This window comes from Falco peregrinus, chromosome 3 (assembly GCF_023634155.1).
Source record: "Falco peregrinus isolate bFalPer1 chromosome 3, bFalPer1.pri, whole genome shotgun sequence".
Lineage (NCBI taxonomy): Eukaryota > Metazoa > Chordata > Aves > Falconiformes > Falconidae > Falco > Falco peregrinus.
Window position 1 is genome coordinate 22,131,704 of NC_073723.1, and position 72,089 is coordinate 22,203,792.

Here is a 72,089-nt window from a genome sequence, read left to right on the forward strand (position 1 = left end):
GGGTAAACTGATTTCCAAGTGATCAGGAATGTCAAGAACTTTCAATAATTTCAGAAGAGGCAGTTAAGCTTGCTGTGAACCCCAAATGTGAGTGCCATGGGTGCTCAAAATGCACATGGGCATCTAATTTCGTAGTGGATTCACCCAAGAAGAACATAAAAGGAATAAGATAAAAAGGACCTTTAATCTCAGCAAAGGATAAAAGGAGCGAGTTAGTGAGAATGTCAGGTAGATTAATTAAAGGAGTCACAGTGAACAATATTAGGCAGTAAATAATATTAGGGCATAACATAATTACCATTTCTAAGAGTTAGTTATCACCAAGTAACCCTTTTTGGTCTAGGCCAGTCTTAATCCCCCTGGGCTCATATACTTTTCTGGAGCAGCCACACCTTTAATTATGTTAAACCTTAGCTTTCTTAATTTTTAGGGCTCATCTGTGCTTGGACAAGTTATTGTTCCACTTTGGTTGGATCCTTCCAGCCCTCTGGCCCCAGTCCCTAATTCCTTTGCTGGATTTTTGAACTAGAGTCTGAGGCAGCACTCATGCTGAAGCATCATCCCTTTGTAACTCACTGAGCCTTCCAGGGCTCCTGGATGCCACCAACTGTGAGTTTCTCAGGGGCTTCCTTGTAGCACTCATTTCCAGTTTGATTTGAAAAGGGTTTTTTTGCCTGCTTTCCTACATCCTTTCTTCTCAAAGTGGCAGCACGTGAGACTGTCTGGTAAGGACAGGGAGGAGTTTCCCTGAATACCTGCTCTTTTAAGAGGTGAACCATCTTTCATTTCTGATGTAATACTGTTCTTTGTAGAGCCAGCCAATCAAGTGCCACAAGGTAACCTGCACTTTTCCCCCTGGGCTCCCAGTGTCCAATTGACTTGTGTGTTTTTCAAGTTAGAATGAAAATGATTCCCCAATGGAAAATGACTATCCGGTTCAAGGCAAAACATTTACAAATGCAGATTCTTTACAAAATTCTGTTTCAAAAAAAAAAAAAAAAAAAGATAAAGAGAGGAAAAGCATTTTGAGGTGGTCATAAATGACCAGGTGTCTCAGTTTTGCATTTCAAAAGACATTTTTTTGTAATAGAATCCATTTTTTTTAAATATATATAAAAGCTTAAATATTTTAAAGGTCAAAATTAGACAAGAATGATCTGATATTACTGAGGGAATACTCTTGGATTAATCCTAAAATAAGTCTTTCAAAACTACTAAAAACCAATTCCTTAAGATAAGTAAAAAACATTATTCTTTTTTCCACTCTCAATGGGTGGAAAGGAACTTGTCTCCTCTTATTGGAAAGCCCTCCTTGCAGTTCCCAAAGAGCATCTCTATAAGATATTCTGTCAGTGGACCTTCTTCACCTCCATTCCACAGGTTCTGGGTCTGCAATTCATCTGACTTACTTTTAAGATCTTTTAAAGGTTTAGTCAAAGTTTGTTGCTTAGTCTTCCTCTATAGATCCTAAAGAAAGCTGAGGAACCCCAGAGAGCCCATGCAGTTGGGAAGAAGTACTTTACAGAGAAATTTCTGCCTTGGTTTAGAAGGAGCCTAGACAGCCAGATGAAGTCAATGGTTAAAAGACGCTAAGAGATGAACTTCAATACAAAACTGCTTTATTGTAATGTTAACCTTAAGTACAAAAGAAGTAATACTAACCTTGCCTTTTCTCTCTCTATAAAAAAAAAAAAAAAAACACAAAACAAAAAAACCCAAAACAAACAAAAAAAAAGAGCAGAGAGGAGCAGGTGGAACGCAAAGATTTCTGTGGTGCTTGCCCTGGAACAGAAAATTCCTGAACTGAAGAGGATGAGCTTTTTCTCTCTTCACCTTTTCCTTACAGTCACCTATGGCTATGTAGGTATATATTGGTATACATATATTCCATCTTCACATCACAGATGACATAACCTTTCCTTAGTGAAACTGAGTAGTTTTCTAAAACTGAAAGATTGGTTTTAATTAGTTCATTAATACAGGTAGCCTGACTTATCAAGGATTTCCAAAACATCTGAATTAGAATTTGGTTTAAGATACTAAACTAAAGATACATCTGAAAATTTTAGTCTTATGTACGCAGTACGATTGTGCTACTTAAACAATCTTGTTACAGTGTCCTGAGTCCTTGTGTCCACTAGGCACAAAAGATAGATTTTTACCTTATGTTGCTGAAGATTATAGTCATTATGTAGTGAAGACTGATGGTGTAAACGAACTAATTTCTGATAAATCAAGGTAACCCCTAAACTCCTACCCAATGTTCTTCTCAGTTTGTTCAAACATGCCAAAACTGTATCTTCACTGGGCTTCTGTGTTTCTTTTTACCTGGCGTGTGGTCAGAACACACTTGTTTTTTTCCTGGCTTGGGCATACTATTATATGTGGTAAGTCTAAGTACGTAGTGGAGTTCGCCTTTTATACTAGCTAAACTAATGAGTAAACACTGAGAGAAGCTCATCTTGGTAAATTTAAGACACATTAGGAATATTCTGATCTGCCTACACTGTGCTTCTCACATGTCTTAATTGGAGTCTACTAGCAAGATATTAAGGGCACATTTAAATATTCAATTCCATGCAAGGGATCCCAGTGCTTAAATGTTATGGCTGGAATACTAAATAATACTGTTTAGCCTTTTTTCCATACAAAAGAGCCCTGAAATGGTTTTAAATGACCAAACAATGTGAAGATAAAGGTGTGAGTGACATGGGAAAATTTACTGCCTGTATCAAACCAGCAGTGGAAATACTTCTTTAAAGATGGAGAAATTGAAATGAATACCCTAAAAGCACTCATTAATATATTGTTGTATTTATAATAATACTCCTAATTTTTATTACAACACAGAACTGCTGTTACATCAGCTGTGCTAGTTTCAGCTCTTCTGCAAAATGAGCCTTTGTATTGTTAGGTAAGAAATATATAATGCCTAGTCAGTAATTCTGTTTACTTTTGACAGAAACTGTGGAGAAAGCCTGTGCTGAGGGCTGTGCTGAGCATCAGGCAAGATGGCAAGTGTTTTCAGCTTTCAGTGTGAATCGGGGGCACTGAGCATCTGGCAGGCTTGACTCCCGCATAGAATAGCAGCATTCAAGGTCAACATGTGGGCTGTGTCACACTTCCTTTGATATTCAGAGTCCACAAATGTAGGAGTGGATATGTTGTTCTCTTCAAGGAGGGTGCTTTTCCATTTGTAAAAGAAGTGGTAATATATCTAACATTCTGCAAATATGTATTTAGCAATGGACTTCTTGCAACAAGAAATCCAAATATCTCTTCAGACAACTTACGAGTTAAAAATATTCACCTTTCTGACTTAACTGTTTCAGAGCCCCCTGCGCAAAGCTCAGAGTTTGGAGCATCAGACATCTCCTGCCATCCATCTCCATCCTGAACTCTCATCAGAACATGGCAGGGGGAGGCATATATTTTGGTTGACTTCAGTGGAAATGCTTCCTGTATCAACTTAACATTGAACCTTTCCTGGAGCAAGAGAATTTGAGGGCAAAATTTTGCCCCATAGGCCAAGATCCTCAAGACAGAAACACTGGAGAAAAGGCAAAATGCCACTCATATTTGCAGTGTGGTATAAATAAATAAATAATGTTGTCTAAAAGTGAACTGCACTGAAAGTCATCCTTGCTTTTAATACAAACAAGGAGCTCCCTGTGCAGGGAGTGGAGCAAATGAAGCCTGGTTTCCTACAGATTTGGGCCTCACAGTTGGATTCTCTGGTGTCTAGTAAAGTGTAAGCCCCATTTAATTTTTTTTCTTCCATTTCAGTCATTTAGGCCATCTCTCCTCCATGCTGTGAGCTCATCTGAAGCCTGTTCCTAAATGGAGCATGCCAAGGAGTGCTTTTTCTTCTGGACAGCAATGCCTTTTCACTAAAGTTGTAGAATCCTATCCCTGACACCCTTTTCTCACTAACTGAGGTTGGCCAACAGGTTCAAAAGATATGGATATAGTCAGATAGACAAAAAGTCTGACAAGCACGGGCACAAACAGATACACATATATGTGTAGGTAATGTAATGTTACCTGAGATCTGTCAGATCAAGCTGGGCTACCGGCTAGTTGAGTGCCAGCCCACAACTGGCCCATGTGCATCAAGTTCCCAGAAGACCAGATGGGTTTTGATGACCTCCCACAGCAGGTGTCTGTCTTGTGGCTAAATTCTTCACTTCTGGCACAAGCTCCCCTGATGAAACCCCTCAAAACAGGGGTGGGCCTCCCACTGCGGCCTTTTGCACAGCCTCTCAGTGGTGTCCCCCTTCTGTGACATTTCCCTGCAGAGGGGGACTCTGGATCTCTTCTCTGTATTGTACTAAGACTCTCACGGAAAGCCTGAAATATGTTAATGCCCACGAAAATCACAGAAGATGAGCTTTATAGGGAGTTATTTACCTCTGTTATGATTAAGACCACTTTTCCAGGCCATTACTACCTAGGAGTTTCTTCTGTGACATTACTTCCCACATTTTTCACTTCAGTTTTTCTTATGGCTTCTAATGACTTATTCTGGAAATTTCAGCCTCCTTCAAATTGCAGGGAAAAAATGGAGTCCGTGTGAAAAAGGAAGTTTTTTGCCTAACAGAGATGGGGGCTCTGCTCTGAAAATTCCTCTGAGGATCTGGATGTGTGCTGCCTTCTGCCTGTAAGATTATGCTGTGTAAGTGGATTGTGACCCAAAAAATGACTCAATTGTGTAAGACAAATGGATGCTACCAGTTTACAAGCACTTTAAAAACAAAACATCATCTGTCACTACCAGTTATTAGGCAATTTAACACAACATTAAAAGAGTCAAGGCAGTTACCTGATTTCTTCCGTATCTGCCGAGTTAATCCAATATAATTTCTGGCCAGTCTTAAACCAGAATGAGAATAAATATTGCAGGAATAAATTAAAAGAGAACAGTGAGAAAGGATGTTAAATGTTCTTCATTAATCTGCCAGGGAAGCAAGATTAAAATAATTACAGTTTAAAATTTTACACAGGTTTCATTAAACTCCAACCAGACTTTTCAATAAAGGATCACTGCTCAATAGCAATTGTTAGAAATGCCATCTAAGAGGACGGATGTATTATCTCTATTTTATAGTCATGTAAAAATGTAATAAGTTTTGGTCACAATTAACTAATATAATTTTGAGTTGAATTATTGATTGGAAATCACACATAGCAGACCTAGGTGATTAAAAGAAGATGCTGGGTTCTCCTAATAGTGGCTGGACATGAATACCCCAGGGACTTGGTTATCAGCCACCCTGCTGACTTTTGCCTGGGAAGGAGAGCAGGCTTTGCAGGATGTTTTCCTCTTCTGCCCAGACTGACAGAAAGAGAAATGGGGTGTTAACTACATACATGCTCAATACAGGTATACCTATGTAGAGGAGGAGGAATTTGTATGGTTCCAGACGTGACTGCCTTTCTTACAGAATCAGTAGGGGTGGAGTCTGCTCGTGACTGGTGTTTACAGAAGGCACAGTCGGCAGTGTGTCTAGTGCATCGATCATGCTACATTATCCATCTACTTAGCTTAGTCCTTTTCTGATGAGCAAAAGAAGCCTGAAATGAAAATTTCATTACTCTGAGAATGAAGTACCACAGATGTGAGGCTGATATTTGCATTCCTTGTATACTGTGTGTGCACTTACTTGGATGACATGTAGCTCATGATATGTAAAAGTTGTTTCTACGTCTAGAAGAGTACCCCAAGTTCTGGGATAAAAGGAGATGTGTTGTTCCTCCAGATCCATCACGCAAAACCCATTTCCTTAGTCATTGACTGTAAGGATTCTGGTTTTGAGTTTTTGTATGCAGCCAAGTTTAGGAAAATCCTAGCAAAGAAAAGAAAGGGAAAGCAAATTTAAAGAAAAGGAGTAATCACATGTCTAATTCTGTGAAAATTCGTGTAAATGCAACCTGCTCAAAGTTTCAAAGCTAGGAGAAAGCAAAGCTGCAAGTCTTTATTCTCTTTGTGAGTTGACATGAAGTTAAGATAAGAATTTGAACATAAACCAAATTTTTACATCTATATTCAATGGCCAACCATGATTTTCCCTCAGGCAGAAGAAAATTAATCAGGTTGGCAACATCAACAAATATTTTCTTAAATCTTTTTATTATTGTTTATGTCATTTGTTTTTCATTTGAGTTTCCTCTTGACTTGCTTTATTCATGTTGACATTGCTCTTTAGTGAAATATCTCCTTCCTATAAGATTTGGCATTTAGAAGTTATTTGAAATGCAGAGTTCCTGAAAACAAGCATTAAAATATTTTAGAAGATTGAAACTAATAATTACAGCATTAAAATAAATCAGGAAGTTCAGTCGTAAATTAATCTAGTTTTACCCTAATATTGTTTTAAGTTAAACCCAATAATTCTTACAAAGACAGACCTTGCTGTCCTGCTCACAAAGGAGATGAAATGATACATACACATTTCCTGGCATACTGTCATCCTTTTTTATTATACCCTATTGGAGATGCTCTTGTGTCTTTCTTCATTTTCATGGTGATATTTTATTTATTTCTGTATTGCTGCATTTCATTGTTACAATAAATCATAATTTAAAAATTAGGAAGAACAAAAATAAGACTTACAAAATCTGTGTTAAATGAACAGACTTATTCTGAATGCCAGTAAGAATATTTTCTTTTCCTCTTAGCTGCTGAACCAGCTTTTTTTCCAAGAAAGAGCCAAATTTTTGAAGTTTAGTCCTTCAACTCTTCAAAAAGACAAAAATTGTCCTTCACATATATATCACTTTTAATTTACTTTTTTCTTTGTTGTTGAGCACAAAATCAAATTTCATACTTTTTTCTCATTTGCTAAAACTTAAATGAAGTTATATAGTTTTTGTGTTATTTTAAAAGTACATGACAAGAATAGATATTATAGATACAACCTTTGCTCAAATTGTATAATAAGTGAGTATTCTAGAATTTATCTTTTAACTCCTTGCAAGACTGCAGACCTGACATTGAAGAACAGCTGAACCTGACATGTGTCTGATTCTTGGTAAACACCTGCCATGCAAGAGAATCCTGCTAAATTTATTGCTGTTTGTTTAAAGTCAAAATACAGAATGTATCTTTTTGTTCAAAAAAAAAATGTAAAAGTGAGAGCTGGCTTTTAAAGAATAATACCAAATGGCAATTTAAGATGAGACCTTTTTATACGTATGCCCAAGTTTAGTCACAGTAGCAAAATGCTGTATAGCAGTTGATTAATCAGGGGTTTCTTTTTGTGAGTGTAGAAAGTAAAATATTTGACAGCATGGAGTAATGAGGTGGTAAAGGGAAGATCCCCCACTTTCACAGAGGCTGCTGAGGCATGATTTGGCCTGTTGTGGTATGCTGAAATCGAGTGCAGGTTCTATCCCTTATAAGACCACACAGCTGAACCTAATTTTACCCTATTGCAAAGACCAAGATCTTCAGTTAACATCTACCACATCCTGGCCCCTTAATCTGTGTGTTATATGGTGGCACCTCCCACAGTAAAAGTTCTAGTATTCTCACAGAATTTCAAACTAATTGTTAGTGCATGACAAACATATGGAACCACAATTCATATTTACTAGTATTAGTTGATTGTATTGAATATATTTAATCTTGTTTTCACCACTTAATTGTGATTTTTAGTGGCACTTTCCCTGGAACAAACTCTCTTTAAAACATATTTAAAGGGGTACTATAGCTTGCATTAAAGTATGCTTTCAAAACTGTATTTAAAAAAAAACCCAAATCTCTTTCAAAGTATCGTACCTTGGAAGTAGGAATGATAGAGCAATAAAATAAGTTAATGAAGTTCTGAAGTTCTTTCACAGATAGTGTTCTTTACTTGGAAGGTGCTTATATTCATAGCATCAAAGACCTAATGTAGCTGGTTTCCTCAGACCTTCAGGCCAAAGTGTTCATACAATCAGTCCCAAACACATTTTACTCATCATGAGTCAGACCAGTTTCAAAGTTAAATAGGAGATATTTGCTAGCTTAATTCATTTAGATGGAAATAGATGAGGAAAAACTCACCCAAAGAACTGAGTAGGCACATTTTAGTAAGGTGGTTACTGCCACTAGGATGGTGCCAAGTAGGATGGAGTACATTGTAAGGTGAGGTTGAGGCCAGTGCAAGAGGATCAGCAGCCAAGCCTGTAGCTTCACTGCTTACTCTGTGCACTGGGACTTGCTTTTGTGTGTCAGCAAGGAGCAGACAACATTCTTCTGGGACCAACCCTCTTTTTGGGTGTTTGAGGTAAAGAATGAAGTTGAGTTCCTAATTTGGTGGTTCCAATGTAGGATGGAAACATGAAGCCAAAAAGTGGTGTGGGTTATTCCCCACCAGTAGGAAGCCATCAAGTTTTGGATTAGAATCCTAAATGATAGGATTATCATTGATTAGTCTTATTGATAACCAGGTGCTCTCGCTATACAATTGGAGTCTGGGAACATTCAGGCTTGGAGTCTGGATTTGTGGACATCTTTGATTTGATTCACACTTGCTACTTGTGTACTTGCTGCCAACATTGTTTAGATAATGCAGCACATCTGACAGGCTCTGTAGGAAAAGCATGTCAAACAATGATGCTCTTTGTTGTGGCCTGGTTGGAATCTTAAACCAGGCTTTAAACTATAGTGGAGTCAAGAAAAGATTAAAACATTTTTTAACAAAGGCTTCAAATGCAGAAATTAAGCAACTTAGTCCTTCCATATCACAACCCTTGGATCCCAGCCAGGGTAACATTTACAGCGTATTGAAGGAGCTCATTCATTCTACAGATAAAGGGATTTTTTGGGGTTTTTTTTTTTTGTTTTAAAACGGGGAACATATTTTCAGTGCAAGATCTTAATCTGCCCAAGTGTGTCAGGATCACACTGCATGTTGATTTTTAAAGTGATTTCATTGGTTGTGAGAGTATAACAAGAAAAATATTACATTTTTTTAAATATATACTTTTGCTCTGTATCATGATTCCTACATCTGAAGACTGATGACATCACTGATTGTTTTGACCTCCAGTGTAACCCAGACCAAAGAACATCAGAATATTTTGCATTGTGTTTCAGGTAAAGTGCTTCTTTACAGACATCTGAACTAATTTAAAATCTTCATATCAGATCCTACAAAGACATAGAAGCATTTTAAAAAAATAAAACAAAGCACACAAAAAAACCCAACCCAAACTGCCACAACTGACAGGACTTCTTTTTAGAAGACTCTTTTGAAAATTATTCAATAAAAAAGGCATCTTTCATGAAAGACTCCAGTGGCTACTGCACTCAGGAAGTGTGAATACTTGGATCACTTCACTCCAGAGTGAAGTGAAGTTTCAAACCTCTGCTTTATGCTTCTGAGACTGTCAAGCATCAACAAAAAGCTCACTGATGAAGAGAACTTCATTCTACTGAAGGCAATTCCTTCCACCAAAAGAGTGAGCACAATAGCACATAACTCTATCTAGCAGAAGTGAGGCTTGGAGAGGAATGAGGTTTGGGGAGGGTTTTTCTATAAGAAACACAAACTTTGAATTTGTGACTGAATTATACCTCAGTCTTGACTTAAATGCCAAAAAATAATTTCTCAGTGGAAGCACAACATGAGAGAGAATCCATCACACGTCTAGATGGGCTAAGTAGTACTAAAATGTAGGTACTTTGATGGACTTTAACTTAATAGATCATAAACTATGCTTATTTGACTAGGTGGATGAAATTTCAAGAAAAAAATGCTTTCTTCTATGAAGAAAAAAAGAAATTATATTCTCTTTCTTAAATTATGCAAGAACAGCTGAAAAGGACACCAGTAATATGATTATGAACATGTGTGTAGTGAAAGTGTCTTCTCCATTACAGGTTGCTGTGATATCAAAAGGATTCCTGAACACTAACTGATTTTAAGGTTGAATGAACAGATACAAATGCATCACCATTTTCCAGCTATATGCACATGTCAATGGTTGATCCAACTAGCAGGCAAAATTCCCCAGTCCAAGGTATGTACATACACACAGCCACTTGACAGTCTTAGAAATATCCCTCTGGATTTTCAGATGCATGCCTCTAACACAAAGCAGACCAGACCAGCAGTCCCTCCACCCTGTATTGCAGCTGCTCTCATTCTGCTCCAGTAATCACCTACCTGTTTCACCTTCAACTTATATTCAATGCTGATATAGGACATTTTTTTTTCCATTGTAAATGTGGGCCACAAAGACTTTTACCTATCTCTTTCATCCATTCTTTTATATGGACCATTGTTAGGATTAACTACTATACAATATGTTTGTAAACAAATAAGTGTCACAGACCAAAAACTTGTCTTTAATCATTTATAACTATGTAGTTGGATATTTCTGTCCAAAGCCGAGTCTTTACATTAAACAATAGACTTATTGGGCTATAAAGCTGTGTGGAGAGGCCTCTGACACAGTAGTCATATGATATTTGCAACCATATTCAAAGGTCTGTACTTTTTGCAGCATTCTCCTTCATAATTATTCATATTTTATATTAATAAGATGACTTTTGCAAAAGATTTGAACTTGCATTGAGCTCAATAGCAAGTATCTTAGTTTACTATTTGATTACTATTATTTAGTATAGTTTATGCCAGATACTTGAGTGTTGCATAAAGGTTATTAGGAGAGAAAATTGTTTCCATAGAGAATAATAGCTATGCCCATTTGATAATGTCATCTGTAATTGGAATAAACAAAGTGATTAAGAACATACAAATGAAATTTGGCAGTTATATTCTGGTTGTTTCAAAGTGCCTTATGAATATAGGTGAGCAAATAATGGGATCTTTCAGTGTGGCAGCTCACATATGTACCAAAATATACGGGAAGAAAACCAGATATGATAAAAGCAGTTCTTTTTGAGGAAAGAAGAGGAACAACTCCTTCTTTATTAGGATTTTACTAATTCAAAACATGTTTTTTCAGATCATCACCACCCCCCCTTTTTTGTTGTTGTTTTGTTACATATTTCAGAATTATTTAAATCCTGTATTTTTTTTTCATTTAAATTTTTATTGTTGTCTTTAATGAAAATTGTTGCCTGACACGAAAGTCCAGAAGTTTTACTTGAAAATGTCAGAGAAAAGCTCTTGGCATTTGAAAATATTCCCAGGTATATATTTTTTTAATTTCAGTCAACTTTTTCACGTAGTTTTGGTTTCCAAAGATTTTTTTGGCAGATTTGGTATTCATTAAAAATTTTGCTCCACCTCGTTTACAAACATAAGCATACCCACATAACACCCTTTGAGGCAGCAAAGTGTCATTGGCCTACTCCAACAAAGCAAGATGCCAAATTATTTCTGGGGAAGGAAGGGAGAAATGAGTTTCATCCACTGAAATAACTCAAGTCAACAAGCTCAGCTTCCCACCAAAGGTGCTTGGCATCGTGCAGATTTCAAGCTTTTACTTGTCTACAAGCTTCATGCTCAGAGGTTTGGTGTTCCCAGCAGTATACTGGTAGGTCTTGTCCCATGACAACATACCACAGCTCCCTTCCAGCCTCCATACCTGAGCTTCCTTCCCATGCAAGCAGGACAGGGAGGATGGTGTGTACCAAAATCTTATCATGGTATGAGGCTGGACAGCAGCCAGGCTCAGGATCTGAAGTAATTTGCAAGTTAAACACTAGGGACATATAGTTCTGTCTGTCCATCTGACATAAGCTTCTCCAACACCTTCCTTCAGCTCCTTCTCTGGCTCACCACCTGGATGGGGTCAGGCATCAGGGACCACAGCTTTTACAAGCCATTTGTTTCACATATCTTCACATAGACCTATTACAGATGGTTATGGGAGGAAAGAGGAAGGCAGAACTACATCTTTGCCCAGACAGGAGAATGGATTAAGTATGAGATATGTATACCTAGGGTGGAGGAATTTAATCCACCTGTGTACATACCAGGATGAGCTCTGTGCACATATAGGTCTTGGGTGGGGATGACAGTCTTGTCTTTATCTCCTCTCAGGTAAACAGAGTGCACTGTTCTTGAAGTCAAAGGTAGAGCAAGGAAATGAAAACAAATTGGTTCTCAAGTAGGAAACTCAGTTCTGCTAGTAAATGTAGGTTTCTGCAGCAACAACTGCCAAGTGTTATTTCATGGTCTCCTGGGGTATTGTGCCAAAAATAAGAGACAGAAAAGAACCATCTATCCAGGCAAATGGATATAAAATACATGGATCAAACTAACGTTCAGGAAAAAAAATGCTTTTTATGAAAAATAAGCTGACTCAAGCACTGTTTGACACAGTCAATGATAGGTAGGAACAGTAGTGTACTTTTATTAGTGTTTGGCCTGACCTACCTGGCTTTAGAAAAGTGCCTCAATTATTTTCTTTAATTGAATGAGCTAAACTTATCCATTAGTTTACCCACATGAGATATTCCTGTAAATGATTAAACAATGTGAAATGATTAGAAATTTATTAGCAATATCAAGACAATCCAAATTTTTTACCAGCTTTCAAACAAGTCAGCTTTCAGCTACAGTGCAGGAAACCCACCCAGAATTTGTGACATTTAGCAAATATTCTAAATCTGTCTCCTGCAAATGCAAGTACATAATTTACAAGGAAGCATGCTGTGGGATTAAACAGAACACAAAACTTGAGACATGCACTACCTCAGGACCATCTCAAGCACTTGATCACCTGTTTACAACAAACAGCTGCCAACGTGCTAAAGTAGGCTTTGAGCTCATGATGTATTTGCTATTAAATAGCTGGTTTTAGCTTGGTTGTCCTGTGTGCTTCTTCCCAGGGTTTTGATGGCTCCGGGGATTGCTGGTAGAATATGGAGTCTTTCACCTGTAAGGTCTTTGGTCTGTATCCACAGTAAGCTGAAAAGTACAAAATATTCTGTATCTCTTTTTATGTTCCCAGTACATATATTGTTAAGAGAAGACAGAAGGACCTATTTGCAGTATGCAACAAAATGTTTAATTACTCTGCAATCCTGAATGCCATTTAGGACCTTAGTTGTTTAGCTGAAGCTCACACAGGCAATGAAACCCATCAATGCTGGCACTAATTGGAACTCCTGTGAACAGTTTCAGCATTTGTCTTTCTACCTGCCACTTCAAAGTGGAGTGTTGTTCTGCCACAACGATACCTCCTCCCAAGTGACAATGAAACAGAACATTAGCACACCATGGAGAAATTCCCATTTACTCCATCATAACTAAACTGAATTTGGGTTCCAGTATTGTCTACCTGGATCACTTCAAAAACAATTCCTATACATTCTGCATGTTTTCTTAACACTAGAGAAGACTGCCTTCATATGTAAAACAGCTTCTTACACGAAGGCTTTTGCCCTGTTTTATTAAAAACCAACAACAAAACAGAAATAGAATGAGATACCAACTTATAATTCATAGGGTTATGACAGAAGCTTTTAAGTGCTCTGAACAAACTAAAAAACATAAATAGGGGGTTTGTTAACAGGCAAGCAAGGAAAAGATTAGATGAGAGGAACTAGTTTTCTCTGTATGTTAGTTTAACTGTTGCACCAGTGGAAAGAAAAGGACTAAACAGGTTGAATAGCCTCAAAATACTTCTTTGCTTTCCATAACAACTGCATGTATTCCAACTATAAAAAATAATTTATGCGGGTGGAGATCACAAGGTGATATGACAAAAAGAGTGGAAAGTTTAAGAGAAAATTAAAGTAACAATGACTAATGTAAACAATTAAATCAATTTCTATTGAGATATCAGTAAAAGAACATACATGATATCATAAAGACCGGCTTTATCCTACATATTTTTCTAGCTGTTCTTGTAGACTTTACCAGACATTTATATCTATGCTCTAGAATTCCTGATATGGACTTAAAAATATGGTATTGTACTAAACTCTGAAGTACTTCTTCTAGGACAAGAGGTGATTAGATAGTACCTCTGCTTGTTTAACATCTTCCTCTAATGCATTTTAGTCCTTTCCCTGTTGGGACTCAAGCATTATCATTCCCTCCATGAGCTCCCTGTCATGGTCTTTGCTTAATGGTGAAGACTTAGTTGTCTTTCTGCAGTCAGTGTTCTTTCTAAACCTCTGTTTTGAAAGCTGAAAAATTTTCCAGGTAGAAAATGTTTGATGCTGTCAACACACTTGCTTTTCAGAGAGATTGCAAAGTATTTGACTGTAATGGTAGACAGGGAGGCTCAGACCCCAAGAAAAAACATGTAAATAGTTAAAAATGGATACCAGCAGAAGTGACTGAGCTTTCCTACTAATATGAAATAGTGTGCTTTAAAAAACCTATTTGAACAGGTAACTATCAAGAAATAAAAACAGCACTGTAGATAGCATTTGTCTACAGGGGCTTCAAGGCACTTGTTGACTCAGATTGGCCTGTAAGAAATCATCACTTCACTTACAAGGGAGCATGCTGTGGGATTAAAAAGAATGCAATACCTAAACCATGCTCTACCTCAGAACTATCTCAGCTGCTTAATCACCCCTTTATAATAAGTGGCTGTGTATATCCTAAAGGAGGCTTTGCTCTTTATGATGAAAGAGTCAAGCACAGTGTTAGTGACTACAACAATGCAGCAGAACCTCATTTTTCTGTATATATTCAATTTCTCATTCTCAAAAAGCTAATCCGTGTAATCTTTTCCATAGCTGACTGGGAAAAAAAATATCCCTGCTGCTAATAATGTATCTGGTACCTTATAATACACGGTACCTGGAAACACGGGTAGCTGAAGCACTTGTTTGACTATGTAGTTGGCTCTGTATCGCAGGGGTTGTAGCTGGCCTCATCTGAATAGTTTTCATCTATTTCACTGAACTAAGAGCTCCAAACTAAGAGCATAGCTACAGTTATAAGAACCTAGACTATACAGAGCCAAAGCTTTCAGATTTTATTCATACAAACCTCCCTCACATTTCTAATATCTCATCAGCACCTTGCAGCACTGAATGCCTATTTTTTGTCCAATTGTTTCAGAAAGAAAAAGGCTGTCTGAACCCACTGAAATACAAAGTGCATCTGTAATGGCAACTGTTCACTTCGGTTCTTTTCGATAGGTTTAACTTTGGTTCTGGTGTACAGGATCAGCTTGCATACTAGCAAGTGTTGAGAAGGATCTGATCATTTGAACAGGGAAAGGATGGGCAGCATTCTTCTTGTCCTTTTAATTCCTGTAAAGAAGAAACTGATCTTTCCTATTTTTAATGGACAAGCTCTTTGTATGTGTGACAATACGTTTCCCTTTCAAGAAAGCTTGCCCAGTGAACCTGAAGCTTCTCAGAGTAATAACAGAGGCACTCACACAGTCCCACTGACTGGGGGAGGAAGAGGCGTCTGGGAGTGGAAATGGGTAGAGGTGGAGACTGTTGCACTGCAGAGAGTAGTGAAATGCCTGATTCTTGCCCCTACGAGATAAGCTAGGGATATGATTTCGGGTAAAGAAATATTCAGGTGGTCCTCAGTGAATTTGAATCTATCTGTTGGACTGGGTAGCTGCATTACAAATGGGTACAAGCTGGACAACCATTCCTTTTCAAAATGCATGTTGCAACACAAGCACATACACAGATACTGGCCTTGCTGCAGAATCCTCATGTGCTTTTATTCAGCCTGGGCCTGATCCTATGAAGAACCAAGTCATCATGAAACTTCCTGTAACTTTAGTGGAAACTGAAGGCCTGAAATAATTTTAGAAATTGTGTTTTATTGTAACCTTTGTTGGTTTGTTTTCTTTTGTTTTGTTTTTAAGCCTTTCATTTTCAAGTCATCTTTGAAGCCTTGGTGCTGCTATGACTTTAGCTTTGAGGAATGGTTGTGCTCCATTTTAACCTTTCACATTTTATTAACAAAATCAAAACCAGGACAATTAGATACCTCCTGATTTTCATTTGTTTTAATATTAAGAGAATGTTTGAAATAGCACAAGTCTTGAGGAAAGTATTTCAAGCCGTGGCTGCAGCAGCACTGGAGTTCTGGTCACAGACATCAAAGATAACTAGAAGAAAAAAATACTTGAAGCTGATAATTCTTTACATTTGAGGATACTTTTGAATAATTTTGTTACATATATATATATATATATATAAAGACAAAAAGAGAGTTAACAAAAGAGAGTTAACTACTGTTGAAAACCGAACTATTTTAAAATTACAACTAAATGATGATATTTTCTTACTTTGTCCTCTTTGGGGAAGACACAAGAAATAAAACTTTCTGGCAACAGTGTAAGATCGAGTAAGTGTATGTTAAGGAGAATACCTGGTGGAGAATCTCTGCAGCTGGCTTCCTGTATGGCCATTAGCAAATTACTTCGTACTTGGTTCTTGTCCGTAGACTCAGATTTTTCTTCCTCAAATGTCTCTGCGCTAACCGTTACAGGTTGGTTAGTAGGTTTGGTATATCCTACTTGTATTTAAGAGAGATTCAAATATTCCATGTCTTAGATGCTTATACCAAAGAGTATTTACTGTCTGTTGCCCGAATAATAGCACATTAAAGTAAAACATGGAGATAAATATATGTATATTGTACCTGAAATCTCTCCTTTGTTAATATTCTTTCCCCTTATGTTGGACCTGAATAATATAGTCCCATATTGATTCAAAAACCAGTAGAAGACATTCTATATTATTATCCATTGCCTCTTCACTCCTTTTGCTTGCTGTGCCTCTCCTAAACTTAATCTGCAAATTCCTTGGGATTGAGATTATATCTGAAATTATGACCCTGTTGGATTAAGGACATTTTGCATTTGAATTCATAAGTGCTCCATACCCTTTATGTTAAGGCTTAGAGAATATTAAGGAAAATTCCCTTTTTCAATGTTCCCTGAAGGTGCTGCGCTTTTGAGGGAGGAAGTTTTGAAGAGTTTGCAGGCATGAAAAATGAAAACATTATTCATTGGTAACTAAAAATAAGATTTGCCTCAAAAGGTGTTAGGGTTGCACTCAAACAAACCTGTGCAGAAGGCAAATATATGATCGATTAGCAACTAACAGGATGTTGAAGAAGGCAAAAAATAAGCAAGTAGATTGGTCATACACTAGTACAGATAGTCGGCAAGGACCAGACATTGTTATTTTATTAAAAAGCCTCTTTCAAAGATAAAAAACAATAATAATTTAGAACTGGGAGATGGTTTTTTCATTATTACTTTTGTATCTACTCATGTAAAAACTTTTAGATAGCAACAAGGTCTCTTGTATTACGTTAATGAGAAAAGTATTTTTTTCATTTATTATTATTATTGTATATAATATTATATATATTATATAATATATTATTATTTAGAATAAAGTATTTAAAACTAAGTGTATTAATGTCTATTTCTGTTTTGAGGGAATTTAATGTAATTTTCAGAGTATTTGAATTGAATTACTATGCTTATCAAAAACTTCAGATAGCTCCCAGTAAGTCACAAAGCATATTGATTTAACTATTTGAACAGCATGACCCCCCCCATTTCTTTTTGGATCATACTGAAGGAACAATTACCTGCATTGGATTTCATCTGCCATTTAATCATTTAATCTCCCACTCACTCTTTTTAGCCAACCCTCATCTTTATTGCCCCAAGTAATTAAGGTGTTTATTAAGGAAATTCTCATGGGACCCTTGGTTCATTCCCTTCCTCTGCCTGAGTACAGTCTGTAGAAAAACACAGGTGATTTTGCCTCAGATATAAAACAGTTCAAAAGAAATGCATGTGAAATAAAGCTCATCATCTTATTCACAGAGGTTTTACCTTCCCATGGCTTTCTGCTCCCATGAATGGACATTATCAAACAGTTCCTTTTCCCCATTCACCTGTTCCACTCAAGTTCATGATTTGGTCTGACGTTGCTTCCCAGAAAACTTGTTCCCTCGCATGTTCCTGCTCCAAATGCCTATATGTGTACCTCAGTCTCATGGATGTCAGCCTCCATTGGACTAGGAGGAGGCCTGCGTGCTGAGAGGGCTTGTCTGGCCATGAGGAGGAATGACAGTAGAGCAATGAGGGAGTTCACACCTTGCAAGTTTGTAACTGCAGGTCTGGTGACCCTTGTGTCACTAGCAAAGGGTCACCAGCAGTCCCTGACATCTCCACTCTTCTGACAAAGACACTACAGCTACCAGGCAGGTAGGTCCTGTCATTCGTTCTTTGGCCAGAAGACAATGTCTTGAAATTGTCCCTGAATTCTTCAGAAACCAGGATGGTGCTGGGTGCTTCAAAGACAGTGGTTTTTTACTGCCTGATGCTTGGCCAGAGGAGCAAAGTGAGATGGTGTGGACATCCCAGATCCCAGCTTTCCCTTTGCCTATGTTCTGCAAAGAAGCCAAGAAACAGCAGTCCCAGTATAAGTTTGTATCTCAGGCTATGTCATCCAAACCTCTCGTGTCTGCAAGGGATTAAGGTGCCAGGGCACAGCTTCAAGGTGAGCTTGATCCCAGAGAGGGGCTGTCTATGTTTGCCCTTTCGCAGTCAGTCTCGACATCCTGCACAGAACTTGTATGCCATCTACTCAGATGAAGTGGTTGAGAAATAAACTCAGCAGTACTTTCCTCTTGTCCCCTGGGGTCTCTTGCAAGATCTCCCACAGAAGGCTAGTTCAGGAAGAAATTTCCAGGGAAGGCATGTGGAGTAACAGAGATGATAGAATCTGACGAGGAACTTGCTGTCCATCACAGTTGCCAAGCTTGGCAGCTGGAATAGGCCAAACATTAGAATTGTTCACTCACACAGAGGAAATTCATTGCCACTTAGTCATGACCCTAATCACGTTTAGGGTAGATTTTAGGACAGCTAAGGTCATTCTTAAGCTGCTTTGCTGCTAATGGAAGAGGTTGGTACTTCACCCGAACATGAGAAATGTTTCATCATTGTCTTCTCCATGTATTCTCAAGGGTGAGTTCTCTGCCACCCCTTCCCTGTTAGAGGATGGGTTCTTCTACCATGGCAGTAGTTCTACTGATAGCAACAAGCTGCTTTTGGATATTTTTACTTTGGATGGAATTGCCATCTTTGGCAACACCCTCCTCCCTCTCTGCCCTTGGTTTCCCATCTTTGTACCCCTTACAATGCTCAGGGAAGTGGCCCAGGTTCTAAGCAGGTTGGATGATGAGGGAACTTGGCCTCAGGTATTAAAAATTAAATCCTTGCTGGCTTTAGGTACGTCTGAAAAGGAGGTTTCATAAGTTACATTGTGTACTCACGCAGCAGACCATGATGATATTAGACACCTGGTATGTTCTTTACATGACAGAGCTTCCCCAGCAAAATCCCTGGTATTGACACAACTCTAGAAAGAAAAGAGTTTTCAGGTTTTGTCACTGCTAGATGTCATATAGGTTTCTTATAAAGAGTCCTGTCAGTCAGTTTTCTAACTCTTCTGGGCCTGTCTGGTGACAAAGGTGCAGATATAACCATAGTGTAAGGAACTTACTGGAGTAGGAAAGATACCCATAATTTTGTGATTCTAACTCTTCCTCCAACCTGTGCCTCAATTCCTTACTGCTGTCATGAATATAATAGTGCTCTAATACTACCTGTGTTGAGAATAACACCTGGTAATGATAAACATCTGTGCTATGACAGTACAAATCATATAGTTCCATGTAGATAACCTGACATGCAACGGCTCTGCAGAAACAAGGGCATTTGACAGAGATGTCAAATAAGAATACATGCCTAGAAGAAAGCCATTTCTGTTTCATGTGTCTTTAATGGAAGATCATCTTAGAGGAGGATTTCTTAACCATGGGAAGTTCATTTGCTTATCAGACACAGTCTAGTAGCTGTGAAGTTATGTGTAACTAGTTTAGGCATCCATAGCTGCTTCTGAAATTATTTGCTGATTTTCCACAATTTTTCCATTTTTTCAACAAACACACAGATGGGGTGACTATTGCACAGTGGTTTAGGATTGACCTTTGCAGCTACATGTCTTCTATAATGTGTTTTACTGTCTCCTTCCCACATCAGGAATAAAGATATTTTTTTGTTGTTGTTGACAGTAACCTACAATGTATGTGATACTTTAAGAAATGTGTCTGAAAAAAATAATTCTGCAAACACTCACTAGTGAATTTTTGCAACAGTAACAATAACATCTGAGATGTATGATGTTAAGATCTGCGAGCATTCACTTTCCCAAATTCTGCAGATCCTCATAATTTACCACCATCTCTTCTTTGCTCATAAACATCTTCGAAACTTGGATATTGTATCATCTTATCAGCATTTATATCTCTTTCTTTGAACAAGAGGCAAGTACTTGAATTGTACTTATTCTACAGTATGGTAAGTTTTGAAAAGTAATGAGAAGTTATTTCATTATAAGTAAGTATGGTTTTGGAAAAGCTCATCAATATCTGTAGGTCTTGGTGTGATGCTCCACCTAATAAAGTATGATGCCTGATATTCTCTGGCAAAATACTAACTGCAGTTAATCTTTTATCTTTTGTGATGGCACTGTGTATGGTTGGGATAGAGTTAATTTTCTTCACAGCAGCATGTATGGTGCTGTGCTTTAGATTTATGAGCAAAACAGTGTTGAAAACACACTAAAACACAAATGTTTTAGCTGCTGCTGAACAGTGTTTGCACAGAGTCAAGGTTTTTACCAGCCAATAGGCTGCGGGTGGGCAAGAGATTGGGAAGAGACAGAGCCACAACACTGATCCAAATGGACCAAAAAGATATTCCACATCATATAGCATCATGTTCAGCAATAAAACTGAGGGAATATTTCCAAAGTAACTGTTTCTTGGAGACTGGCTGGGCATTGGTCTGCTGGTGAGAGGTGGTGAGTGATTGCCTATTCATCACTTGTTTTTTTTCTTTTGTCTTCACTTCTTAAACTGTCTTTATCTTGACCTGCAAGTTTTTCTCACTTTTGCCCTTACGATTCTCTCCCCCATCCTGCTGGGGGGAGCAAGCAACTGGCTGGGGGCTTAGCTGCTGGGGGCTTGGCTGGGATAAAACCACCACAATGATCCAAAGTAAATGTTAAAAATTTCCAATTACCACAGTTCCTGCATTTCAACTGTGAAGTGAATAATACTTTGATATTCCCAAACAATGCAACAATGCACCTATCTGACTTATCCAAGTCCCTGGTGTAATGTTTCCAGTCTGGCTGGCTGGTAGGTCTGTGTTCTTTCTCATGTGTTCTTGGTCCACAGGGCCAACACTAAATTGCCAGTGAAAGTGTTCTGTGCACCTGAAATTCTATGTGAAGAAGGAACTGAGCAGCCACAGAAGATAGCAAGGAGGAGTAAATGACAATAATTATTACAGTCCTAAGTAATTAATTCCATTCTATATAAAATACACAGAAACTAGTGATCATTATTGTGGACATAGTAATTACTATAGATAACTTCTATAGAGTAAAAAAGGTTTCTTTCTTGAATGTAAATAAACATGAAACACCATGGGTTTTACTTCACACAGTCAAGAAAACCAGCCAGTTAGATTAGTTTAGTAATTGGATGCATTTCTACGATCTTCCTTGTTCAAGAAGTTACAGCAGATATTCCAGTGGTCTCTTCCAGTCCTCATCTCCAGCAACACAGTTTTATGCAAGCCCTACTACTTCTATCCATGCCCAAGACATTTATTATTTATTTTTTTTTAATATTTTTTACTCTCCTTTTAACCAGAATTCTACTTGCTGATTGGTCAGGAATTATTTGGCTTTCTCAAGTAGTTTATCCCAAAGGACTCCACCTTTCCACCAATGGTTCCTTGTTCTGCCTCCTGAATGACAGAGGCTGCATGTGTATTAAAAGAACTAATATATCAAATTATGTGGTGGGGAAAGGGACATTTTGGCTTAAAAATGAATTTTGTCTCCCTTGCTTTGGTCTGTGTTCCACCTCCAACCATAACTCATTGCTTCGCTCCTCTGCAGCACACAGGGTGTTCCAGACGGTAACACGGTAATGAGATACACACAGGCCCTGCAGTTCTCAAAATGCAACTCTAGGAAGCAAAACAGTCCCACTGCTCTAATGAAAGTAGGGCATGAGGCCAGTCTGGTAGAGAATTCATTTTGTTTTCCAAATTATGCCTGGCCATTAGAACTTTTGAAAATATCAGAAAGTGGACTGGAATCTCTGAAAAGATTTATTATTTTACTAAAACTTCAAATGCAGCCAATAATCTATTGGCACTTAAAAAAAGAAACAATCAGGAAAGCACTGAATCCACTGGACATATAGTTTTCTTCTGAGGTGTGAATGAATGAATGACAGCGTCTCTTGGACTTTCTAGCTGAAAAGTAGGATGCTTTCTGTTTAATTCCCAAGTTATGTATGTGTGCTTAGACAAAGATGGTCGGTGCATCACAGACCAGATCTGCCAACATACTTTAGCCCTGACCTGTGAAGTAAATTGCACTTTTATTTATTTAGTAACAGGGCTTGGTCTCTGTTGAATTATAAAACTACGTCTTGGGCAAAAGCCTGTGAGATTGTGCTGTGATTTTAGTCCATAAATTCACACCGATATTTGTTTTTATCAGTATTAGATCAGTCCTGGCAGTTCTCCTTACAAATGTAATCCCTGTGACAGAGTAACTGTTTTTATTTCCACTGAAAATAACTCAGAACATTGTCCGTAAGAGATGGGGCTGAACCAAAATGCAGGTTCCAATCAGTTCTGTGCACCTTCTTGCCCTACAGCAACTGGAAAAGAATATTTTCTTTGTTTTAGTTTAACAGTCAAATTTAAAGTGACCTACAAAAGAGATAAATGGTTTCTGCAGAGTTCCTTTTGCGGTTTATTTAAGATTTAAAAATGATTGCTTTTAGAGTATTTTTAGCAGGTTTTGTGCAGTCTATTTTTTCTAATACTTTATGGATAAGTGAAAGCAGTATGCCATGCAGTGAATGTAATTATATGCAAGGGAAAAAGTATATATTTAATTGTGGCTTAAATAACAGGCTTTTCCATTTGTTACACATAGAAAGAAAAGATGACTTTGGGAAGGACTTAACATTCTGTTTTTCCAATTAAAATCAGAAGTAGTCTATACCTACACCTTAGATCCCGAATGGATCTTCTAAAAAAGCAAACAAACAAAGCCTTAGAGCTCTGAATGTTCGTATTTTCATTGTTTAAGAAGGCTTTTAAATCAGGCAAAAAACCATAGAAATGTTTCTGACAAGCTGGAAGGGTAATGTTTCACAGGTCTGGGCAGTGGGTTCAGGACTAGCCCTCAGGATTTGTGTGGTGACCAGCAGATTTGTTGTGGAAGTTTGGAAAAAGAAATGTTGATCCTTCAATACTGAGGGCCCAGGGAAGCCATGTTCGGTAAGTCTCATAGATCTAAGGATGACACTACTGGCATTTGGAAGTGCTGAATGGGCACAGTTTTCATTACTGTTTAAGGACCTCAAGGGTTTAAGTTGCATTTCTTTAGCAATCTGAGACTACTCCTTTGCTTGTACTTTATCATGTACTTGTCTTCAGAAAAGAACCCGCACTGTCTGCTTAGCCACAGAGCTGAAGTATCTTCCAAATGCTGAAGATTTTGCTCCCCACTCAAGTTTCCAACAGAATAATCTTACATTTTCAGTTAGCTTTTTCTTGTTGGCAACAGGAGGCTCTGAGGTGCGTAGCAAATTGCTTATGCAGCCTACTGACCTTCTTCCACTGTGCCATGGGATGGCTGCAGTGGCACATGCTTTGTTCTTCTATTACTGGCAGTAGCTCACATGTTGCCTGCGGCCGTAGCTGTGAGTAGGAGAGCAGGCCTTCTAGATGTGAACGTGGTGCATGGATAGTTACATTTCAACCGTAGATTCTCTTGAGAATTTAATTTTAGACCTAGTGAAAATTAAGATCCAAGCTGATACTCTTGTCATAAATTAGAGTAGGAAGATTATATGTATAAAAGGTTTTAAATTTATATATTTCCCTTCTTCCCAGAAGGTAGATGCCAAAATGTAATCCAAGATTTTCACCACTAATTGAGTTTCTGTTCTTTGTCTGTTGAGGTCGGAGTTGTAAAATGTGTTAAAGATGCTGTCTGGAGTTTTGGGGTTTGCTTTCTTGAAGAGAATGGTTTGTTTATAAAAATTTGTTAATTTGAAGTCAGATCTTATCAGGGCGAATCCTGTGACCTTCTGAAAGACTATTTTAGAAATGGAAAAAGACTTTATGTTCAGATTTGTTTTCTCATATAACACATATGTCTTTGCTTTTGTCTGACACTAAAAAGAAAAGTTGTTTGCTATTTCCATGGCTGAGTATGTTGTTATAGCTGATGTGAACAAAATGTCAGCAACATTCAACAGGTAGATTATGTATATAGCACTGAGCTGGAGCTCACAAGGCTTGGCCTTCTTCACACCCTCCTGAAGGCTGCTGTTAAACAGTTTTAATATTCTTGTGCTTCAGCTTTCCTGTTTGTAAACTAAGGATTGTTATATTCCATTCCTAGGTAAACAGATTTGACATCTATCAGTCAAAAAAGAATGTATTACCAAGCTAAGATGGAGAACAGTAATTTCTCAAGGCATTGTTTGGTATTTGTTTTGATAGTACTCTAGTTCTGTAAATCGTTCATGGGGGAAAAAAATAATTAAGCCAAACATTTAGAATTTTCTTGTTTCAGGCTCTCATTTTATCCCCAATAAGAATGTCATCAATTAAGTGAGTAGTAAGAGTCTTAAATTTATTCTGGTATGGTTTTCCTTATGAATATAGCAAAAACACACACAATAAAATATATATCCAGAGCCTCCCAGAATTTTATACTCTTTAGAGTAAATAACAGTATGTTACCTGTTTTGAATAATTAAATTATTATCATTATTTCCATAGCAGAGAAAATGTGGAAGAATCATTTTACAGAGCCTGCTGTAGATTGGCTAGCATTCAAATGAAGGCAATTTTCCTGTCTCTAAATGTTTCTGACACTAAAACTATATATTTGCTGCTTTTCTCTAAGAAATGAGAGATTGGGGGTCCACTTTGATTATAACATTTAGTGGAAAGAATTTTTACTGGTAAATTTGGGTACTCAGAGAAAATTCTCATAAAAGAGATTACTCTCCTGCTATTCAAGCGGTAAAGAAGAGGATTTCATTTTGCCTGTAGTATAAGCTGCCTATCCATTCTTTTCTCTGAGCTGGGCAAAAGCAGGTTCATTTATCACTCTGACTCTTTTGGCTTTTGAGTCAGCAAAGTAGAGTCTGAACACCTCTTACATCTTTTTCCTTTTCCTATTTTTGAAAGACAGCCACAAGTACTATGCTGAGCACAAATAAAGACAGACATTCTCCTGAAGAGCTTTACAGGTGAACAATTGGAAAAGGAGACGTTCTAGGAAATCCTAGATGTTTGGAAGGGCTTGAATGAAGAAAGGGTGATGTCTTGGCTGAAGCTAAGCATGACTGTTTTTATCAAAATATGCTACTAAATTTAGCCTGGGTGGCTCAACAGATTTCCCTTTGTTGCCCAGAGATTTCTCACTATTATGATTTAGGGACTCATTTGCCTCATAAAAGGGGCCACATGAATAGCTCTGGAGATCAACAACTCCACTTCTTCACCCAGTGAGTTTCAAAGAACTGGAATACCATTGTTTCTTACCTCTAACTAGGGTTCGAATGCTTCTTGTAGTGAGAGAATAATGTCTATGTCCATTTATTTTTTAGTCTCTTCTTAAACGCAATCAAGTTAGTGACAATTCTGTGGAGAATCTTTTGACAGCCAAGTCATCTTTGGAAAATCTTATTACATATAGTGGTTGTGTATAGGTACTGCAGTCAGGGAAACTCCTGTATTCCCAAATCCATCAGACTGTACCACTGTCTAGTTGCTCTTAAAATGAAACGGCACTTGATGACTTTTACATTTTTTCTGTCAAAATTCCCATTACTGGTCAAGAGCGTAGTAACAATGCCAGGATTTGGGTAGTGCTGTGGATGTGAACTGACCTCATGTCTTGATGCAAATCTCCTGAAGTTCATTCACAATACTGCTGTGTTTGTGCCATGTTATGGAGGTACTGGGAGTCACCCCTTCCTCACTTTAATTTTATACTGGTGTAATCTCAGTGTAACTCTGTGACTTCAGCATAGTCTGGGAAGTCAGGTGTCCCCCTGAAATGTATATACTTGGGAGCTATATAAGCACAGTTAGAGAAAAATATACATTAGCACTACAGCAAATGCGATAAAAAAGGAAATACACCCTTCTGACTTTTTGGAGTATCTCTGCATGAAAATCAGTGAGAGAATGAAATTTGGATCCTTTATTGTCTTAAATTTATTTTTATTTCATAAATTGTTTTAAACAATTAACACAGATTTAGAGAAGAAGTATCTTTTAATGATGAAAAATCTGCCCAAACAAAGGATCAACTAATTGTTTGAAACTTATAAAACACTTTTTAGGGTTGTGTTATAGAGTGAAAAAAACTTACATATGGAAGTCTCAGAGGAGCTGCCATTCATTAATGTTTTAAACAGATGCTTCACTGAGCAACATATTTAATTAAATCCACAACTGTTGTGCTTAAACAAGACAGATTTTTACTAGAGCAAGCATAAAGTTGAATTCACAGCAACAATTAACTGGACTTGTTTGTACAGTGTGTTTTATTGAACAGGTAGAGTGTCATTTCAAAGACATAAATTTAAGTGTTGATCATCATTAAAAGCCCCAAAACAGCTCAAGATCATAGTGTGCTTGCAGCCACTGCATAAAAAATGTAGGTGGCTATTCTTTCTACAAGGTCTGATGTTATCTCCATGGGACTTAATGGGTAGGTGTCGGTGATACATATATATGTATATATATACGTACAGATAAAAGATTGCATTTCTATAGGTGTATCTAATGTGTATATATGTATAAATGGATTGTGAAGGTCATAAACAAGTGTATGGCACAATTGCTTATGTTATAAACAGGCAAGTAGGAACCATTTGCTCTGGGTTTCAATATGCAACCCATAGGAATGCCAAAAGGATCATGGACTAACAAAAGACTCAAAGCCACAAGCCCTGATTACAGAAAATACAGAGGTATGACCACGACTAGAGTACACAGTGGCACCTTCACTTCCCTCAGCTCTCTGCCATAGGAACCTCGACAGGGTCAGAGAAATTCCTCCATATTAACGCAGGAATTGCACTGGTGTTGCATCTGGGCTAGTCTACTGATCTCAATGGAATTCCTTGTGTGTAAGCAGTATCTGAAAAATGTTAAGATTTCTGCGTGGAAAGATTCCTTTGAGAATATCGTGTAAGACTGCACACCATCTTATATTCCTTTGTCTTTTCAAGGGAGTGCCTTGGAAGGAACTATCTTCTTTCTCCTCAAAAAGCACAAGGTCCTTAACATGTTCTATAATGATGGAAATTTAAGGACTCTGAATGGAGATTTTGTGCAAAGTCAGGGAGAAGGCTGTGCTTCATCTGCTGTACTGTTGTGATGTGCAGCACTCTATGAACCACACGAACCATTAGAGGCATATCAGGATTTTTTTACTGCAAGAAAGGTTAGAAGGAATTGTGACCGTTATTCTTCTACGTACTCATAGTTTCTGAGTGTTTATGCATTTGTGGTGTAAAACACACTGCAACGCACTCTTGTATTTTTGAGGAAATCTTCATGTTAATTTATGTCAGCATTTATATAAATGAGATCTGCCTAGGCTTAAGGGCACTAAATAAAGACTCTGAAGATTCTGTCCCTGCTCTGTCATAAACTCCTTGGGTCAGCAGAGGGACAAATGTCTTAAGCCTTGTTGATTTTCCCAGTCCCTTTTAACTCCTCTTTGCCTCTGCATAATTTGCTCCGTACATGTTTGGTGAAAGATTTTTTGTGTGCTATGCAAATAGGACCTCATTTTTTGTTGCAACAACAGAGTAGCATTGTAATGCAAATTATAACATTACCATTCTCTCTTTCATTAATAGCACCATTTGCACTATTTAATTTATTCAATATTCAGAGAGCAGCCAAAGCACTGTTTTTTTCCTGCTATGGTAGAAATAGGTGATATACCACTGTATTTCTGATAAAAGGGATTTGTGTCAAAGCACTTGTTGCTACGCAGCCTTATAATGCTGCATATAGAACAAAAAATCTTATGGTTAACTTACGTATTTATTTTTTTAAGCACTAAAGAAAACCAGCTTTTCTCCATTCCAGGGCAACGGCCTATCAGATTTTGCCACAAAATAATTGCATTGTCTGGTAAAATGACTGGGTTGTTGCCCATGACAAAAATCTTTGTTCTTTTGGGAACTTGTGGAGAAATTTTGCCCTGGGTGAAATTCCCAGTTTTGCTTAATCATTTATTGTTGTTGATACTATCTGTTTTTATAAGAAAAATTCAGAATGAGAATGGTGGTAGTCTCACAGTTTCCACAGCTCAATAATTGTATGAAATATGGAATATTTGGATAGGTTGTGCACCAAGCAATAAATAAACTAAGATTTATCATTTGCTATTTTCTCAAACTGTTTCCAAAGGTCTAGAAAAAGATAAGGATGTTATTTTGCAGTTTTGACAGCTTTCCTTTTGATTGTTAGGCTAAAATTATGAAAGGGCACGCATTTCAAAGGAGAGCTAGCATGAGTGTATTGCATTTGCAATGGTTTTGGTAGCTGGGGGGCTACAAGGGCAGATTCTGTAAGAAGATTCCCATGTCCAATGGAGCCAATTCCAGTTGATTCCAAGATGGACTCGCTGCTGGCCAAGGCCAAGCCCATCAGCGGTGGCAGCAGTGCCTCTGGGATAATGTATTTATGAATGGAGAATGAAACCTGCTCAACTGCAGCGAAAAATAGGAGTGAGAAATATGTGAGAGCAACAACTTTGCCAAACCCCAAGTCAGCGCAGGAGGCAGGAGGTGCCCCAGGAGCCGGAGCAGAGGTTCCCCCCCAGCCCGTGGTGCAGCCCCCGGTGAGGCAGGCTGTGCCCCTCAGCCCATGGAGGGTGGCGGGGGAGCAGAACAACTTCCCTCCATTCCTCACTTCTTCCCAGGCATAGCTTTACTCCCGATTTTCTTTACCTCCTGCCCACCAGTGGGGCTTACCACGGGGTCACAGCCTCCTTCGGGCACCCACTTGCTCCAGCGTGGGGCCCTGCATGGGCTGCAGGTGGGAAGGTGTCTTTAAGTTTTGGGTTTATTTCTTATTACCCTACTCTGACTTGAATGGTAATAAATTAAACTAACTTCCCAAGCTGAGTCTGGCTTGCCCATGAGGCAGTTGCTGAGTGATTTCTCCCTGTCCTTATCTTGACCCAGGAGCTCTGTGTTACATTCTCTCCCCCTGCCCAGCTGAGGAAGGCAGTGGCAGAGCAGCCTCGGTGGGCGCCTGGCACTCAGCTGGGGTCAGCCCACCATACATGGGCTACCTTTGAACAGGCAGAAACAGGGGATCCAGTTCTCCTTTTGGCCTGCTCTACATCGTTTGCCTTCTCTGTGAAATAACACTAGAATTAAAAGGGAGACTAATGAAAGGTGTGAAGACTGCCAAGAGAGTTGCTATGGTTTTAGAAGCAGTTGTAGCCAACGAAGCCAGAAAAATCTCAACACAGGAGCCACATTAAGAAGTCTAAGAAATGGTCAATAATATTATATGGGATATATGTCAGTATTCTGACCCACTGAAAAACACAGGGTCCAGTCCCAGTCTCCTTCAGATTTGATGGCAACAATCCCATTTACTTCAATAACACAGGATTGGAATTTCTATTTGGAACAAGATTATCATAATTATTTTAGTTGGCTGAAGATCTTGTTTTCATATTTCCCATAACTTGGATGTAAAATGACTTTTTAACAATAGATACAGTATACTATAGCAGCAGTACACTTGTTAATAGTAGGAGGTGTCAAGGAATTCACAGTCTACAGATAATTACTCTTTTCTGTCTGCAATTATTACATTTACTTTTGTGAAACAACACTGTGTTTTCAAGCTATGCTGTGTTTCACAGTACCATACTGGACGCCTGTGCATATAACTGAAAGGTCACAGGTATTTAAGTGCAGTCTCTATGTTATTTGTAAATACAAGATGCATGTTATGCTTGTATCAAAGACAGTCCAAATGTTATCCAGTAAATTGTATTTAAGAGGTACCTTACTGAGCTACCTTAGAGGCCAGAGCACAGTACAGCAAGAAAAGCAAAACCCCAGGAACAGAAAGATATTACAGACAGAAAAGGTTAACATTGCAACCTGTCTTGTGATTGGGATGTACTAAAACTGCATGAATAATTAATAATAAAAAATATTAAAAACCTCCTTGACACTGGAAATATTATTCATAATAAAGTACTGAATGGACTGAGGCATCTAAAGAAGTGGTTGCTATTTGGAACCTGTTGCCTCTAGAACTAGTTGCCATAGAGAATATTATTATTACTCTTAAAGTTATTGTCAATGCAATTTATTATTTATATTGCTTTTCTACAGTGTCTGCAAGCAAAATTTGTATTTCCATTTTTTTTTTCCTGGTTATCATGCTGTGTACCTCTGTGAATCAGTTGATTTGCTATGGAAATGAACATTTCACAGAGCAATAGCAATAGTGCCTACAAGTATGGTCAATCACACACTGCTTCCTACATTAAATCCAAATGGGAAGCTTTGATAGACATAACTATTTGGAATAAAACTTATACTAATGCCAAGTATTTGATGACCTGGTAATGAAAGGGTCAATTGAATTTATTGTATTTAATTTTTTACCAGGAAAGCAATTCTGATAATTTTTAGTTTTAGTAAAATAAAACTGTGAATAACTGCTCCAGTTATATATATTGAAGGATCATATTTTTAGAAATATGGAGGTAATTCAAAACATACGGGCTCTGAAGACTGCCTTTGTACACAACCTTTCCAAAACAGGTTCCATCAGTTCCATGGCATTTATGCTGCGCTTTCCTGTAAACCACAACAGGCTGAGGTGAGTAATTGAGGTGACTGACGTGACAGGGTTGCTGCAGGCAACAGCGTCCCTTGGATGACTGAGGTGATCAAGGATCCTCGAAGAGAGAAAGGACTCTTGCTAACTCGGGCAAACTAGGCGGTTCAAGTGCCTGCAAGACCTGCAGGACCTGGATGCCTTGAGTCAGTGGGGTGACTGCAATGACCCAGACAGCCAACCTACCTCGGGCAATCCACACTCTTCTGATTGCTGTGACAGAAACAGCTGAACACAGAAACTCCTGTTTTCCATACCTGGGCATCAGCTGCAGCACAGAGGCTACTAAAAATTCTGATACTTGTTAAACTTACTTTGGAGGTCTAAAAAATCCTATCCTTGAGCTGCCTAAGGCCTTTTGGTGTGGTGCCCCAGCAAAAATCTCCCTAAAGATAATTGAAATAGTGACAGATAGACTTTGTTGATTTCTCTGCTAAAGGGCCACCACTTTGACTCGCACAGTAGGGTGATACCACCAGGAGCATGGAGACTTTCCGCAGGAGAAAGGTGGGGAGCAACCCGGGGCCAGCAAGTGCCGCTGACAGTAGGCACAGTCCAAATGAGACCTTAGAAAGAGCATAAATCCAAACTGCTGACTGGGATGGTGCAGATGTATTATTTTTTGGTGGTAACAGTGGAGAAAGAGAAAGATGTGATGAGTGGACGCAGCTAAAAATCCAATGCACCATTTTCCTGTTGATTTCTAGTTATTTTAATCCCAGCTTTTCTGTGACCAAAATGTAAAAGGGCCTAGAAGAGAGGTATAAATGGTGTTCTGAATGAAATATAATAATTTTTAGTTCCTCAAGCCAGAAGTATATTTAGCCTTGGTACAATTAATCTATCATTGTCCTGATGGGAGCAGTGAATAAATATTGTAATCAAAGCACATATCTATGAAGTGATAAAGTAACTATCTCCAGAGGCTTGTGCCTCCAGCTCAGTGCAATCCTTTTTTGAAGTTACAATGTCTCTGGAGACCGGACAGCTCCTGGGTTTGTTTCTCTGTGTTTTCGCGGCCAACACAACAGAATGGGCTGTGGGCACGAAAAGCAGTGGTGGTGGAAAAACAGCAGTTCGAGTAAAGTCTGCCCTCTAGTTTACCCTTTTATATTGCACCAAGCGCTGCCCTTCATAACTGGTGTTCTGGGAATTCAGCATTCCCTGGAAATATACTGTAATATTATTTGTTCCATGGCTTCCTCTGACCTTTGTCCATGTTGCCTTACGATGACAAAAATAGTAGACTGCTGTATATTTTGCCATCTACTTAATATAAAAAATAGAAATTATCCATTAAAATATTTAATTAAATATTAATATATATTTTTTCAATATAAAGCAGACATTTTAGACTAAGCACATTGAATCTTACAAGTATTAAATCATTAACCGTAAGTTTCCTCTGTTACACTGAGGGATCTGAGGTAACATAGCAGCCAGTCTTAAGTGGTGCTGATCATCTCTAGGGAGATGTTAAACAGCCTCCACTTTCACTGAAACCACTGATTTGTTTTGGGTTGGTTTGGATTTTTTTCCTTTACATCTGTTCTGGTTGTACATTATAGTTAAAGGAAGTGAGAATAATATTGGTGCAACACGTAAAGATTAGTTTGCACCTGGCACTGTCAAGAGTAGAAGGTTTTGTTCTTGTGTGCAACACCTTTCATATTATAAATAATTTCTTTATCTTATTATCCAGAAACAACTGAGACCTGGTTTGCCCTTCTCCTCCTTTGAGTTTGATAAGAGTGTCTCATATGAAAATTAAATGAATGTTCTCTCAGAATGGTCTGATGATATAATTGTAAGATGAATTTTTCGTGTCTCAGCTCCTGGAACCGTGAACGTACTGAACTTTTTATGAAATATCTCCTTTCTCAGCTCGGATGATCTCTGTACTAAAAAGTGTAATGAAATTCAAGATGTGCATGCAGGGCTGAACAGCCTGGAGTGAATTTAGTTGTGCAAGAAAGGTTTATGATGAGGGAGGATGAGAATGAATTAACACTGAAATTGTATTATATCATTCTCAGTAGGAGGAGTGTACTTTAATTGACCTGTGTTATGAAAAACAAAGAAATGTTAATAGCCTTATTTACGGAAAGGTATAAGCTGTATAATATCTTTGCCTCTAACATGGGCATGCCCATTATATTAAAACACTTATGGTTATAGTCTTCTTTAGTCCTTCCTTCTTAACATAACAGAATCAACCAGGTCTTAAACCACACTGGGTGATACTATGATAAGCATCAGGGTGTACCCACACGCTTCAGCAAACATTAAAGGGGTTGAAGGCAGAAGTCTGGGACAACTTTACACCCTGTGCAGTCTACTGATTCCTCCAGTGTGTGTCAGGAATATGGGAACTTGGAATCCAGTCTTATAAAAAGCAAATGCAGAAGGAGGTGTGTGAGCGTGTGTGTGTGTGTATGTAGATATATATGAACGAGTGTTATAATGACAACTGCACTTTCAGCAATTCACGGTCAAGGAAAGATACTGATAATATGCAATGTTTCTCAATGTATTCCTTTCCATTTCTGATTTATTTGCAGCGCTGGCATCATCAGAGTAACTTTTCCAGACATTTGTGTATAAATCACAACATATACAGCTATTTGAACATTAGCTTCTCTCACTTTCCCATTTCCTATTCATGCAGCCAGCCTTGTCACTTTGCTGGGATGTCCGCTCCTTCTTCTGTTCCTTCATGATGAGCTCTGAGCTCATCATGCTGTTCTCCTTGCTCTGACTCCTCTTGTGCCACTCCTGGGCACTGCAGATCTTCCTGTTCAATGGCTCCAGGGAGGCTCCAGTTCCCCCCCCATGTTATCTACAGGCATGTTACCCTACAGGGAGACAACGGGGACAGTTTTTACCATGGATTTACCCCAAATGATAAACAAATGTTGTGGAGTGTAACCTACAAGGGCTTTATTGATATCAGGAGCTTCTGTAGCCCAGACAAAGCTATAAGGAAGTACAATGGCTGCAAGCTGAAGGCAGATTAAAAAAAAAAAAAAAAAAAAAAAAAAAGAATACCTTTATTTTATTTCTTAATGGTATGGGTAATTAAGCATAGAGAGAACTTGCCTGAAATTGTGGTAGATTTTTTGGTCACATCTGAATTTCAATGAAAAATCAGCACAGTTCAAAAAGACGCTGTTGCTCTAAGAGAAAATTTGCTGCAGCAATTTCTTCAAGCAAGGGCTTGTGTTATTGCGGAGGAAGCCTGGATGTCCACAATGGTCCTTCTGGCTTCAGCTATCAATTCATCATCAGGAAGTACCCACTCACCGTTTAACAACACTCCATTTTTCTTTTAGCCCGTTCTCTTCTCCTATATTTATCTGCAGGCCACGATGGGTATTAGTAGAAATGAGTCGTGTAGAAAATACTTTTCAGTAGACCTAGCTATTCCAAAATATACAGCATGAGCAGAAAAGGAAAAGTTTTTAATATTGTTGTTTGTGCTGATTTTTCATAACCTTGTCTATAGTGTCACAATCATGAAATTACAGATAACACAGGGATAACTTATCTACACCTCAGGTTATGATATTTCATTACCTGCATCTGTGCACCAAAGAAAAAACCCTCAATACCCCAAAAAAATCTCCCCAATAGTTTTTCACAAGGATGAAAGTTATTTTCCTTATAAAAAACCAACCAAAACAGAACCAAACAAACAAGCAAAAATGCCCCTCCAAACAGGCCCACCCCCTAAAAAAAACCCCCTAAAACACCCAAACCTTTGGACTAATCAATCAATTAAAAGTTTATAATGCTAGATTTCCACCCTGTCACACCAGCATATAGCCATTATCTTCTGTTTAATTAAAGTATATGTTCTAGAAAGACAGCAACTGGAAGACACTAACATGGATCAAAGGCACTGTCTGTAAGAACTCAGACATGCAGATGTCTTTCCTCATTAACTTGTTTCAGTGACTAGTCAATTAGAAGCTTGTATTTTGCTCGTACTATGAATCTCTTCTAGCCACAATTTTTATAGTCCAGTCAATGATTCTTACTAATTTTATTCCTGTTCTAATACCTACAAACATATTAGTCTCTAACATCTTTGCTATAGCACGACTATGTAAACTATAATGTGGTTTGTGAGCAGGCTCAGAGTCTGAAATCGGCATTTTTGGTTTTGAATCTTGTGATAGCTGACTGCAGAAAATCTAAATTCTCCTACAATTGCCCCCAACATATCATAGAATTTGGGACTGCATTTAATTCCCTTTAAGATACATCTGGGCAGTAAGATTTCAAGAATGTCAACTTTTGATGTTTTCCTTTTGTTGTTTCACCTGCATCGAGATGTAATGACAGTCCTTCCTCTTAGGTAAGTGCAAGATTGGGTGGGAGTCACATTCCTAATGACCCCAGAGAAGAAAAGAAGAAAACTCAACATGGCCGCTCATGGCTCTGTAGCAGCTGAGGGCTCCCATTTCCAAATTCAGAAAGGGATTGACAATGACACATCCCTCATCTGTGACTGCCACTGCAATACTGCTGTACACTGGACTGATAGTGCTTTGGTTATATGATACAGCTTTTAATCTATTATCAGGACTAAATAGCTATCTAATGCAATTTTCTTGCAATCTTTTACCATGAAACAGATTGCTCCACTTAAGAGGAAAATGGTGTCATGTTCATGATATTCTCTGGCATATTGTATGTTTAATCAATCTTTCTTTAGTCAGCACATGAAGAGATATGTAGAAGCATTTTCTGATTTATTGTGATCATTTGTACAACTGTTTGTTATACAGTTTATCAATATCTTTATATATTTCCAGATATTTCCCTCTCTCCTCATCCCATGCTTTATTTCTGCTTTAATATTTTAATGAATAAATTCCATAATAGGGCAATTCCCTGAACAAGTAAGAAAAAACATTAGTAATGGAAAGCAAATGCATGGATATTGTGTAAATTCCATATATTTGCTTCATGCCCTGAGGGCACCTTTATTTGGACTAGATAGTGTCTTATGAACAGTTCTAGTTCCTGAAGTATTTTTGTTGTTTGGTTGAGCAGCTGTATCCCAGGGCAGTCACAGATGAAACCGAGGAAAATACATAAAAAAAACTCCTCAGGGCACCATAAACTTTTAAGGCCCCAGTCCTGGTGTCAGCTACTCATGTACAACTCCCAGTGATGTCAATGGAAGTTTCATGAACGTATCTCAAAACAGATGATGTGGTTTATCATAGCAAGGGAAAACATGAACCAACAAAGTTTTGACGAAACCACAAACTGGAGTTTATGCGAAGAGCAACCTGAGGACTGTTGGTCCCACATCAGACACGACTAAGTCACCAGCATTATTCTGTTGCTTGGTAGTCAGAGTAGCTTCTTCAAAAAAATCTGTTTTCTATAGTTTCAGTGTACAGCTTGAAGAATCATATCTGAAATACTCTATTTATTCTGGCTTCCCGATGGGCCAGCATCATTCATTGGTGCTATAGGGATACACAGTGAAGACCAGAGGGTTTGCAGACATGGGCTTTTGTTAGCATAAATTTCAGAAATTGATGGTCACCCAACTCTACCTGGAGATGCATGATCCATATCTCTGTTTCCCTCCCCATGTTTCAGTGAGCAACCCCTGCACACAGACAGCATCAGCTGCACAAACAGGTTTTCTGGATCCACCCTATGAGCTTCTGTCATCCAACCGGGACTTGGTGGTCAGTGTTCACAGGCCGTTGCCTCTGGAGGCAGCTCCTCTTATATTTGAGCTGATTTCCTCTCTTGAGGTACCTGGTCCTCTTCACCTGCTCTAGAGAAAGACGAAGGACCTAAGTTCCCAACAAAGGCACCACTGTGGACCCTAAAACTTGACAGAGTGAATCTAGAATTGAATGTTTACCACACTACATTTTTCTACCCTACTATCAGCTACGAAGCAGTGATATTATGCAGATGTACTACAGTGTATAAGTATCTGAATTGAAAATAAATTAGCTATAGATTAATTGCTGGAACTGGTGGTAAAGCTTATTTGAGCACCAGAGAAAGTGACAGTCTTTCTCTTAGTCTGGGCTTGAACTCTTCTTGATGACTCGACTAGTTCTCCTGAACTTCCCATTTGGTTCCCTCTTTGACAGAAGGGAAATTCTAGTCCTACATGTTAATAGAGCAATTGGAGAAATTACTCTAGGATCTGTGGGTGAGGAAACTGCTTTAGTGCTGGCAACAATTGCTTACTCAGCAGCGCACGCAGTCAATGCATTTTACTAATTGTCTATTTATTTCTGCACTCTCTGGCTGTTGAGACTTTGTCATGAGACAGGCCAGATGGCAGAGACATCGACACCTGTAATTAAGAGAGAAATAAGTGCTGCAGCATCATGGTTTACCCCCGCCCCCGGCTTTTTTTTTTTTTTTTTTAAATCCTGTTGACTGTGCTTATGGGCTCTGCAGTTAGTGACACAAAGAGCTGTACTTTGAATGCTGAATTTCTAAAAGAACTCATAACTTTTGTAACATGGCTCCTAGGAATCAATTTGCATTTCCTAATTTAGCTGATGACAGGGAAGGCCTCTTCTGAGATTCCCTTCTTATTGTACATAGAGAAGAGAATGTATTTAATGTAACGAGCCATACAGCAAGGTTGAAACAGCACAGTTTAAAGGCAGTCAGTGATGAAATCCTGTAGACACAGCCCCAGCTGATGTGTAACACCAAAGAATCAATTACCAGATTCAATTTTCTACCAAATTTCTTCTTTCTTTTTAGGTAAATTGCAAGTATCTCATGAGGCATTTTTCTTTATTTTGTTTAGTTTTCCTAGAAAGCAGGGAAAGACATTGCCTCTGTGATAGACCTTAAGTATTCTTGTTTTGTTTCATAGCATGGAGAAAAAAACCCATACTATCATTATCTCCAGTCACCTCCTGATGAAAAAATAATAAAGGCTTTTACCAATCAAGTATAACTTTGTGAAACTGATTGATAACAGTGAAAAAAGATTTGTAGATCAAGGGAGAAAATAGTCACAGTCCCTGGGTATATTTATTTTTGATCGAAAAGCCTGAATATACACATTCCTTTCTGAGTTCTAAAGCACACCAGCACATTAAAACACCTAAGCCATTTACCTTAGTATGCAAACTGTTTATTCAACTGAATGTACTACATATAGGATGTTTATATACCTCGCGCTGTTTATATAGGCCATTATTTTGTTTAAGCAGAGAAGAACCAGTTAAAACTTACATGACAGCCTGTTGACAGTCTGGGCTTTCTTTTCCCTTTAAATCTTCCTTAAATAGGTGTTCCTCTAGCCTCCATAGATGACTTATAGCAGCAAATGCACAAAAGAAGTAATTTGTTTTCCCGTCAGCCTATGCCTACAGGACCTATATGTCGTAGAAGTAGGATTTTACTTTCCTGAAGTATCTCTGGCTTAGTGTGGTAATGCTGCGTCAGTCCAGCATATGCCTTTGGCTGCTGATGACTTTTCATTTCTCTGTCACTTAGGCTGCTCATCCATGACATGAAAACTCCCATCATAGTGAACTCCATTATCCAAACGAGATGGGGCAGGGAGAGAAACCTTAGTTTCTCCTTTTGTGTGTGCATCTTGTAGGCAGTAATGTGGGCACAATGAACTTATTGGAGTTGGGAGTAATGGTGTGAGATTGCTCACACCATTACTTTAGATGGAAATTGAGTCTGTGCTGTCTGCACTGAAGTCTTCTTGAGGCTCTCTTTTCTGCTTTATTTTAATTCTCTTTGCCTCAAGGATAATGAGTATGAAACTTTGCAAAGAGCTTTCCAGCCAGGAGTCATTCCTAACCATCAGTTATGTAATACTGGGATTTTTGCCTTTGAGAAAGTTGTTTATTTATTTGCATTATTTTTCTAGTATACTAATTATGAGCTACCCTGTCTACCCTAACCCTCTGGAGCAATCATTTTAAAGCCGAAACCTAGTAGCAGGAGCTTTCATTTAATCAAATTTTCATTGTTCATGCATTACAAATTAAGAGCTTGATTCTCTCCTATTCACTTATTATACATTGTAACTCCAGGCTTTTCTTTGTCAATGAGCTTTGGAGTTAATTTCAGCTCTGATCACCTGGCAGTTGGAACTTTTCAGTCCTACCATTTTACTATCATCACTTTCTCATTTGTGTTACAATGCCAACTGGGAAAGCCAGACCCCATTACCCTAGGTGTTGTGCTAGCTCAGACCGCAGAGGTGGTCCCAGGACCCATCACCTTGAAATGGTGTAGCATGTTTTCTTAAAAGCTAATAGTAGAATAATGTGCCTACCAGATAATAATACTTCACTAATTAGTTTTACTGCCTATGACAACACAGTCATAGATGAGGATCCCATTGCTGGAAGAAAGAAGTCAAGCACACTATGGAACCACATTTAAAGTACAGTAAACATAAGGTTGTTACCAGGATGTGGCTTAGATTCAGAAAATATGCACAGATACAAGAGTTATGTATCTGATGAGGGAGAGATAAATATATATAAAAGTAATTATTTATCTAATACCCACAAATAGGTATTGTCTTTGGTGCGAAATGCAGATGACCAACCTGTTTATGAAAACAGGTCTTGCTCCTTGGCAAATATATTACCAGTTCAGCTTCCTGATACTCACAGCGTTGTGTGGCCTAAACCAGGAAATGAATTGCATCAGGAGACAAAAATGACCACACCACCATCACTTTCAAAATCAGATCTATGATTCACCTTGACTTAGCATTGGCTGAGCACCTCCTTTGTAAGTCACACCCCACCCACTTATGAATAAAGCAGTCCAATAAGCAACCCATAAATTATTCAGTTTATCCATGCTAGAAGGAGACTATGAGTTATTATTCCTACTTTTATATTCTTGAATGTTATCCAGGGTAGGAAATAGGTGTGTGTTTGTGTGTGCAGTGGGGGAGATGGTAGAGAGGGGAAGGCACGTTAGCATGCAAGGTTCACTTTAGATCCTAGAAAGCAAGGTAACTGACAATTTGCATTTTACCTTGGATGATATTTGAATGTTTTTTAAGAAACTGAATTTGTTATACATAATGGTGAGCTATATACTTGAACAGATGCCCATCGTGAAGTTTGTATAAGTGGTCATAAATGTGTAGCTAATCCTGATGCATGAAAGTAAAATCTTGAATTGTTAACATGTTTTGCCCTTGCATCATCTCCTTGAAATCCATTCTGAAGATGTATATGGTTTAACAGACTGGAAATTCAGTTCAGTTGAAGATGGTGTGTAAAACGAATCTTCATCTTACTTTTTGAAAGATACATAAGTTTAGGTATGCTGAACACTCAATGGTTTTGTATCAAGATGGCTAAGCTTCAGATTCCTTTACTGTTTTGCCTGAATTTGACATGACTCATGAAAGTAGCTTGATTTAGAAAGGGGGGTGTCTTCCCGCATTTAGAATTAGGGCTCCCTGGCTGCAGAACAATAAGGCTGGAGCTGAGCAGATGTTATTTAGTGTGAAATCCACAGCTTACACCAACAGTTAATGATTTATATACCCCAGGCCCTGAAACACTGGATTTCTCTTCTGCTGATTGCAGACAGTAACCCTTCTGAATCTGTACCATTTGCTGATCTGGACTACTTGTCTGGCCTTCAGGGCACTGATAGCAGAGGAGGGAGACAAAAGCACATAGGACATGTAACACAAGGTAAGCAAAAAAAAAGAGGAGAAAAGCTGGGTATACACCAGCTGACACAGTATCATGGAAAGAAGGGTTCTGTTCCTGTCAGTATCTGGGTTTTTGAGATTTGTAATAGAAAAGCATAATGGATTCAGTGTAGGATTGTAAGTTCAGGGCTATGTCCTCGCAAGAGTGGAAGCAAGCAGTCACAGAGGCACAGACAAATGGCATAGCAGAGCGGTAACATAAGTGCTGCAGTGTTTAATTCCCAAACAAAGTGATCTAGAAGAGAATTCATCTTGGCTGTGGTCCTTGTTACAGGCAGACTGAAAGCAAAGGAGTATGGCACCTCGACAACTCAAATCCCTTCATTGTCAACAGATGTGAGCACAGCTGCTCACACAACACCGGTGTTGAAATGAGCACTCAAGCATGGGCTGACATGTGTTTAGGGCAGAACAGGGCATAGTGAATGTAGAAATCAAACTGGGGGTTGGGAGAACAACACTTTCTGTTCGCAGACGGACTGATCATATGTTTAACAGGTTCAATCTGTTCTCATCCTGATATAGTAGCATAACCACATGGCTTTGTTATCCTGGTGCAGTCTAGTTGAATGAAAGGGTTTTTTCGAATTAGAACCATATTCCAACAGTTGCCTGCAATCCATAACTCCATGTCCCTCTGTACTGTGATGCTTCAGGGCTGTATCCTCTCTGTGACAGAGTGTAGCTTGGGTTAGAAGCAGGGGAACACCAGGTTGCCCTGGCTGTTGGGAGATTCTCCCTCAGATTCCCTTTTCCTCTCTCATGAGGGATTTAGATTTTTCCATTTAGTCCAGAAACTGCTCCTTTGTAAGGTCTGGCAAATAGAGTGGTTGTGTCCATTGCTTTGTTGCACCAGCAAAGGGAAAAAAAGAAATTCTGTTGTTTCTTTTTCCACTTAAGGGTTTTTTTTTTGTTTTTTTTTTTTTTTTGGGGGGGGGGGGGGGAAGATATATCTGAGTCTTCCTTCTGTCCTGATCCTACTTCAGACATTTGCTTTTCTCCAGCCCCTACCCACAATCATAGAATCATAGAATGGTTTGGACTGGAAAGGACCTTAAAGATCACCTAGTTCCAACCCCCCTGCCAGGGGCAGGAACACCTTCCACCAGACCAGGTTGCTCAAAGCCCCATCCAGCCTGGCCTTGAACACTTCCAGGGATGGGGCATCCACAGCTGCTCTGGGCAACCTGTGCCACTGCTTCAACACCCTCAGAGTAAAGAATTTCTTCCTAATACCTAATCTAAATCTCCCCCCTTTTAGTTTAAAGCCATTCCCCCTTGTCCTATCACTACACACGTTTGTAAGAAGTCCGTCTCCAGCTTTCTTGTAGGACCCCTTTAGGCACTGCAACTTCAAGTACTGGAACAACTGCTCAAATTTCCTGTCCTCCTTCCATATCCTCTCTCTTATTTCTGAGCCATTTTCCAAAGCAAAGTTTCATGCAGGATATTCTCTTCTGATAACTTCCCAGATTCTAGTTTATGGGGAACTGCTTCATCCTGCTACGGATAGAAATGTTTCGCAAAGAGAGCATCATTGCAATGCTCATATGTAGTAATAATAACAGTGACTTTTTCTATGTGTTACAGATGTTCTCTGAAGATTTGAAAATGTCAAGAACATCCTTCATGAAATGATGTCCCTTGTTTCACAGTGACCTCTTTCCACTTGGTAAAACTTGTTATTACCTTTGCAGATGGCATAAAAAAGTTCAGGACAAGTTTTTGAAATTTGAAAGCCTGACATTGTGTACCAAAATTCTTATTAAGATATCAAACTAAATAGCTTGACTGTATATTTTAACTCCCTCATTTGTAAATATCTGCATATTTAGGTGCTTGAATATGAAGCTGGACGTATAACTTGAAGCACCTAAATTTGACTTTGTTAGAGGGACTTTGTTCAAGGTGATATAACGATTAAGTGGCAGAATTGGAAACAGACCCAGGTCTTCTAGTTCCCACAACACAGAAAAATCACTGGCTCATGCTACTTCCTCCCAGGGTCAATCTATATTTAATGTGAGCATTGTATCATTCAAAAAAAAAAAAAATGGTTCCAAAACTTAACATGCATAATTTAGTTTACACAAAATTGACACTTTTCCTCAACAGAATATAAAATCTTGTCTGCATAAGTATTCAGCAGTGCTGTAAATGTTATAAAAATTAAAAGCTAAAATGTGCTTGAATTTCAGAGGAAAATAATGTTGGGGTACATTACATGCTCAGCTATACTAGTGCAAAATTTAAAACTGCTTCTTCAACAGAGTTAATTACGTGGAGAGCTTGATCTGATATAATTAATGATCAAAGTAAAAAGTAATTAAAGTGATAGTTTTAAAATAAAAGTAGTCCATCATAATATTTTTTAAAAGAAAGTATTTTTATAGTTTTTCTGATAGAATACTTCTGAAATTATATACAATTACCTGTTATTATTATCACATATTTAATTCAGCCCTTTATTCTACTATTCAAAATCATAGCAAAAAATCTAAAACAGCAGTGAGAAAATGGCATAACCCAGGATAGAGACGGTATTAAATTTTTTACATGCAAGGCTTTTCTTCCTAATCCATTTTGTTTTTTTTTTACTGAAACAGGTCTTTCTGTGAATCCCTAATATGAATGTTAAATAGAAAGTGACTGCTGTTTATTTTGAGATACATTGAGTATTTCCTCCTAGCTCTTGAAAAGTGATGTTACTGCCATACTGCTACAATACACTTTGTCATTGTTTTAGGTTAATATATTTATTTCAGAAGTCTGTGAATTTTCTAGCTTTGACATGTTTATTTAAAAAAAAAAAAGGAAAAATTAATAAACAATAGGATTTTCAGTATTCATAATAGCATGAAAATAACTTTCAACTTCTTGAAATATTTGCTAAGCTTTTCTCTACTTTTAGTCATTCTATTAAAACTCAATGTTATCACACCAGCTGAGCTTGGGAGAACAAAATAGGCTAGTAACAAAATGATGCCCAAACATTTACACTTCAAAGGAGATTTGCAAAGAGCAAACTTCTCATACTTAATGCCACTGATGTATTACTCCTTAAGAAGTCATCTTATGCCCCAATCCTTATTATTCACGGACTTGTGAGGAAACCCAATATATTCAAAGTGGCTCCAAGTACATGAAGTAAATTGTAGCATCAAAGCTCTGAAGTCAATGAAATTGCTCTATGCACAGTCATTATCATGTGTTTGCAGGGCAGCGATCTTTATGAGCAGGTATGACACTGTGATCTTGCCTTTTATTTCTCCAAAGGCCTTGCTAATTTCCAACAATACGTTATAGGATTAAGAGGATCAATTGCTTGTATTAAGAGTTTGCAGGATCTGCAACAAAATTTGCTACTGAAGGAAAGTAGGAGATTAAAGGAATCAGTAGCAAATTCAAGAATCAATCAGGGAATTTCAAAATATTATGGGAATAACATTTTATCCATTTCAAAAAGTGTGAGAGAAGACCAAATAATGGAATATGAAATAATATCTTTAGGTTTTGGTCTGCCCAGAGTGCTACCAATGGGGAATTTTGCTCTTGATTTTAATGGGAGCCGGAGCAAGTTCTTTTAACTTTGGAAATTATCTGATCTAAATTGTGTTTGACAGTAGAATAAAGATCTTGAAGATATCTGACCCAATTATTTAATGCCTGTGGTGTTCCATTTACATGTCAAAGCACCTGGCATACCACAATTGAGTGCTCTGTGGGGAGGATCTTTCCACTCTGAGGATAAACTCATGCTTTGCTTAAAGTACCTTTCCCAGAAAGTGATATGCAAGAATCAGTTTAATATGACCTTTGCTTTTTAATTGGAAAATAAGGGAAGATCTGGGGGAGCTCGGTGCTGAGTTTAGTAAAAAAAAAGCATGTCTATGGGAAGGTAATGCCAAAGTAGCATGATGATAAAATAGAAAAGAAGAACATCCAAGAACATCCATACATTTCATGTATTCAGTGTGCAGCAGAATGAGAGGTTTTGACATTAAATGGAAAGAAAAACACTATTTAAACATGTGAGAAAAAAAAAATAAAATTGGGAGTTTCCATATGCCTTTCCAGAAGACACCTCTCAAAAGTTAACTGCTTTTCAAGTGCGTCATTGAAACTGTACTTAAGAAATGATGAGACAAAATTATTTAAAATAGAAAAAAAGTTTCCATTTTAATAATTGTGTCTCATTATTTCCTCACTATGGATTCAGTGATGCCTTCAAGAACGTATTTAGCTTTAAACACAACATTTAAGCACATGCTAAGTTAACCCCTTTTACTTTCTAAACAGCCTTCATGTAGTTTCTGTTGCCGAGTTATGAAGTCGGTTTTTCCTCTTCCTGGCTGTATGAAAGATTTCAAAAATTGGTGTTACAGTCATGCTGGAGAAAGCTGACTATCAGAAGTAAGAGTTCTGATCCTTTGTTGCTTCACATCTTCACATCCATTCATTAGAATTTGTAAGAGTCAAATACATGAGGATGTAAAATGTAGTCCTCTGTTTACACTAGCATGAGTAACTTGTACACCGTTTTTGCATATGCTTAGCTAAAATTTAACATATGATTCAAAATGCAAGGCACTGGAGGATCAGGATTTGGAACTGTAAAGTTTGCCTGGACAAAGAGCTTTGGATGTAAATTAGTAAGATCGTTTCATAAAACATTCTCATGTAAGGTACATGATGGGTCTCTAGCAAGTCCTCTGCTCCTTAACATACTGGCTAGATGGGCCAAACACACTTCTGGTGCCCTCCATAGAGCAACAAATCTGTTAATGACCTAGTTCTAAATTTCCCCCCACAAATCAAAAGTCAAGAAGTTTAGAAACACTTCTTCCAAACCCTTTGTGAACCTTAAAAATGTTCCAGGCCATTCTGATCCAAGCTCTTAAGCAAAAGTTCCTCCAGTAAAGTAAGAGCAGAATTTTTTTTCAGTAGTCAGAAAAATATCTCCAGTAATTCTTCAGGTTTTGCTTTAAAATTCTTATTTAACTTCAGTTGAATTTTTAGCTTACAGAGAATTTCTTCTGACAGTTACTAGTCGTCTTTTGGAAGGCAAAGATCCATATTTTTTTCAGTATGTTTGCCCTTTATGCAGGTACAGTGAGCTATAAAGATACTGAGATATTAAGCTATAAAGATATAGAGGGATAGGTCCGGAGCTGACTTTGGCGCAACTACATTGATTTACATCGGCTGAGGATTTTTTTCCCCCACAGGTTTTAGTTCTGAGAGCTTTGTAAAACCCTGCATATCATAAAACACTTGCAACACGCTGTACGTGAAAACATAATCTTTCTTATCAGAGGCAATAAAGATATCCATAGAATATAATTGTTCTGCTTAAGATAAAGAAAAGAGGCATTTGTAATTGTATGATTAGCAGGAGGCTGTGTCTTCGCAGCTCTTGCACACCAGGTCAAATTGTCTAGGGATGAGGCAGAATTTGACCCCAGTTTCTGCAGCCCCTTCAAAGAAGGCTGAGCGTGAGAAAGTGAAAATAACTCCTTTCCTGCAGACCCAAGCAATGATCCCAGTGTTTGTAACTCTCACTTCAAGCATGGATCTGCTGAGCTCTTAGGAAATCCCAGCTGAGCCTTCTACAAAACACCTGCTTGGCGCTGGGGGAATTAACCTTCCAGCATGTAAGGCTGACACGGGGAGGTGGTGTGCCTGCCAGCTGGCAGCCCCGTGCGGCAGTAGACTTGTCCAATTAGCGGTGTCCACCCGCTTGCTGTGCACTGGGGACACTGTGCTTGCACAGCTGAGATTCACGCTCCTGCCTCTGCTGTCTGCAGCCAGCAGCCAGTACAGGGTGTACGGAAAGGGAGCTTCTCCCATGGCCCAGCCAGCAGGAGTGGAGCTACATGTGGCTCGGCGGGAAGTGGGGATCTCTGCTCCGAACATGCCAAGCACCTCCCGGAGGGGCCAAGCGCCCTGACTGAAACACTGCTTTCAACAAGCAGTGTGTCTGTCTGCCTTAGCAACAACAGCAATTCAGAAAAATAACAATTCCACCTGAGGATCTCCCTTGCAAATGTTTAAGCACCAACTTCAAGATGAAAATGGTGTATAAAAAAAAAAAATAAGATGAAGTTACCCTCGGTTTTGTTGTGGCAGAACACATGTTTCTCACCATTTTCCCAAAAATGGAAAGATACATGTGCACAATTATTCCTGGCTGTTAAGAAAATGACAGATTTGTAGGTAATATAACAGTCTGCTTTAGCAATGCCTTTCACAGTTACGGCATGATTAGAGCAAGAGACGGCAGGCCTGCCCTCACCACAAAGATGGCTATATGGTGGATTGTTACAAATAGCTAAGTGCCTTCTGATGTCTTATTAATATGCTAGCGCAAGAAAACAGAGAATAGACAAAAGAGCTGAGTCTGTTCCCTTTCATGAGAAACATGGGAAACCACCAGGCAGAAAACAAAGGACACCTCGAGCTCCCTCCCTTTAAAATACTTCCCAATTAAAATGTTAAGCAAATACCATTGGGCTCAGACTGTTTACACAAGGCTGGTCTTGTCAAAGAATAAATGCTGGCAGGGCAGGCAAGAAAATGCCAAACTCTCTCATCTTCTGTATACCTGTAAAAAACTGCATAATTAATAGAACAGCAACTTTAGACAGGCCCCAAGGGCCAGAACCACAAAATCATTTCGACCCCTCACTGCCGTGCCTACCTCCAAAGGGCAGAACCTCCAATTTCCTTGCCAGTTGCTCCTTAATCCTGCAGTGCCTAAACAACTAATTGCCACATTTTCATCAGTTACGCTCCCCTAGTGCTTGAATCCACACTCCGTGCCGTGCTCAGAGATCCCCAGCTGCCCGCAGCCCAGGCAGCAGGGTCACCTCCCCACACCAACCGGGTGGGCTGGCACCAGGGCACCCGCGCTGTGGCACTCCTGAGTCAACCCTCGCATGAAACACCAGCAGCTGCCGCCGCAGTGGGTCTGTACCCTCCTTTCCCCAGCCACACGTGTGGTCGCACCACTGTGGTGGATGCTGCAGACAAGTGTTCCCATCCTCGCTGAAGGTCGGTAGGTTTTGCCTAACAGCAACTGGTCTGCTCGCGGGAGCCCAGGCTAAGCCCTGGCTTTGTCTGCTTTCTCCAGACATTCTGGGTCTCCTGGACATCATCAGGCAATGAATTGCAGCCTCCAGTTGCATGGCCAAAAAATTAATTTTAGGAATATAGATGAAACAGGCTTAAAAGGTACCTTGATGCTGAGGCAGAAATGAGCTCCAGCAGGGACACAGGAGGACAGCACAATTGCTTCCATTTGCCCTTGAGTGAACTGCACACTGTTAACAGGTGAGCTGCCTTCCTGCAGTCCTGCCATTGCCATCCCAGCACATCTTACAGCCTGCTCTCCATATTTCAGAAAAAAAATGGTGCATTTCAATGGAATTTTGTGCTGCGTTATACACTAATGATTAATAAACATATCGATCCATGTATAAATGTGTATATAAGTGAATTCCGTGTGCAGACAGCCATCCACCGATACCTGATAGCTCAAATAATATCATTATAAACTAACAATAGTTGGAAGGATGTCTTTAGATTTAGTGTTGTGCTCTACCAGCCCAGTGAATCAGAAATGCTGACAAACTTTAAAACTCTGGAGTTGGTAAGCAGTAACAAAAGATAATCAGAATTTAAACACCTTGGCTTCTGAATATTCATACAGCTCAGTAAATATTACATATTTATTAAAAATCTATTGCCGCCTTTCCCAGAGACAGAGGACATACAATGCCTGGCTGGTTTAATCAGCTCCCCTGCAAATAAATGACTTCTTAAAAATGCAGAGTCAGTATCTCTTCTCAAGACATCGCTGGGCGAGCTGACCTCTTTAAGCGCACTGTTTATTACAGTAAGTCTGTACTGGCCAAATAGCCTAACAGTGTCCTTAGCCAATTAAACAGTGCACATAATGGGTTTCCCTTGAAGGCTCTATGAAAGCTGAGAATGGTAAGTGGGCATTTTAACAGAGCCTTTTAGCCATATTCTGTGTCTCATTCCTGAATCCAATTCTTTTTCCCAAGATGTGTTCCCATGTCTCTCTCACTGTCTCAGGTACAAAAACAATCTAATGACTGGGTAATATGCTATTCTCAGCTGTTGAGCCATTTTCATTAATGCTAACATCAAGACATATTTGCTGTTGAAATATTTAAGGGAAAATGCCAGGTGATTCGGGATGTTTTACCAAATTCAGTATGCTTGCTTCAAAAAAGTAACATTGCTGTTTTCCTCAAATGTCTAGTTGCTGTTTTATCTCAGCAATAAAACAGAAGTGATTGCCTCAAATTATCATGGTAAATTATATCAAAAAAGTTAAACAAAACCAAGAACAGGGTATTTTCTTATAGTACCATGCTTTAATTCAGTATAAAATCAGGATATTTACATCAAGGGAGCACTACCTTGCATACATGGAATTAAGATTTTCATATTTGATGGCCTCAATGTCTGACAGCTTACATTGTTTTTAAGAAACTTTAATTTTGATTCCCTGGGTATGGGTAACGAATTCAGTGAGATATTTTAGTGGTACATACATAATAACTTATTTTAAAATGCTTGTCTGAAAGTCTAAAGGGCAACTGCTAGTTTACAAGTTTATAGTGTTCATCAGCAAGTAAGACACAACTTTTTAAGAGACAATTTTAGAAGACAAGTTCCTTTCTTAGCCAATGGGATTACCACTCTTAGCAATCACCAAGGTATTTCTGTGGTCCAGTTCTTAATGTGACACAGTAATTCTCCTTATTAATTTGTTCTTTCTTAATTTTGTTTTACACCATTACCTTTACATCCACTTATCTTAAACATGTCTTCTTCAGAGAATTACACTGCAATCTATGCAACTTAAATAACTTAGTTTCTTTAGAAACAGTATCTACTAGATATTAAATCTGACAACAAATATTTATTTGGGTTTTCTTGCAGATTTGTCCTGGCTTGTTAGAAAGCATCCCAGAATGAGTCAGAGGGAAGATCAGTGTAATTTAAAGTAATTTTCTTTTATTATGTCTGGTTCTTTTATGGGAAATCCTTTCTTTGGCGGGATCTGCAGGAGAGCCTAGCTATTCTGATTAAAACATTAACTTAGACTGGTCAGTTCAGACCTCAGCCCAAGATCTGAGATTAATCTTTTTTGCACTACGCTGTACAGTGAAAATAATAAAGTTACTGCATTTTTCAGCTGCATATGTATGAAAAAGCTTAATGGAAATATCTTAAATGAGTGATAATTATTTCTAGTGATATCAGAGTATTGCTGCTGTCTACCTTTTTTACTCCTCTGATATTTATCTTCTATTTACCTTTTAAAAATTATTTTATTTTATTTTATTTAGGAATAGCTGAGTCGTAAGATTGGTGTTCTGATCATTTTTGTAATAATGACTAGGATGACACAAATTATTTCTGTTTTTCTGAAGATGGAGAGTTTTTTCCATAACATCTAAGAGCTGTTTAAGAAGATCATCAAGAAAGGCCACTCTACATATAACATATAAAACTAGCTAAAATTCTTCTTGTATCCATTTACAACAGTAAAGAAGAAAAAAGGGATCAGGATTATATATCTTTCTACAAAAAAGTGTTCTGGAACAAATGTAAATGCAAGCTAAAAATAGGTGCCATTTATCATATATATTATTTTTCTGTAACTAAAATCTGAAACACATTTTATTTGGAAAAAAGAACACTTTTATAAAATGTTTTACCCAAACCACAACCATCGGCTGACGTATCCTACATATATTTCATCTTTCAACAATTTGCAAAAATACTGGCACAGTGTGTGCAAAAATGTTTTCACAGTTTTGAATATAAAGGTAATATATATGCTCCAATTAGCAGATGAATTACATCTTCTGTTTCAAACAACACACTGTGAGCACCAAAATGTATAACATTCAGAAAACAGAAATACAACACAATTCCTGAAATTGAAAGACTGATCTACGATTTGGTAAGAAGTAGAACAAATATTGTGTAAACTTATAACCACTGACTTCTATGGAGCCTGAATTTTACCCATAATCTTTAGTAAAATATTTTTTTTCAGAGCTTTAAAGAGTCCTGTTATAGAATGTACTTTAAAATTCTAAAAAAAAGATTATTAATTTTTTGCAGTCTTCCTCATACGGATATCCTGGCTATTTGGCTGTGCACCCAAGTCAAAACTGTGATATTTGAAATGTTGTACCATTTGATGTTGTACCATTTGGCTTGCTGCCCCCAGGAGCCTTTGCAGCCTACCACACTACTATGTTTACTTACTTCACACACACACACAACCCTCACTTCTGTTAGTATATCAGCCTTCTAAGCCTCTCTGAAGCAACTTTTAAAAACTTTTTGTTGGATTGATTTCTTATTTACTTTCTGATTTTTTTCTCATCTTTTTGCAGATGGCTCATATTTTCACATAGTGTTATAAAGGACTCAGGGGGTTGCATCGTACTCATTTGTTTTGTCCTCTAACAGCATGTGGCTTTCAAAACCTATGTAAAAAGAACACACTTGACCTACTTAACACATCTGAATAGGCAGATGATTACAAACGTAACTATTTCCAATCACTTCATGTTTTTCTCTTCAACTTGCATTTGTTAATTAAAAAAACCCAACTTTTTTCCAAAACATGAGGACATTGTAGAGCAGGGTCTTGATTTATCTACTGATCTTGCTGTCAGCATCATTGACAATGAATTATTGTTGGATTTAAAATGATCAGTTTACAAAAAATGTCTGCACACAATGCACTATTACTGTTGTTTGTCCAGTACTAATCTAAAAGCATCCTGGAAAAATCAATGATTTATATTTGCACTGAAGATGTTACAGTCTGTACACAGGACCTGAATATCTAATATGGCTGCACTATAAGATAGGAAAGAGGTTGGACAGGTCACACAAATTTGTGCTGCACATACTCATGTGGTCACTGTTTTATATGCCCTAGTGACATAAGACAGTCTTTTTTAATTGTGAAAGTATTACTATTTGTATGTGATTTTGTAGAAATTGGAATTCTGGAGCAGTTCGGATGAGGGGGAAAGCTGACAAAGGTACGTTGTGAGAGCTCTTTCAGCCTAAGTGTTGAGTGGAAGAAACGATGGAAGCATTTGTGAGATGAGAAGGGGATTTGGAGATAAAAGCTGGAGCCATCAGCAAAGCAGGGAAGCTTGTAATGAGTAAGTGTGAAAAGGAATTGGTTCAGAACATAAGCAGAGATTGTGTGGCTTATAACCTTAAAAACAATCATAAGAAAAAATGAATATGAGATGAAACTTATAAGAGATTGAGTTAAGTGACTCAGAGACTATAAAAAGGGAGATGACATAGTCAGAGGACCAGGTAGGAAAGATCATCTTGATGACAACAGTCTGGACTAATTGAAGACAGAGAAATTAATATTTTAAAAAATTGTTTAGGTCTGTCTCTGTCACAATGAGACTACTTGTTCAGTTTAATTATAAGGTTCCTTACAGAAGGAAGATCTTCCTACAAACAACATGTAAAAACAACATCATACTTTCGTTGCCTTCCCTGCTGCTCTTTTAGATCCATAAAATAAGTTTCAGAACAACTCGATACAGAGGAAATATGAGACTGAAAGTTGATATTGGTAATTTCTCACAAATTATGCAATATGGCAGAGTTCTTAAAAATGTAATTGTGAGATTTTTTCCTTTTTTGTTTTAATCAATTCAATCCAATGTGATATTTTCTGTTTCCTAGAGTATTGAGTTGTTCTAGTCCTTAAAGACTTTTGCACAACACTGTTAAAAAAAAAATTTGAGGTAAATATTTCTTGTCTCTAAACAAGCAATGAAATTAACACCAGTGAAAAACAGGCTCCCAAGGACTAATTGTCCAAGTTCAAAATAACATCCCTAATTCCTGGAAACTACAGAATATTACATTCCCTGAACGGACACATCTCCCGCAGTGGCAGTCTCCACCCCAAGACAGCCTCGCCACTTGAGCCTCCTCTCCCACCCTTAGAGAGGTTCTCAGACTCCTTATGACAGCCCCCACCCCAGGTTTGGACTTCTGTCTTCCTCCTACTCCTGAGCCCTTGATGTTCTTGCCAAGTCTGCAGCCCAGCCTAAGCCAGCAGGCTGGTTGGCACCTGCTGGGCCACGCTGTCTGCTTCTTTGCCTTTCAGTCATGGCTGTGTCCAGATTCTCCCTGACCACAAAGATTTGATTCCAATTCCAGGCTTTAATCTTGTCCTGAAATAGTAGGAACCCCATTCTTTTTGGCTGGATAAGTAATTTCTCTTTTCTGCCTGGACCCAAGTTATCTTTGCCATCAGCTGAAATGGTTACCGATTCCCACGGTATTAGTGATGGGTGAAGTGAAGTCATCACTATCATATCCTCATGAAAGGCAGGTTGTAAACCAATACAGAATAATAACACTGGGTACAATGTGTAGTTTACACTTATTGGAACCACTGTTTGCCTTTTGTATTTTTAGCTTACGGGTAAAACCACACCCTGTCCTCCCTCCCCCGCCCCTTGATGGGCAAACCCAACAGAAACTCTGCAAGTTGAAACTCATGGAGCTTCCTAGCCCTTCCATAATTATTTTTATCCCCAGTGTAAAGGATGATTCAGCCGTCAGTTCTCTGAAGAGAGACAGAGATAAAGAGGGAGCAAAAGAGAAGAGTATGCTAGATTGCTGTTGGAAATAATCCTTTCCATGTGAAGTAAGAGTGGGTGTTAGAGGACAGATGGCCAGTGGAAGCTGGAAGGGGGATGCTATGTGGAAAGCACCAAGGTAACTAGGGCATTCCGTTATCTGTGGCAGAACAGAGATAAACACTGTCATGTAACCACTTAACCAACTTTAGGAGGAGGATGCATGTGAGGAAGATAAAAGAAATCAGTGCTGTGTTGTTTTTATTTTTGTTTTCCCTCTACAGAGGCAGGAGGTGATACTAACAGTATATATGGTTTACACTGAACTTGAAGACACTCTGCCTCAAATATTTTTGAGTGAAAGGAGGTGGAAGAGGGTGAATCAGTGAGTAAGATGTAATGCAGTATGATCTGGGGAAGGCTGGTATGTTCTGGAACAGTTGAACTCTGCTTAGAAGAAAGCAGGAGAACCTCCTTATTCAGGACAATTTTGTTGAGGAGCGCAACAGTTGGCAAAGGCCTCCACCTGAGAACTCTGTAGCAGGAGACACACAAAGGACAAAGCAAATGAAAAGTCTGATAGTGAACAAGGAAAAACAGAGTTAGAGGAGATCTTGGTTTTGATATAAAGAAAAGCCAGAACAATATGGGGTCTAGAGTCTAAACTGTAGATACTGTATTGTAAGATGCCTAATCTCCCTGAGAGGGATTGTCAATAGTGAGTAGTAAGTATTAGTTCTACTGACAGTTGCATGGGTGTTTCCACTTTGGAAATGTAATACTGAGGCTGAAAGGGAAATGTGGTGGAACTTTAATTATTTTATAAGGTTTCAAACCCACTGCAACATTCCCACACTGTTCCTTAGTCCCGTGGGCTCAGCCACTGCTGCAAAAACTCCAGAGGGTGGTGCCACGGTGGGGTGTTAAATTGCTGATTCACGTGGACCTCCCGCAACAAATTTATATTTTGTACAAAAGAGGGAAGAGGTACATCTACTTATTCTCTCTTTTTTTTTTTTCTTTATCAAGATAATCCCCTATGGCAGAGTTTTCATTGATCCAGGAACCAAAATGGACATTATACATGTAAATGAAGAGTTCACAAGACAACAGCAAAGCAAGATTTAAAAAAAAAAAAAAAAAAAAAAAAAAGCTGATTTGGAAAACTTGGAGCTCTCTGTAAAAAGTTAATGTCTTGATCAGCTTATTACAGTTCATACAGTTTTCATATGTGGTGTTAAAAGGCTATTCAGTCAGTCAGGGGTGGCCTTTATGGAAATAACGTGTAATGACTTCTAACTTTGGGATCTGACTAATGCGATTTGTCCCAGAAGGAGGGACAGTTTGTATGTAAATCTTCATTTAGATTATTGCTTGTTGTTCTTTTAATCTTGCAATGTGGCAGACAGTCCCTTGAGTGCTATTAGATGTGGAGTGGCTTTCTAGCTTTACTTTATGCCAACTGGCCCTCTTCTTTGAGGACAATAAATTTTATTTGTACTGTGTATCTCAATAATAATTGATTTTGGCTAAGAGCAATTTAATTTCTGGTGTTACAATGAGGGCCTGGTCTCCTGACTCAGTATTCTCAGAAAAAGGCCATACTAATTCCTCAGCAGGTTGCAGGTATCCCCTCCTATGTTCTGCCCCTTGTGTGGGAAACCATCTAGAGAACTTGGGACATGCTTCTCTTTAAGACAGGTCATTATTCCCAGATGACACATTTGTGAGATACTGTAGAGATCTGGACAAAAATGCCACAGAAATAAAATGTGTGTTTCACCAGTAGCCTTGGCCCAGCTGGGCAAACCATTGCTTCTGAATGGTGTCAACATGGCTGAGACATCACAAGTAGCAAACACACTGGAGACACCAGCCAGCAGATGGCCTTGCATGAGCTGTATGATGGTAGTAGCCTCAGCTGATCTATTAGCTCTACATCACCAATGTAATTATCAGAATGTCAATGCAACTAGCATGGAGCTCAGCACAAAAATACAAGTATAACCACGTATGCCTCCATACACAACAAGACTTGACAACACTGGATCTTTGTACCATGAATCTGGAATAAACATTTCCTATGAGATGTTGACCATTGTTTGAAGAGTGGGACAGAGAGCAAGGGGGGGATATAGGGAAACAAAAATGCTCTTTTTCTGAGTCAGTGCCAGCTTGTCTCACAGAAGATGAAGGTGGTTATGCATATCCAGAAGTTCATAGCCCACTGTTGGTCATCCCTTATCTGGAGGTAAAGGGGTTTTGTGATTACATGAAAGGGACGGAAGACTAGTGATGGAAAGAGGAAAACAGAGGTTGATATTAGCAGCCATTAGCAGCTTGGCTGTGTTCTTAGTATGTGGGAGAATGTCTGAGACATACCAAGTATTGATAATGAGCATGGGATTGTGAATGTCCCTATGATACAGAAAAGAGGTGACCCTGAGTCTCCTGAGGTGCAGTCTAACATGGCTGTAGGCCATGGCTGTCACCTGTTTCTCACACCCTTGGTGTGACCTCTGCTGAGCTTCCTGCACCTCTCTCACCTGGTTTCATGAGTGCAAGCTTGTCTAATTAAGCTGATGCATCAAGACCAGTGTGGATGCTGAAGGGCAGTGAAAGGTAGGTCACCAAGGTGGAGTCACTAGAAGATTACAGTGCACAGAGGTCAGGCTTTAAATCCCAACTGAAAGGGAGAGACCAGGAGGATCTCAAGTGCTCTTTGGAGAGATATCAGAGCTGCATCAGTGACATAGCAGTGGGGACCACTCAGGGGACCCCAGTGAGGACAGGGATGGGGACCTGCAGTGAGGTTGCCCTCACTGTGGGAACCTGCAGACACAGCCTTGCTGGGCAGAGTTGAAGCACAGCCTTCCCCAGCCCCAGAGCCATATCGAAGAGCAGAAGACTCTGATGATGCAAGGTTTAAGACCTGCTTTCACAAGAGATGTTGAATCACAGTTTTCGCTTAGTATCTGTAGTGGTAACATTGGTTAGCATGACCCCAGATGGCTCTCATGTTCTGGGCATCTTAGCCATGACTTTTCTTGTGCTACTTACTACATTTAGCAATAAGCTGTATTTTAACAAATTCTGAGTAACCACAGCAAACTTCTTTTATATTTTCTCCTTGTGCGTGCATGTTCTGGGGAAACTAGCTTTGACAAAGAGAAATGCTTTAGGTAAACAAATTGCAGAAATATCTCATTTATTCTCCAGTTATCATATTTTATTCATCAAAATTATCCCTCTGCTCCAATATACTTTAATTTTACATTAACTATTTGTTTCATCAGGAAATTAGCATATTATGGTTTCTATTTTATAGTTGTAACTAATAAGAGAGATGAACCAGTGAAAAGATTGAAGCTAAAGCCAAACTCAAATAAGTACCAGGTTAATGATGTGCCTATTGGCTAAGGCAGCATACAGCAGACAAATGACCTCATCAACAAAATCAAGCTGTTTCTTCATCTATAGTTTTAACTGTTGCTAATACTTTTAGTGTTCCTACGACTAACTGTGTCCAGAGGCTAGAAACACAAGACTTGGTGGCTGCAATACCCAGACTCACTTTTAAGTGCTCAGCTACCCATGGATATACTCAGTGAGGTGCAAAGATCCCTCTAGGCTGTTTAAATGGACTTAAAATGGACATCAGTAGGGGATCCACAAAACCCAGCAGAGAGGGTGCTGCCTTAGCTAGTTTCCCTCCACAGCCAAGGAAGACTAAAAACTATCTTGCAATCTATCCTGTGACCATTGTTGTTCTAGTATTGAATTGGGGTTTGGTGTTTACAGGACTCCTTTTTTGTTGGTTTCCATTCTCCATGTTCTCTTGCCCAAATCTTTTTCCTGTTACAGTATCGTGTTTTGTTTTAAGCAGTGTGTAAAAAATTTACTAATAAGTACCACTGATACCATGAAATTAAAATGTCAAGAAATTTAATTAATTAATGTTATCAATGTCATAAAATTTTCAGGATTCCAGGTGAAACTGGACAGCCACATCTTAATATTGGTTTCAGATTCAGAGCTTTTCTTATCTGAATTTCAAAATTAAGAAGTGAAAATAAATAGAGATAAACAAAATATTCACTGCAGCTGTAGAGAGCGTTTGATAGTTCATAATGTCTCCTTTCCACATACACACACACACACACACACCTTAAAGCTATAACATTTCCAAACTTCTTGTCCACACTGTACAGAATTGTGGTCTATTGCCTTTGGCTGCTTTTGCCTTTCTGAATGGAGCTAGAAAAAAAAAGAATTGATAGTAGCAACCAGATAGCAACCATGGAAGAGATCCAAATGGTAGCAGCTCATTGGCCTGGAAAACAAAATTAAGGAATATACACTTGAAGAATGCATAGTGGACCAGTCCATTAAATATATCCCTATGTTCATTGCATCCAGGTACATTTGAATTGAGTGAATTATCTTTGCATATCAATAAAGGCTATCTCTTTCTAATGTAGAGGTTGAACTGTAATGAACAAAGCCAAGTTTTCAAAACATATAATCTCAGAATCACTATTTTCACTCTTTTTTTTGTTGTTGTTGTTTTTTGTTGATTGCTTTTTTGTGTTTTAGGGAAGGGATCTGCTAAATTTCAAGCTGAATGAAACACAATTTACAACATTGCACATAAGTTGTAATTTCAACTTTTTTTTTTTCCTCATTAAAGGTAAATCTTGCAGTTGGCATCATTAAGCTATTGACATTCTGCTCCAGTGTAATTACCTTTATGACTCTACTCGTAGTGCTCTTTTTACTTAGAATGGGAAATACCTCAAATAGTCTGGTAAATTTTACTACTGCAGGTGGGGAATGTCCAGTTTAATGGCCCCACTGTATTACTCTTTGTTATTCATGTGCGCCAAAAAATACACAGGATATAGATGGGGCTGAGTTAACATGGCTGGAATTTCCTGACTTTTTTAATGCTAGATCTTGCATCCTTAATATCGTCAGTGAACTGGCAGAGGTGGGAGGACTGGGACAGCATACTTCCATTTTGGCACTGAACAGGAGATGGGTCAATAGCTGGAGAGCTAAGAGTAATTTAATCTGACAGGTAATAGGACAGACATCCATAATGCAGTCACACATAGACATATATATACATATGTATACATACTTTGCCTCATTTGTTTCATAGTCAACAAAATGTGATTCAGAAATGTGTTTTACAAGGATAAAAATGGCATTTGGAAATCTGATTGAGGTCTGTGTTTGCCTATAATTCATGTTTCATGCAAAGAGGAATCAATAAAACACATTCTATGAGATTAGTATATACGCTGTAACTGTGTTCAGCAGGTAAGACAGAGGTTTGAATTTGTTCCCGCAGAAAAGAATAATCCTCCAAATCAACAACTGATACCTGGGCTTTATCTAACAAGATGGATATTACTGGGGCTTTGAATGGTTTGGAAGGCTAAAGAAGACTCCGAGATGTAATTAGGAGGCGTTAGTTTGGTTTCCCTTTTAGTAGGGCACAGGTCTGCATGGAGATGTTAAAAAAGCCTCACCCTGATATGTTTTTTGACTCTGAGTGCCCAGAGGTGCATGGCCAGGCAGGGAAGGCATGCCAGGGCAAGCTCACTGACTCAAAGGAGAGGACTTGCAAAACACCCTGGGAACACAAGAAGGGAAAATATCTAGGCAGGAAGCTATAGTCACAGTTTGGTCAAAAAGAGAGCTGTTTTCAGGAGCTGTTCATGTAAACCAATCCCTGGTTTTTATTTTCTTCTTTTATTTTAACACCTTCTTTGGTGTTTGAAAAGCATAAGCCATTTCTTTGGCATTGTGCTTTTTCCTCCATGTTTCAATAAATCTTGAAATCTCTTCTGAAATCTTGGGTTTGAGGAGGTTACTGATATATTGGTAATTTGTCACAATATCCCCAAATTATTTTTGAATGTCACAGAGAAGTGCTGAGGGTTAACAGTTTCCTTAACCTCCATGTCTCAGTTATTCCTTGCTCACTGGTACACACACACAAGAGGTATATTATATCTGGCTGGCTATATCCTGATGGGAGATGCAGATAGATGCAGGGTTTCCCGGGCTGGCTGACTGAGGTCAGATCCATAGTCCTGTACTGGAGCTAACGAGGCCCAGCGAGAGCACTGATGGCACCGCAGCTGCAGTGCCTTATCACTACATAGCTGTCAGAAGTTCAACACAGAGAAAGATTTACATGTATTTTTTGTGGCAATGCAAAACTGTATTTTGCTGCAGCATGCAAGATGCTTATTTAAACAGTAACTCCAATAAATCTGCCAGGACTAGAGCCTTTGGTGAGTATTTGTGGGCAAGAAGTGGTGATAACAGTTGAACCTGCGTGCATGCTGGTTGGTTTTTCTCGCCATTGCCTTGCCGGCAGCGTAATAAATCAGCACTTTGTTCATGAATGTACTGTTCTCTGAGCTGGATTTTCAGCTCCATCTCTGTACATCTGTCGACTGGATACAAGTATATGTTCCAGTGCCCTTTCATATGTTCTTGGCACAGATGCATTTCGTTGGCATGAGCATTAGGCTGAGTTTGTTGGCATTTTAGGAAGTGAATCTGATTTAAAATGCAAACAGAGGAACAAATAAAATGAAACAAACAAACACACCAGGAAAGTGTTCCCACAGTGGAAGCTGTGCATGGCTCACAGTTTACACATACAGGTTTAGCCTTCCTGCCCTCTGTCTCCCAGGTTTACTCATCCCGTTGGTGTGAGAATATGAAGTTTCAAATGAGCAGCATTCCACTGCTTAGATGACAGATGCTTTCTGTCTAGAGGAATTCTGGCTGATGAGGAGCTGAAGGATATCTCTTCTGCACTTCCCCCAGCATGCCCAAGGACTTAAACAGCCCAGAGGAAGCTGGTAGTCAGAAAGAGCTTTCCAAAGTCCAAGGCAAATATTGGAGATTCACTATACTGATTTTCTTATGCATTTTGTTTAAATGAATCATTCAATATACAGAAGTGCAAAATTATGGATATGCTTAAAAGCAAGCAACTGGTCACATCAAAAGCTTGCAGAGTAAGTTCCTTACCTGCTAATGAAATTTATTTTCCTATGTGGAAAACCTTGACATACGGTCTGAGGTGTTTGCCTTGATGATGTGGGTTTAGCAGGGTTGCCCGAGTCCCATACTTTAGCATCAGGATGATAGCATGCTGAAATGACTAATACAGCTAGCACATGAGTTCATGAAATTACCTGTCAGACAGGTACTATTAAACATATGGGAGATGCTCTAGGGTACTGTTGTATTGCAACCCAGTAATGACAGTAGCTCAAGTACAACTGTAGATGGGATCTTGAGTAACAGCACCTTGAGGAGAACAAAGTTTTTTATGTTCAAAACCCCCCAACAAACAAGTTCTGCTATCCAAAAGGACAATAGGTCATCTTCAAATGTGAGAATATGTATTAGGTAAGAGAAAAACTCACAGTATACAGGCCATGATATTCTGAAATATGAGTCTCTTTTGAAATCACTAAGTCCATTGGTCACCTTATTGGTCAGATAGTCAAACTTGAAACACTTATATTCACTCAGTTACAGTTTATTTGCTGTCTTGACACTCAACTGGTCATACAGGGATGGTTTTACAGGAAGGAGTGTTTGTGACAATATTTTGATATAGAAAAAATATAAATGCCCAAAGAACTTGTAATTAAGAGTTTTATCACTCCTCAACTATTCCTACCCTTATAAGTTTTCTTTTTTCAGTTTTGATTACAGTAAAGAAAGTACTGTAACACTATTCATGGTGGAGTAGAGAAAAGCTGCCTGTGAGAAGAGTTAAAAACCCCAAAATACAGTATTTGGAGCCTGATTGGGACCTCTGATTTTTTTCCTATTGACTTCAATTAATTTTAATTTTAAGTTCTTTTTATTATGTTATTAAAATCAGAACACACATAGAATAGAGTTTGCTGTCTGCTCTAGTTCAGAAAAAATGAAAGCACAGCCTGTACTGAATGATAGAGTTGCGCTTTAATGTCCAGCCATGTGGTTTCTCCATGGAAAACTAATGAGTTAAAGATGAAATTCTTCTTCTAGTTTGCATATATCTTCTTGCAAGGATTCTGCTGAGCAGAAGTATAATTGGAGACTCTGTACAATTGAGTCTTGTACTTTTTAATTCTAACATCATAAGCTACGAAACATCTTTCTTCCCACAAAACCGCGATGTTTTTGGTCCTAGACATGCTCAGTTATGGACATTTTTGAAATAAAGTAAACATTCTCGAAAATACTAGGACCATTCCCCTGAATTTTATTTAATACCATCTGGAAATAAAGCAGGATAAAAACCAGAGGAATAAAAAGATGTAAAATTAACGTCTCAAAGCTCAAAGAGCTGTCCCAAGTTCCTGTACTAGGGGCTTATTCAGTTCTTATTGAATCAAAAGAAAAATAGAAGCAGAAAGCAGAGAGGAGGTTTCCATTCATCCTTCTCATGCTGTTTTCACTTATTAAACTTCATTCTGGGTTCATAGGACAGGTTCACAGCAGTCTTCCACATAAACTGTATATGAAATTGTGTAAACTGTATTCAGAGGTATATGAAGGTGGATAGAGACATTTCACTTGTAATCAAGTAGGTGAATGTGGATTTTAAATCCATTACATGATACAGTGGCTTTATAATACCCATGATGATCAAAAAAGTGTTGAAAACTGAAACTATGATACTCCATGCCCTATTTTGTTGCAGTCTAAGCAAGGGGTCAGGGAAAATTCCTATTCTCAAAGTATTTCTACACAGAAAGTACATCTAGAACTTCTAAACCAAATTAGTATCAGTAGAATTTTTTTTGTGGTTATTACTTGTATTTATGAGGTACAGCCAGAATCTTTGGGTTTAGGTCAGAAACCTTCAGGGAAGGGACATTTTGACTGCAGTTGTACAGCACATTACACTATGACTTTTGGTTTCTGACATGAACTCCAGAGTGCTCCTGCAATACAAATAATAAAGATGCTTTCCCACTGAGGCTGGGAGCCTTAGTCACATATAGATGCCATGGAAGGGTTAGTTCTTACTAAAAGGTTGGCCCTTGCACAATCAGAAAAAAACAAGTCTGGAAAAAGGAAAGAATGGTGCAATTATCAAACTGACTGAAGAATAAAAAATTAAGCTGGTATTCCTCCCTTCCCTTTTAACTAACTGAGCAAAGGCAGCCAGTGATGTTCTTCTGTAAAAAAAAGCGGTCAACAATACACAGCCAGTTACTTCTGTTTCCATAAGTAGCGGTCTATAGTAGCTTATGTTTCAATGACCTTTTTTACAAGGTTGTAAAGCAAAGGATGTCACCTTGATAAGCTGTGACACACAGCTAGCTTCCATTAGGTTGATCCTTTCAGCACTTGCAGACAGTTAGAGTTCACAAATTATTCTTCCACCCCTATAACTCACGTAAATCCAAAATTTGCCCCAAAGGTTAGGAACACTTGCTTGCTTTGAAATTTTAAATAATTTAAACACTATTGTCATATCATATAACTCCCACTGAAGACATTCTTTTTCCAGAATAAGAATGTACAGTAGAGAGACTTTAGCTGGGGGGAGCCATGTTGCAGGCTAAAGGGAAGGTAACTGAGAAGCAGGGCTATTCAGGGTTAAGATGCTTACATGGAACACGAAAAACTGGGTTATTGATGTGTCATAACATTCCTGTGTGACCTTAGCAATCCACAGGCCCAGTTTTGTAAAGAATGTGAGGCAGATAACTCCTAATTTTCATATATAATGAGTTATAAAACTAATATAGTGTGTGGCTACTGCTATATACTTAATTATCTTCATTCATGACTGCTTTTCAAGTATGAGTTTCAAGTGTTAGCATTAAATATACCTTAATTTTAAGTCCCAATCCTGCAAATATTTATTAGTGCTTGCTGTCATGAGTAAGTCACTGCCTGGAAGAAAACATTAGCTTCAGTGGAATTACTCATGGTATTGAATGCTATCATAGAAGGAAATGTTTTCAGAGTTTATACTTTAGTTAAATACATATATAGGTCATTATACATGTATTTTTAGAGAGAGATACACACACATATACATATTTTCATAAGATGAATTTATAATAACATTTTTTCTCTATATATTTCTTGCTGCCTTTTTCTAAGTTTGCTTTTTTTCCCACTAATGCACCATCTTAATTCTCACTTTCTTTAAGGCGCAACTAGCAAATGAAAACACCATGTGTTCTCTTATCATAAGTTTGAGTTATGAAGAACAGTAAGTAGCTCAAGTCTCATGTTTTTGGGACAAGCCAAGTATAAGTACAGCAGTTCATTGCTTTTGCTTTTTTTTCCCCTCTTTTTCTTTTTTTGTTGTTTTTTTGTTGTTTTTGTTTTGTTGGGGTTTTTTAAGTCTGCATTTTTAAATTCAGCAATGCCATTTTCCAAAGCTGAAATGCAACCCGGAGGCCAGTTCAGACACGGTGTGATGCAGGCCAGTTGAATTGGCTGGTGGTTCTACTGTGGATGAGTTAAAGAAGGAATCACCCGAAGCAATGGTAGCTCTCAGAAGGGGGCCTGCCCTTCAACAGTTTAAAGCCTTTGAAGAGAGATTTCCTTTGAGCAATGTGAAGTCTTTGTGGTGATGGGAAACATACATTTATAATTACAGAAGAACACAGTGTACAGTAGGAATAGTATAAAAGCATGCGATTTACAGTGTCTAAGGAGAAGCTTTGATGTAGAGGGCCCCACTGACCTAGTTTGCTGCTGAAAGCCCTAGAAACATAAGGCTGACTGACTACAGTTATAGGGATGCAGGCTGTGAACAACATCCTTCTGCCTCCGCACTGCCACCCCACACTAAATGAATATTCTGTTGTAATACTGACTGTACAGAAATACTATCTGAATACAAAATAACTGTGCTTAAAAACTTTAATAAAGTTTGCTGTGCTTCTCTGGGGAAAACGTGCTAAAAAAGAACCATTGTGAATCAGCGCACAAGCTGGGGAAAAGATTTATCTGGGAAGATTATTTATGGAAAAAAATGTTGAAAACTTCATGCCAGGACAGCTACCCTTTGGGAGGGGGCAGAGAAAGAAAAGATGCAAATCCATGTTAAAAAGGGACAGAATGTAAACCCCAAGAAGTGATATTCATCCCAAATGGTTATGGTATCAGGGTCCATGAGAAAGACTATGTTTGACCTCAGCCAACATGCCATAGGAAGAATATACTATTATCTTGAGGTATGTTCTGCTGCAAACAAATCTGATACAAGATCCAAGACTAGATATTCCCTTTTACAGGAAGAATAGGAATGGTGAAAGAGAACTGAAATAAACACAGGCTGCTGTGACACAACCACCCCTAAACCAGGCATGTGAAGAGGGCAGTACCAGGGCTTCAGCAGCATCCACCAAGTGTCTACCAAGTTTTAATTCATTGCTCACCTGACACAGGTGGCAAAAAATCCTTCACACAGATGAGAGAATGGGAAGTTTCATAGTAGTCTCTGTGGTACTTGGTAAGTGAAAAATAAAGTATTCTTTATCCTGTGGATTCAGGCTCAGATTTTTAGTGAATCCATCCCAGATTTGGGTGCTAGTAGATTTCAATGGCTACATTCAGACCATTTCATGATTGCTCTTCTTCAGCTTTAGAACTGAATTTGGATGCCAAGTTGAGCTGAGGTGGGTATCTGGGGGTTTGGTTAGTGACCACATCTAAATAATATTATGCTGAGGTAGCATTCTCTGCCTTATAATCACTGTGCCTGTGGGAGAGGGCCAATCTGAGGGAGGTCACTGGAATTAAAATGGAAAACTTAATTACATAAAAATAATATGGGTGTGTTGGGTGCTTTGATGGACAAGGATGATGTAGAAAAAGAAAAATATAAAAGTTCAGCAAGAGCTATTTATAAATCTTACCTAGTGGGAGTAATAGACAACAAAGGATAAACAAGTGACTATTAAGCAATGTTTGTGCCAGCACAGATAGAAAGTTTTTAAAGTTCAACCTGAGACCTAGTAAACATAAGGTACGCAGTAAGGGATGGGAGAGATCCTGGGGATCTTGCTTTCTGTAATTCAGTTGCTGGCTAAGTCTACTGTAGTCACCTCCGGCTCACCAGTTATTGACCTGACCCTAGAGCAGAACAAGCTTTACCCTTTTCTAGGTTTGCAGATGGCATCCAAGCATCACAATGCCCCAACAACTCTCTGCAGCTTCACTGCAGTACCTTTGGTTTCTGCATGTTATGCCTGCCCTGCCACTATAAGTCTTCAGCAATAAAATAGTCAAATCAACTTTTCCAGGATTAGGTAATATTTATTTCAGATGTGGCACCCCCTTACCTTTCAGCTTAACATACTTCAGATTTGGGTCTGTTTCAGGGCAACAAATTACTCCCTAGATACCATTTCCAACCCATGGATGTTACACAGCTGATTTGCCCATGCCCTTTTCTGCTCTTCTCCTCAGACCTGTCCCTGCCTCCGCTGACCTTCAACCAAGTCTGGAGGAGTCTTTCTCCTATTTGTCAACATCACCACTGTCACCATTCCCACCAAATATTTGCCATTCATTCCTAGCTAACAGTGAAATGTTAGTGGTTGGTATCTGTCCTGCCTTGGTTAAGCAGCAGCCGTAACTCTTTCATTATTAGGAAATGATACAATCTAAAGGTGTAGAGACTAAAGTAAATTCAGTGAACATAAAAATAGACAAAACAAAAAATAGACATTTTCCCATCTGTCTCATTTTCCTTCTTTAGAAGATGGGGCTGAGCAGGATTGGTTTAACCCAGAGTACGTGGAAGGCTGAGCACTACTTCTGGGCAAGTGTATAAGCAAAGGGTGGTACTGGAAGTCATCCCCATGAAGTGAATTTTCATGTTATGGTTTTTATTTTTGACCACAAAAGTCTTTTCCTTTCACAAGCAATTGGCACAGCTGAAGGTTGCGGTCTTTGTGAGCTTTTGACAGTTATTGCCCCTGAATGCTTTAGGTTTCTTACTCCCCTTTTCAAAATCCTACCCTGGTTAGTATACTACTAAGTACATATGTATTTCTAAGGAGCAGCCACTGTCTCTGTCAGTGGTACTGGACTGGAACAAAATGGTCATAATTACAGATAGAGGTAAGAGATCCTATAACTTGACCTCACAAACAGGTTTCTGTGGCTTTTTTACACTTGTGGGCCATAATCAAGGCCAAACTCACCTCCATTCAGATGTAAGTTTGAGACAAGCTTTTCTCCTTTTCTCCTGCCCACGCAACATGTAGCCTGTCTGCCCTTGTGGCAATATCACATAATTGATGCCAAACAGAGAAGTCAGCCAGGGGGACCCTCACAGAAAGACCCAGGTGTTGCACACTGACTGCACAGGTAAGCCTCACTGTACATACATGCACCATAAGGCTACATATGCCTAGAGGCATATGCTGACATCTAGGGCCACGCATCTGGAAATTCTGGAGCTGGGTCAGAAATCACACTTGATTTTATCTTATCTCATGGCCTGAGCAGTATGAGGTTGCATTCTCAGTGAGATGCAAAGGACGGTACAGAGTATAGACTGAGCAGCTGATTCATGGCCTTTCCCCTTCTTCTGCCAAAATACCTCATACTGTTTTATGTGTATCTGTCTTTGGCCACTCATTTGACATCTAACACACCAGTCTCCAAAACCAAGCATACAACATTAGGATTCACATCTTTCTTTGGAGGGTTCTGATTCTAAGCATGCATAATTACTTAATAAGCCTGTTTCTCCACAAACACAAAAGTGCATGTTACAGGAAACCATCAAACCAATTACGAGAGACATAACATGGCTTGCATGCTGACTCAGCACCAGGGAGAGCTGGAGGTGTGTGAATGGCTCAGAAAGAGGTGTGAAGAGCATAATGAGACTGAGTAAAGAAGAATCTAGGCTTTATAATAAAAGCTGGCCAATGCATGACAAAAAGACAATTTCAGGGAAACACCCTTTTAACAGTCAGTGATACTATTGAGAAACAGCATATCTGCCCATCTGCCCATACATTTTGAATTGAATATTATGAAGAGAAATCTGCTCTAAGGGCCACAGTGAAGTGTTATTTTATACTATGCACCTTATCTTTAGCATTTTATGTAATATTTTTAGCAATGTGAAGTATTGATCTTTATCACTAGACCAGAAACTCTCCAAGTGTGACTGTGTACAGTGCTAGCAGATTATGGCACACCTTATGAGACAAGTACTACTTTCTGTGTTTTATGTCTGAGAAAACTGAGGCATGAAAAGATAAGTGAGCTCCAAAATCTTCAGATATTTCTTCTGTAACACAGGATTTGCGGGTCATAAACTGAAGTCATTGAAAGGATGTTTGAGGAATGCTTTATTTTTTAAAAAATACACACACACACATACATAAGTTATTATTCACAACTTTAAAAAAGCACAATAAAAGCTCAGCCAGACCAAGATTTTCAAGTTGATCAGCAGTATCAGGTGTCTCAGCTGAACATACCCAGTTTGAAGTCTTAGGCTGGTTGCTCTTCAGAAAAGGAACTCTGAAGATGCCTCGAGCTGCGTAGCCAAAACACTGATGCACCCGAATCTTTTGAAAATCCAGGTCTAAAAATAGCCCTTATATAAATCAACCTAACTCTTCTTAGAGGTCCACTCTATAGATAAATCCTAGCTCTACTTTCCTTGCCTTATTAGCATAGCATGCCCTTCACCTCCTTTTGGTTTTCTATCCCCTCAGTATTTTCCCAGGCACCGTCAGGAATAGCATCACACTGCACAGCTCCATGCAAGGTAGTTATTGAAACACCTTCATGGCACGACACAGTGCAAAGAGAGCAGCTGCCATCCTTGAACAGTGAAGGTGCGCACAGCTCTGAGCCTCGTGTAGCCTCAGCACAGTGCCATAGTGCTACTGGAGCACATTGTTGTTGGCTCTAGAGCTAATGCACTGAGAGTTAACCCGCATGTCTGCTCAACTTGGCATGGTACCAACGTAGCCTGTGCAGTTGTACTCATATGGTGCTACTTGAGGCTATTAATTGCTTTTCTTTGGAGCTTTTTTGTATGATCTAGGACTGCAATCCTCTGCAACCACTGCCGAAGCAGTGAGTCCAGGGGACTCTCCCATTCACAATAATAAAAAGCTTCTTGACAAGAATTAGCTTTTTATAAAGTGAGGAGACAGGAGACCCACTCTACTGTACTTTTCTCTTTCTATATCTTTACCCTTGGGGCTTTACATAAGATTTTATGGAAGGTTTTTAATTTTATTGGGATATTTTTTTGGCTACCCTTAAGTAACCCTTTTGAGCTCATTCATGTTCTCTGTGGTAGGGTGTTCTGTTGCAATTACAGACATACAGCAAACCAGTGAAGAGCTGAAAATAGAATGTACAAGTCTTTTTTCTCACTACATTTCAGAAGGGAGGCGACAGTCTGTGCCACTGCTCCATGGAGTCAGAAGAATCACTGTAGTTCCCCCAGCAAACCAGGACAAGGGCTTGCAATGTTATTGCGATAATGTGTGGAGGCCCCAAGTAAAATCAAAGCCTTATTTTGTTTGCTGTTGAACAGCTTCTACTCTAAAGAATTTTTAATCTGAGATTTGAATCCTGCACTTGCAGAATTACTGCTTTTGTGTGGAAAATTAAGGTCCAAACAGGAAAAAAAAAAAAAAAAAAAGACATTAATTTCTTCTATTATATATTTTTGCTATTTGGGGATAGAAAACTAAAGTGCAAAAGGACTGCATAATTTGCCCAAAATAATACATAAGACCTTTATTGAAACCAAATTTTTGACATTTTAGTCCTGTGCTGATCTTCAAAACTATTCTTCTCAAAATCTGCATATTTTGTGATTGCTCAAACCTGTTCTTGTGTAAGCAGGTTGCTTGCTAGCCAGAGTAATCACTAGAGTTGTCCTGTGCTCTCATTTTAGAACTGCCTTGGGCACACAGAGGCCTGTAGCATATTTCTACAATTTGTAGGTGTCCATCCAGCTGCCAGTACAATCATTCTTCCATTCTTGTTAATATCTTTCTCAAGCCCTTAAGCAGAGGTGCAAAATCCAAATAGTCACTGATAACATTCATCAGACCACCCACTTATACACATGCTATCTCTTTACTTTCCCTTTTCTACTCGTATTTTACTGCATTGTTGTCCCACTCCATTACTTTTCTCAATTGTTTCCAAATCAGCCTTCCAAAAGACGACTTTCAACATTACCCTTTTAACTATTTGTTCCTGTGCCTCCAAGTATATATCTTGCCCCTTAATTACACACCTCACCCCAGCAGCTTTACATACCATGTTTCTCAAGCCTCCTGCCTCACTGGAAGGGATGCCAAGGCATCACTGGGGTTCCCGAGGACTCACAGAACCACTGTACACATCTGTTGTGTGTGTCCGGAGGCCATTGCTGGTGGCAGCCACTCACAGCGAGTGCTGGGCACAGACCCCAAGGAATAAGCATCTACAAACAGCTGTTTAGCTGAGATTAAGTCTTATCCAAGATTAGGCAGTGTTACTAACCTGCTGTTTCTGCAAAACGTAGGTACTCAAATCCAGTGCTATACAGGCGGGTGCCTGTTGTTGACAGATTGTTACCTCTGTCAATAAAAGTTTGCAAGCATCTCCTTCCATGCTTTAGTTGTTGGCAGATTATTACCTCCGGGAGTAAAGCTCTGCAAGCATGTCCTTCCGTGCTGATAAACAATGGTGCTGTGCACAGCACTACCTCTGTGGCTGTTTTTATTCTGTCTTTGGTAGCAGTGGCTCAGTTAAGGCTTGTGTTTTCTAAGCACAGTGAGTTAATCCAGTTGCTTTTGTACAACAGGCCTTAGATTGTTTCTGATTCATGCCAGTTGTGTCTAACTGTGCTCTGGCAAGAGTGAACTCAAGCTTAACCGCTCTTCTAAGTGACATCCCATGTTATAACATGCCTCTCTAGCACACACACCTCAACCCACCCTTCTGTGTTGTAGATGTCCCAGTGCTCTCCAGCAGTGTAATGGCACTGACTTCCTTATCTGCCTCAACCCTGTCAGATTTTGAGCCACAGCGCTATGTAGACACCCCAAATATAAGGACAAAAAGAGCCAAAGAACTGTTTGGCTCTTTCCTTCCTTGATTATCTCTCCCCATAGAGGCCCACCACCAAAAGCAAGAAGGCTCTTCCAGGTCATTCACAGCCCCCTCAAAGGGCACAGGTTGTTAACCACAGAAACGTGTACCTCAAACTCCTGCCAGACGCAAATGAACTGCCTGGTATCCTGAAGAGCCCTGGTAGCCCTTTGTTCATGGGGTAGAACAGGTTCAGCAAATAATGAAGACTTCTGCAGATTCACTGTTGCCACCCCTTGCCAAAGCAGATACAACTTCAGAGTGGCTGAAGTTTGCTCAGGATTGTATCCAGCTGACTTTGTAGTATCCCCAAAGATGGAGATTTTGCAGTCTCTCTGGGCCTCTGTTTCAATGTGTCATCCTCATCAGTAAGAAGCATTTTTAATTTCTTTACTGCAACTTGTGCCTGTTGTCCTTTAAGCTTTTGCTGTGCACTGCCAAGAGGATTCTCACCCTATAGCTGTCTGTAACTACCCATTAGGTAGCTAAAAACAGCAGTTAGATGGCCCCTTAACCTTCTCATTTCTAGGCTAAAAAACCCCAGCTTGCTATATACCATGTCCTTGCATGTCTACAGTTCCTCACACACTATATGCTCAGTCCCTTTAGCCATCTTGTTGACCCTCCACTGGACTTCATTCAATTTGTCAGTCTTTTTATTGGGAGCCCAGAAGTGGACATAAGATTTTAAAAGTAGTCACACAAGCGCTAAGGAGAGAGGAATAATCACTTGCTTCAACCCGTTGGCTACACTGCTGTGATACAGCCCAGTGTACTGTGAGACTTTATCCATACGTGAAGGCCAGAAATATTGGCTCACATTCAGCTTCTTGTTCAACAGGTCCTTTCCTGCTGTGACGCTTTGCAGCTGGACAGCCCCCCACAGCCTGTAATGCTGCATGGTATTACTCTTCCCTGTGTGCAGGACTTGGCATTTAATTTTGCACACTATTGAGAGTTGCCTTAGAAATAAGAGAGCTGCTTTCCAGCAGCAACATTTGTGGTAGACATTGAGAGTAGTCAGCAATGGGTAAGGTGTGAGGACATATCGCTACCCTTTGGAGGAGTTGGAGACATCTGTTTTAAGACAGATGCTGAAGAAGTTTGCTCTAGGAATACATACGGGACATGTACTTGATCTAATCCCATGCTCCTGCACAAAGCCATTCTGATTCAATCAGATCGGACCAAGCTGCAAAACAACACATGAGAGAGTTGAGACTCAACAGAAGCCTGAACTGATGAGACAATATAGAAAATAGGCTTAAAAACCCGAAAGAGCTGCTGTTGCCTCTCAGTCACTGAGGCAATCAACAGTAACTTCCCGATGGCTTTTTTGCTTCTCCTAGATTCTCAGGTGTTCCAGACACATGTCCCAGCAGCACAGACCAGATGTGTCCTTTTACTTGAGCAGTAAAAAAATTATATTGCAGGCCTCTTCTTGTTCAAGCCCAGTGAGAATGCACCCTAGTTCTTACAAGCTTTGCTGCCTCTATTCCCAGCAAGTCATACATTTATTGGAAAATCACTTAGTGCTATAACTGGATAAAATTAAATGTGATTTAGTTATGGTTATTCTGGTTCTT